At 40.9% G+C, this 72089-nt stretch overlaps 2 protein-coding genes across 2 annotated transcripts; both read right to left on the reverse strand.

Annotated features, from left to right (window-relative positions):
• Positions 1–347: 347 nt before the first annotated feature.
• On the reverse strand, positions 348–35153 carry ALG6 (ALG6 alpha-1,3-glucosyltransferase). The gene is made up of 15 exons (XM_032218863.1): positions 35082–35153; positions 31791–31892; positions 28233–28317; positions 22937–23026; positions 14783–14871; positions 8574–8656; positions 7312–7376; positions 6827–7012; positions 6224–6359; positions 4545–4630; positions 4081–4165; positions 2565–2635; positions 2017–2085; positions 1686–1884; positions 348–1143 (listed from the first exon to the last, which is right to left on the reverse strand). Exons 1-15 carry the CDS (start codon positions 35137–35139, stop codon positions 946–948), a joined length of 1602 nt encoding a protein of 533 aa, XP_032074754.1. The 5' UTR covers positions 35140–35153; the 3' UTR covers positions 348–945.
• Positions 35154–47004: 11851 nt separating this feature from the next.
• FOXD3 (forkhead box D3) lies at positions 47005–48602 on the reverse strand. Its single transcript, XM_032218836.1, has one exon. It carries the CDS (start codon positions 48319–48321, stop codon positions 47005–47007), a length of 1317 nt encoding a protein of 438 aa, XP_032074727.1. The 5' UTR covers positions 48322–48602.
• Positions 48603–72089: the final 23487 nt, after the last annotated feature.

Below are 72089 nucleotides of genomic sequence, written 5' to 3' on the forward strand. Positions count from 1 at the left end.
CTAAGACGCTGAGCTTGTCGATCAGAAAGGTCAGCAATTTGGTGGTTCAAATCCCTAGCATCACATAATGGAGTGAGCTCCTGATAACTTATCCCAGCTTTTGCCAACATAGCAGTTCAAAAGCATGTAAAATGTAAGTCGAAAAAATAGGAACCACCTTTGGTGGGAAGATAACGGTGTTCTGTGTGCCTTCAGCATTTAAGTCATGCTGGCCACGTGACCACGGAGATGTCTTCGGACAGCGCTGGCTCTTCGGCTTTGAAACGGAGATGAGTACCATCAACCCGAGTCGGGAATGACTAGCATATATGTGTGAGGGGAACCTTTTATACATTGTAATTCCTGTTATGGCCTTCAGATATTATTGAGGTTAATACTGAAATAAGACTGTCAGGAAAGGATGAACGATGATACTGAATCACTTGACACTTGACCTTGATGATTTTAAGCTTATAATAGAGAGGATATGGGAAATTTAGTATAAGGCAATTTATTATATGTAATCAAATACACTGTAAGAGATAGCACTTAGTAGCAATAGACATGAGTAATTGCTGTCACATACAATCAGTAACGTCAACATGTTTTATTTTGGGAAGTACATTAAACCAATCATAACATTATTAAATTATTGGGGTATTATATCTGTTTAAAATAAACTTGCACAGATTGTTGAGATGCTTCTTATTTTCTGGATTTATTTTGTACTTACTATCAAATGTCAAGGGTTCTTTTTTTACTGCACTGAAAAGAGGAGTAAGCACAAGTCTCTTGTGAACAGCACATATTAACATGTAAATATTTTCATCTGGCTTTTCTTAGAAAATACATGAAATGACAAAAAGAATTGCCTTTCATTATAGAATGCTTTAAGGCAAGCTCCATAGAAACATAAATGGTATGTTCCAAGTAAGAGGTATTAATTTTCCAAGTTGGCACTTGAAATTAATTTATTTTTTTCTGGTTTCGACCATCTTTTGATTCCCACATTGCAATGATATTAAAATACAGCAAGAAAAAGAGAAAGTGTAAGCAGGATACAACAGACACAGCTACTGGAAATAAATCTGGTAGATGCTTTGGAGGTTCCACTGTGGCACTCATTAAAGTCAGGATGCTCATCAGAGTTACTGAGATGAAAAACTGAATGTTGAAGAGAAAAGGCATGATGGTTACTACAATTTTGCCCTATAAGTGGTTTCACTGGGTGTTGTTTTATCACCCTTACATAGGAAATTGGGTGGCATATAAATTTAATAAATAAACATTTCAATGAATTCAATGCCTCCGCAGCATATCATCATATTTACCAGTTGCCAGGATTAATGCTAATAAAATACCATTAAATACACACATTTTTCAGGTAGAAAAATAATTCTATTATTATTAACATATATAAAGTGCTCACTGCATTACTAAGATGGGCACAGGGATGAAAGAATTTATTTTATTAGTCAACTTGAAGGATTATAATTATAAGATGTTAGATGCTACTTATAAGTAATGCTGAAATATTCTAGCAATTGTTTGATAACAGCATTACTGAATAATGTAATTCAATAGTTTAACTGAGGAAGTTTGGCAACTTAATATAATGATTTGTGCTTTGGTAAGAAAAACATGCAAAGCATGAATATGCTCTTAGTAAAATTAGTGCACATAATATATTTTTGTAAGTTACTTACTAAACTCTTCATAACTTTTGAAAGTGTCTTAAGCCAAGTAACGTATTTCCTTAGATAACTGGAAAGTTTTTTTAACTGCAGATCTTCCTCAGCTGTTTTTTCAAATATTGAAAAAGAAGTTGTACACACCAGGAGGAAAGCCAACATTGTGACAATGTAAGACAAAAGAAGGCCATCCTTTAATAGAAGAGGAAGCATGCTGTAAAGGGAAACATGAATTACTGTGAATTCTAGCAAGGTTATACAAGCCAAAAAAATTACCATGTAAAATAAATCTTAAAATGTCTTCCCAAAGTATGAAGAATTGTTTAGAAATAACATTCAAACTCACCTGAAAGTTGAAACTAGAAGAAACCATGTAGATATAAAAGGAATTTCATGTATTACTAAACAGACTGGTCTAAGAGGAAAACAAAAATATAAGCTCAAAAGCATTGTTTAAGAAACCTAATAACTTTTCAGCTGCTGCTTCCCTGATAATCATAAAAGCATATTAGGACAACAAAATAAATGGATTAATGCTTTAAATAATGGATCTTTCTATAGGAATAAGCAATACTTCATGTCCTTGATACCTCTGCAATAAAAGAATCTGCCTGCATGGTCATTGCTGATCAGCTTCAGCTTCAATGCATACTCAGTATTCTGGGACCTAAGAAAAGTCCATGATTTCACTTTCTGGATTCTATTACATTGGGAGAGCAGAAATTCATGGACACACAACTCACAAGTTTTGTAAATGTATTGGTGTGGGAGCTTGAATCTTATTCTAAAACATTTTGTCAGCACTATAGTTTTCCTCACACATATTTCCAGATACCAGTGTGAAGTGGTTTTATATAATAATTAAAGTATTTTAAAATATAAAATACTACTTACGCTGAAACAAGAAGAACAGATTTTTCATGCACTTGGAATGAGAAGAGGAAGAAAGACAATGAACAGCAAACCTTTGAAGAAGAAAATGTAGAATGTTAAATGCTAGACAAGATCTGCTTTTACTTATATTGACAGAACTATGTAGATCATTTTTGTGCTATTAGTCATGGCTAATCAGTTTCACACTTTTATTACCAAAAGCTTTTTATTTATACCATAAAATATGGCTACTTGACCAAGGCTCGCAATATGATAAAAAGCTTTAAATTAGTAGCATGTGTACCTAGATTATTAGCTGATTAGTTGTTGATGAAAGCACGAACCATCAACTAGGTAAGTGACTCACCAGGGCATCTAAACAAATCAACATAACTGACAAATCATTGATGTAAAACTTAAATGATCTATACAAATTGAGATGGATTTAAAATAGGTTTCTGGTATGGTAGAGCTCTACTTTCCCTCTCTGATCTGAAGTGCTAAATTGGGCTGAAAAAAATTATTATCAGTTTTTATTACACCTTTAGGTTTTTCAGTGTTCTGAACAAATATTGCAGGTAGAAGTCCATTGTCAAAGACCATTAACAGTGCAAGAGCCTATCATTTAGGATCAATGACAATTTGCCCACGGGCAACTTGTCACGGCCAACTCACTATGGCTAACTCACCACAGCTAACTTGCTGCAGGACAATTCGCTATGGCCATCTTGCTACAGGACACCTCACTGCTGGACAAGAGTTACACTAATACCAAAGAAATGGTGGAATAGAATCATTGAAGAAAGGATGCAAGAGGAGGGACAGAATGAAATGTGAATGGCAAAAATTAAAATATTTTTTATTTATTTTAAATAATTAAATAGAACAGTTAAATTGTCCCACGGCGAGTTGTTCCATGGCGAGATGTCCTGCAGTGAGTTGTCCATGAAGAGTTGGCTGCAGCAAGCTGGCCATGACAAGTTCGCTGTGGCAAGTTTCCCATTCACATCGCTTAAATCATGTTTACTGTTCTTTAGCCATGTTTACTGTTCAATGAGATGTTGTGAATGAGGTTAACATTGATTATTTTATTGCCAAATAACTCCTTGGACATTATAAACAGACTATTATAATGATGTCAATGGAGTAAAATATCTCTTAACTTTTTGTGCATGCAGTTGATGACAGATTAGAGACCATAGTTGAAGATTCTTAAAGAATTGATAGGAAAAAAGCTAATTCCAACAGAAGAGAATATATGTGGTTCACAGGGTTAAACTGTGGAGTTCTTGAGATTCTCTGATCTCTGGTCTCCAAGCTAGATTCCATGATCAAATGAAGCAGGAAAGGGGGAGTTAAGAATGAAGAAGTCAGCAGCATTTAGCCCAACTGATTGTTTATAGGGAATCACTGATTGGAATTGTTCTTTTCCCCTTTCTACATCCCTATCAACTATAACAGAGATAAAGAAAAGAGATTATTACATATTACAAAGCTATGAATTCTTATGTTTAAATATGTGTTATTATACCCTTACCAAGCCATATTTAAATCCTCTGAGCGAAGGTTGCAGAGTCAGTTTTATGCAACTGGGAAGTACAGTCAGGAATGTTAAAGCAAAACTAAAAATAAAGTAATATCATATTAAAACCATTGATTTCAATAACCAGATTAATTCTGAATCAAGAATCAGTTGAGAATTGTTTAGGAATACTTTGGTATTGCTCAGTTTTTATAGTTACTGAAGAGAAATAAGATTCCTTTCATAATAATGATGATGTTATTGATTCAGCTGAGTCCGACTCAATCACAAAAGATAAACCAACAAGCAGAGAACAGCTCCACAAAATGTTGAAATAATATTTTTATTAAGGCCATTTTATATAGTTCTATATACCATGAATAATTCTAAATCTAAATAATTCTAAATTAGTTCTTTTATATGCATCTTTTGCTAAAACCATAAAAGGAAGTTGCTTGGGGAGTTTGATATTTACATACCTTAATTTAAGTTGTGTATCTTTTGTCAGGATTGTCTTTATTTTGAAAAGAATGCTTACAGTGCACCAAATATTGGCTACTTTATCCTGAAAATATATTTAATGTATTGCATTATTTTGAATGTAAAACATAATTTTATATACATGGAATGGCAGAAATAATCAACTTGAAATTAAATGTATCTGTGTAGCCTTCTCATAAAATCATAGATTTTTGAGAAGACCACAGACCGTCAATGCTACAAAACTACCTATAACTATGTAATATCCATATTTTAAAAAGCAGCATGAAACATTTTTTTCAAATTTGAAGCCACATTACATTCTGCCTCATTCTTACTAGTACATATTTAGCACCACTTGCTAGCTGCCAGCAATGACAGAGTTAACCCCTAATAAATCACGAAGTCTAAAGACATTAGCAGTTGTGCTAGGATCACTTTCCAAATTAAATTTGTAACCAAACAGCTAGCATACTCATGAAACTCATCCCTAAACAGCTGCTTGAATCACAGCTGTGTAGACATAACAGCAAGAAAGCTACTACAAACAACTGAACAATCTCCTTGTTCTCTTACAAGAATACAGAACACACACTGCAAATTTGCTGAAGGTGACAAGTGCCTCGCAGCACCACCAACATAAAAGGTGCCAGCTTAATAGCCAGTGAAGTCTTACAATTATCAGCACTGAAGACATGTCTGTAAATGGGAATCAATTCAAGGAACCTGTCATAGGCACCCCAGGATAACCTTACTGTGCATTGCTTAGTAGACAGTTTCTTAGTTTACCCAGATTAATATCCCAATCAGCCACTCCTGTGCCAGCTCTAAAAATCTTAACACTGAATAAACTGTGTGAAGTTTTTAAATCATACAGACCCATTTCATTAAAATCTACAATATGTTCTTTCGTTTTTAAAGCATGAAGTGAGATTAACAGTCAGAAAAACAAACTGCTTGACAGTCCTTTGACTTATGAATTTCTATTCTTCATGTCACATTTCTATTTCTATTTCATCATGTAACATTTCAGTCAGTTTATGACTGGGGAATAAGATCCTAAGTGTTTCTTACGATGTGCCATCACCACTGCTGTACGTAATGATTTTCAGATGCGAGTCTGCTGCAAAGTGTATCACTATTTCTCTGTCTGGTGCAAACAAATTAATAAAGTAATACCATCAATAAAACCATCCCGTTTATGGTCAACATCTTAAGGCTTCACCTTAGCCAAGCAAACTGTAAATTTTCCACCAGGATAAATTTAAACCATACAAATTTGAGCATCAATCCAATCTCTATTTTGGAAGATTTTTTTAAAAAAAGAAACATTGAATTCATTTTTTTCATATTGAATTATTTCTTAAAACCTCTAGATTGTGCAAAGACATTGTTTATTATTGTGGAATATATTTGAAAAATGTATGCCTGAACTATAGATCTGACGATGGGATTAATTCTATTTGTATAATATCCTAGAAGATGCCAGCTGAGCTAGGGGTTAAATGCTGGATTAAATAACTGGCAAGAAATGACAGTCAGAGAAGCCAGATCATATTACTAGCCTTCTGGTGTATCTTCCACATGAAATCCCTAAGGGTCAAAGTGAAGGTTTCTCAAGGGAGCTAAAAATATAAAACATTTACAAGAAGCTTGGGAGGGGGAACATGAGGCATACCTCAAACAAACCTCGATCTACAGGAAAGAGCCTTCTGAGTACTTGCAAAATTTGTTCAATGTCTGTACAAAATGGGAGCCAGCAGATTGCAAAAGAAAGAATGACAATAAAAGACAGTTTCATCAACAGCCATAACCTGTAAGAAAAAAAAAGGGGGGGGAATCAAGCCTCAAAGAAAGATGATTTTTATGTACAGTACTTTCAAACTTAAAGTTTACTTTTCCAAGCAGGAAACCTGTTAGAAAAGTTAAGAAAACTGTTAAATATGCTCTCCCAGCCACCCCCAGGAAGAAGAAAAACATTCTAAACTCTTATCTTCTAAATATGGGTGTACATTTGTGACCTGTGCTTAACTAATGACAGGTGTTGAAGAGAAAAGATAGTTGTGTGTATTTTGATACACTATAGACACTCTTTAAACTATTTAGTATGTTATTTAATGACTTAGGAGAAACATGCTTCTCTGAGGGATGATAATGACATGAATCCCTACTGCAAAAGCTAATCAAGAAATGAATGACATGCACAAATTCCCAAGGCAAAACAGCCTAAGTGCATTCCAGGACCATTTTTTTTTGGATGTCAGCTTGTAAAGATACTCACCCTTTGCCCAACAGGCCTTTCTTGAAGCACTTTCCCAGCAGGTAGCAGAAGAAGGGCAAAGCATGGTAGAGCTCCATTTGTTTGTAGTTTATAGCAAAACAAAATGCTACAGAGCCCAAAAGATCCAAGTCATAAGAGAGAAACAGCACTCCCCACAAAGCAAGACCAAGACTCACAGAATTATATATGTTTGTTCTGTTAAGGACAACAATCTGTAAAGAGCTTGCTAATGAAGAATATGCAACTGTAACAGGATTCTGTTGGTCGTCCACTGCCACCAAAACCTACTTGATGCCACAGCATCATTCCGAGATGGCATAAAAAGAATCTTCATGTCTTAAAATAATAAAATGGGGCAGAAAAATATAGCTTTCCCCCAGGTTGTGCCACATGTTGCTTTGACTTCCCTCCTCCCTCCCCTTTTCTTACCCACACAGCAACAGATTTATTCCACAATATCCATGCATTGCAAAAAAAAAAGATACTGAAAATGTCCATAGTCAATCAGAATGAGACCGGGATAAAGCAATGTGCAGAGAGCACTAGAAATCTGAGAACAACAAACAACAACAACAAAAATCAATCATACAGGTAAAATGTGAATATTAATTTTCTTTAGAAAGATTGTACTGGAACTGTCAACCCATTGAACTTCCTCCATCTAAAAAGATGCAAATAAAGTAGTGTTAAATCTATTGCAATGGGTAGTATTTTGTTTTTTTACTGTTTTTCAAAAGTATAACTCAATTACTTCACATGTTTAATGTTTATTAAATTTATATTCCAACCTTTGTTCACAAACTGAAGGCACTACTGCCTCCCATTTCCCCCCACAACTATTGTGTAAGGAAGGTTGGAACAAGAGAGTGTGGTGGTTCCAAAGTCAGCCAGTGAGCTTCCATGGCTGAGGGTACCCTTGTGACTCAGAAACATAAAATGATCATGACACACAGACATTTTATTACAATAAGATCTGACATTTGCTTGGCCCAAGGAATTACAAGTTATCTGATAGAAACACCCACTAGACAAGAATAACATGTCTCTCTGATGATTTTATGTATGAAATCATTCACAGCTGCTCTGAATTGGATGCCACATGGATACAGATGACAAAGGTAGTGCCTTGTAGTGGTAGCTGGGAGATTTTTGAGCCAGTGATTCACAAAGAAGTAGATAAGGTTGTCTGTAGGCTTACCACTGCCATTTTTGGACTTGACCCCTGAGTCCCCCTGGGAATAGGACGGCATACAAGTCTAATAAACTAACTAACTAACTAACTAACTAACTAACTAACTAACCCTGTTAGCTAGTTAAAACATGATATTTTTGGACTACTATCCCATATAAAACTTCTAGTGCCAGAAATATTATATCGTCCCCCTATTTTCCACACAACAACAACCTTGTGAGGTCGGTTGATCTGAAAAGAGTGACTGGCTCAAAGTCATCTAACCTGTTTTAATCGCTAAAGTGGGACTAGAATTCACCATCTCCCACTTCCTAGGTTGATACTTTAACCACTAGACCAAACTGGTTGTGTGTTAATCTTATTTTATAATTATGCTATGTTTATTTTACATAAATAGATTGACATATATTTGTTTCTTGTAAAACACTGTAATGAAAACTGTTAAATTAATGTTTTAATCATAATTGGACTAATATTGTTTATCTGATTATTCACTACATTTCTTACTTTTTTCATACAGAAACAACATTATTTTGCAAAGAAAAATATACTAACCTTCTTTTTTATTGATGTCTCTTTTAAATAACAGCAGTATAAGATTACTGCAGGAATATAAACTAGCATATCAGCAACAAGAACTGCAAGACAGAAAAATTATATACAGCAGTCAAACCAACATTTCTGATAACTCTAATTCTGCTTTGCCTTAATTGTTATAGCAATAGCACTTAGATTTATATACCGCTTCATAGTGCTTTTACAGCTCTCTTTAAGCGGTTTACAAAATCAGCATATGGTCCCCAACAATCTGGGTCCTCATTTTACCCACCTCTGAAGGATGGAAGGCTGAGTCAACCTTGAGCCAGTGAGATTTGAACTGCTGAACTGCAGCTAGCAGTCAGTTGAAGTAGCCTGGAGTACTGCACTCTAACCACTGCGCCACACTCTATCATTATCCTTATGAATCATTTATGGAATTTCCCTTCATATTTTTCCCCTGCATGTTATGGCTCAGGAATGCAACCTGATCAAATGGGCACCCTCCACAGCTAGAAGGTTGCCACTTTGCTTCTTCTTTACTGAAAAAAAACCCTAATAAACATTCCATTGAAATGATCTAATCAAGGTTAAACCACCATGGCCAAAATGAGGAAGGCTTATCCACTTTTTCTCCCCATATTTCATACACACTTAAATGACTATAATATGTGCAAACATGGCTATTTCTGTATGTGTCTGCTTGTATGTGAGCTTATGTGCTTACAATCATAGAGAAAGAGTTCCTAGTTACAGGCACTATTAATACTTAACATGCTAGGAAAAATAACAAAAACACCATCATGTGTCTGGTGGGCCTCTGAAGCATGGACACCACTAGAGTGCTTGATGGGATTGTTCCTGTAAGGTTCCTCACCAATTAATGATCCTGGGTAGCTGCTTGGTTTAATGAAGAATTAAGGGAAATGAAATGACTAAAAGAACATCTACAAGCAGGGGCCACAGAAAAACTAGAAATGCATCAGAACAGGTACTGACAAATGTTTATTTTTAAGCTGCACATCAGCAGAAAGAGAAACACCATGATTTATCTGCATTCACCGATTTTTCTCCCAGCAGCCTCAATCAAAGCCATCAGAGGTTTTTAGGGAAATATGTGTAGATTAAGATATCTAGAGGCTCAGTGCATGGTTTTGTGGTTTTCTGGGCAGATAACATTGCTCATATGGGCTAGATACCAGTTGGACAGAACCCAATACAGTGAGCAAATCTGGATCCTGTACTGTTATCTGAGATGCTTTTGAGAATACATTCAATGAAGTGAGCATGTCTTATTGGTATCTCAAAGAGGGAAGTGTGCTGTTCTTGGTCCTTTAAATCTTTTATTGGTGTTTGATACTATCTATCATTGTATTCTGTTGGGCTGCCTGCAAGAGTTGGGAAGTTGGAGGCTAGCAAAGTATCTGGAGACTATCAAAATCTGGACCTTTTTTATTGCCAGAAACATCTATTTCGAAGGAGGTGTTTAGAATTCATTTACTGTTCTATATTTATTCTGTTGGAATCTATCCAGAGTTCAGCAGGGCACACGCTTGACCTCGCATTTCTCTCGGAGCAGTGGAGTTGTGATCTTGGTTTGAGGGGTATTGAGATCTTGCCCCTGTCATGGTCAGACCACTGCCTACTGAGGCTTGACTTTCGGAGGCCAATCCCCCACTGTAGGGAGGAGGAACTGATTAGGTGGTTCCACCCCAGGCGCCTTATGGACCCAGTGGGCTTTCAGATGGCGCTTGGTGTTATACCTGATACTCTCGTCCGCAGTGCGGCTGAGGCCTTGGTCGCTGCTTGGAACTCGGCGGCGGCAGAGGCTCTTAACCGGATTGTGCCTTTACGGCCTATCCGAGGCAGCGGATCCAGGAGGGCTCCTTGGTTCACTGAGGAACTCGGGGAGATGAAGCGCCAAAAGAGACGCCTGGAGCGCCGCTGGAGGTCCAGTAAGTCCGAGTCAGACAGAGCACTGTTAAAAGCCTGCATCAGAGCCTACCTTCTGGCAATTCGGACTTCAAAAAATACATACATTGCCGCTCTGATTGCATCCGCTGAGTCGCGCCCAGCCGCCTTGTTCAGGATAACCCGCTCCCTCCTGAAAGGGAGGGATGCGGGCAATCCTTTACAAGGCAGAGCTGAGGAGTTTGTCCAATTTCTCACGGATAAAGTTGCTCAGCTTCGGACAAACCTGGACTCCAATTAAGCAGAGCCAGCCGAGGTACTGGGGGAAGGTCTTGAATGGCATCTTTGGATTGACTTTCAGTCTGTTACTCCTGAGGAAGTGGACAAGGCCATCGGAGCAGTGAGTGCCTCCAGGTGTGTACTGGACCCGTGCCCCTCCTGGCTGGTTGCAAACAGCAGGGAGGTGACACGGAGCTGGATCCAGGCGATAGTTACCGCCTCCCTCCGGGAGGGGTTCTTTCCTCCCCCCCTAAAGGCGGCGGTGGTGAGACCCCTCCTGAAAAGGCCGTCTTTGGATCCAGCCATTTTAAATAACTATCATCCAGTCTCCAACCTCCCCTTTGTTGGGAAGGTTGTTGAGAAAGTGGTGGCCTCTCAGCTCTGGCGGTCCTTGGATGAAACCGATTATCTAGACTCCTTTCAATCTGGATTCAGGCCTGGCTACAGCATGGAAACTGCTTTGGTTGCACTGACCGATGATCTCTGCAGAGCCAAAGACGGGGGCCACGCCTCTGTCCTAGTGCTCCTTGACCTCTCAGCGGCCTTCGATACCATCGACCATGGTATCCTTCTGCGACGGTTGCGAGAGGTGGGGGTGGGAGGCACCGTTCTTCGGTGGTTCTCCTCCTACCTCTCGGACTGGTCGCAGTCGGTGTTGGTTGGAGGGCAGAGGTCGACCCCTAGGCCCCTTAAGTACGGGGTGCTGCAGGGTTCGGTCCTGTCCCCCCTCCTGTTTAACATCTACATGAAGCCGTTGGGTGAGTTCATTCGGCGGCACGGGATAAAATATCACCAGTACGCGGACGATAGATAGCTGTATCTGTCCGCCCCGTACCAACTCAGTGTAGCGGTTGATGTGATGTGTCAGTGCCTGGAGGCTGTCAGGGTCTGGATGGGGGTAAACAAACTTGCTCTCAATCCTGACAAGACCGAGTGGCTTGTGCTTTTCCCTCCCAATAATTGGCCATGTATTCCAACTCTCAGGCTGGGTGGGTGAAATTATACACCCCTCAGACAGGGTTCGCAATTTGGGAGTCCTCCTGGATCCACAGCTGACTTTAGATCACCATTTGTCGGCTGTGACCAGGGGGGCATTTGCCCAGGTTCGCCTGGTGCACCAATTGCGTCCCTACCTGAACCGGGAGGCCCTCACAACAGTCACTCACGCCCTTGTGACCTCAAGACTGGACTACTGCAATGCGCTCCACATGGGGCAGCCCTTGAAGAATGTTCGGAGACTTGAGCTTGTCCAGAATGCAGCCACGCGAGCGATTGTGGGTGCGCCTTGGTACACCCACGTTACACCTATCCTCCGCGAGCTGCACTGGCTGCCTATTGGTCTCCGGATACACTTCAAGGTGCTAGTCGTCACTTATGAAGCCCTACATGATATTGGACCTGGGTACTTGAGAGACCGCCTCCTGCCAATTACCTCCCAAAGGCCCATTAGATCCCACAGATTAGGCCTCCTCCGAATTCCATCTACCGGCCAATGCTGGCTGTCAACTACCCGGGGAGGGACTTCTCTGTGGCTGCTCCGGCCCTCTGGAATGATCTCCCCGTGGAGATTCGGACCCTCACCACCCTTCAGGCTTTCCGTAAAGCCGTTAAGACCTGGCTGTTCCAGCAGGCCTGGGGCTGCTGAGTTCCATCCCCACTCGAACTGGTGTGCTTGTTGAGACCTTTTAAATTGGTTCTGTATTGTTGTCTGTCTTTGTTTTCTTTCCTTTTTTATTGTTCCCCTCCCTTCCGGTTTTGTTAGCCGCCCTGAGTCCCTCGGGAAGAGGGCGGCATACAAGTTGAATAAAACCTCAAACCTCAAACCTTCTCTGATTGGGGTAGATTATAAAAATAGGAAATATAATAACAAAAATTCATAGCAAAAGATACCAAAACAAAATATCAGCAGAAGCTGTTGATTAGTTTCTAACTTTAAAAGAGGGGGAGGGAGGGAGGGAGGGAGGGGGAGGTACAAGTGGTATGTGGGACAGAGGTTCATTTTCATGATTTTCATAATTTGATTATTGCCACTATATCAGCCACTTAAGTATATACATTTCATTTATTACATAATTATAAAATTATTGTAAACATAAAGTTACTTAGTTTTTTTTTTTTAAAAAAAACATATTTTACAATGCCAAGCTATGACGAGTGATTTCTCAAAACATTAAGGTTTTTTTGCAGTATATACAGTGCCTAGAGGGAGAATTTTCTAAAATAGGTAAAAATAATGGCTAACATTTAACATTATTGAATTCTGTAACCTTGATAACATGCATTTAATGGCTATTGTTTAAAAAATGTCTATCCATTTGTTTGGTTTATACATCAATGATTTATCCGGCGTGTTGACTTGAGCATTATTAAAGACTATTTCAAGGGTAATTTGGTTCTAGTGATTTTTAAAATGCAGTCAATTACTAAAGACCAGATGGAAAGGTTTGTGGCCAGCATAAGAGGTGAGGCGGAGGAGTGTCTAATTCTGCCCAAGCTAATCAGCAATAAGAAGAAACTAACATAAGATTATTATTTTTTTGCACAACTCTATTCATTCCTGGAGGATGAATAACACAAACTAATTAATTGTTTATGATGCTTAATAAAAAAACTCATGACATTGCTAGGTTTGTTTTTCTTTCATTATTAACCACCATATTAATATCAATTAATGTGTCTATGAAAATAATAATCATTTTGATTTAATTGTAAAAGTAATCGCTACTAAATGTTATGATTCTATATAGAATACTAGCAGTTTTTACATGGCTGGAAAAAGCTATTATTACATAATAAGAAAATATTGTTATACAGTAAGAAGCATTTAATCTTTTATGTGCATATTAGCATCCATTTCAGTAGCACCCTAAAAATGTAGGCTGGGCCCAAATTAGTCCAAATATGAACACTTCCAGCTACTGCAAGAAGAGCAGGACAAGCAATACAACTGTCTGTTGGTTCTTTCTTTGCTGTTACAATCCTTTAAATCACCAAATCACTGACAGTATCTTTTCAGGAAGTGTGGAGGATAACATCTAGTTGAGGGATATCCAACCTTAGCAACTTTAAGACATGTGGCTTCAACTCCAGCCTGGCTAGCTGGGGAATTCTGGAAGGTTTGCCAAGGTTGAACACTGCTAGTTTAGTTTTTCAATGTTTAGTCTAGTGTTTCCATAAAAACTGAAAACACTTGATGAAGAAAAAGTACCTATTTTATATATACTGTATATATGGAATTAGAATTAGTCAAAGATTCTATTTCATTTAGCGTTGTACTCATCTTGTATACATCTATAGACAATTATTGACATGAACTTAATAAAAATTTAGTTTTATATAATATGGAGTAGAGGACAAGCTGTCACTCTACTGCCATTATTTATTGATCTTTTTGTATTCAAATATTTCTAGCATATTAGACAAAACAGATTTGATTATATAATGCAAAATAAGACAATGTAACGGCTACTATATATCAATGTGTGTGTGTGTGTATCTCAAAAATATTAAAAAAAAATTGTTTCTAACCACATATTAAAATGATTTAAATAACTGAAAACAAGTTAAAACCAGATGTATTGCTAATTATTCAACATTTAAATGACATTTAAATATTGCATAAGGAGCAATTAAAAATACCTGTTCATTAGTCAAAACTGAATAAAGTCAAGCATATAGTTACTATGAGAAATTCCACAATATGGAGAATATTGAAAAGTCCAATCTCTTTTGCTCACTCAGTACAATTGGTTTTAAAACTGAATCTAGGAAGAAGAATATTCATCTTGTGTAATAAAAAATGTTAGCATTATATCTGGCAAGTTATTCAGAATCCTGTAATGTAGGTTCTTACCTTAAACAATCCCTTTCATTATATATTTTGTTAGTATACAGCTGTACTAATATTAGCATATTAAAGATTATAATCACTTGTATCAAACTCTGCGAACTCCTCTTATACGGAGCATCTCCAAATACACAATACAGGATCAAATAAAATGCCTTGTATAGTTACATTGTAAAAATAGAATTCCTACCTGATGCACGCATAAATAACTTGTGTGACTGACTCTCATACCCACGAGATGTGTGTAGAGTAATCCAACTGGGATTTATAAACTTTGCCCTAAAAACAAATACGAAAAAAGATAATTGTCTTAAGGTGTATTTATAAGATATGAAAAATAATTTAAATTTGTAATAACTGTTCTTTTAATGGTACTTAATCATCAAATATTTAAAAAACACATAATAGTTTTTCTTTTGAATGTTGTAAACATATTCCTCAGATTTTTAACTGTATAAACAAGGTAGCAGAGACCATTCTGATTAATATTCTTTACCTTAAATGAACTTACAAAAATTCTTTGGTTTTAGACCAGTTTCTGAAAACTAAAAGCAATAATAAAACACTTTTTATAATTTCAACATATCTATTCCAGTGTTTTTTTAAGACAAAAAATAGCTATGTTGACCACAGAAAAAAGTAAAACCCATATTGGAACAATAGTATTATAAAGCCAGTTTAAGGTAGTAAGATAGCATAAAGTTTTCTAGATCTTTGCAAAGCTTTTATCAGCTAGTTGTATTTCTTTTAGGAAATTAAAAAAGGAAATTGTAGGCATTAATTTGTTCATTACAATTTTGTAAAGAATAGAATAGGCAATTTACTATCCTCGATATTTTTTTATTGAAAATTTTAAAAAGCTTTTACAAATATTTACCTCCCTCCCCCAAACTCCCCCCCCCACCGGTTTCCCAGAGCAAATACAGGGTATAAATTTTAACAATCATATTCTAAGATAAACTAAAAGAAACTTGGCTTCATCTTTCATTTGTGCTTTAACTCCTCTTTTGTTAAACTAACTATAAACAAATCATATCATTCCTTTCTCTTTCAGTCATAAGCTATCTGGAATTTCTTAGACCCGTATTTATTTTGAATATAGTCAATCCATCTTCTCCACTCCAGTTTGTATTTCTCATCTGAGTACTCCTTATGATATGCTGATATTTTAGCCTTCTCTGCTAAGTTTGTTACTTTTAATGTCCATTCTTGAATAGTAGGCAAATCTTCCTTGCGCCACCAGCAGTCTTGCTGCTGTTATTAGATTCAAAATCAGTTTAGTCTCTATAACAGTACAATCAGTAGTTATACCTAACAAGAATAACTGAGGGGTAAACTTTATCCTCATTTTAAAAATATTTTGCATAATCCACCATATTTTTATCCAAAATGCTTTAACCTTTTTGCAAGTCCACCATATATGGTAATATGTAGCATCAACACAATCACATCTCCAGCATTTAGGTTGCAAATTCGGATACATGCAAGCCAGTTTTTTAGGATCTAAGTGCCATCTATAAAACATCTTATAAAAGTTCTCTCTCAGGTTTTGGGCTTGTTTTTACATTTTTTACCCATATCTTTTCCCATGTATCCAGCATTATTGGTTCTTCAAAATTTTGTGCCCACTTTATCATACAGTCTTTAACTAATTCTGTTTCAGAATCCATTTCTATTAATACATTATATAGCCTTTTTATATGCATTTGACTTTGATCCCTGATTTATTGTAATAGATTGTCCTCATCTTGCGTAATACCAATTTTCTGATCTTTTTGCCATCTGGCCTGCAACTGTCCATACTGAAACCATGTTTGAATTACCTTTTCTTCTTTTAGTACATTCAAGGGTTTTAACTGTAATACACCTCTTTCTATAGTAAGAAGCTGTCTGTATGTAGTTACATCCTGTTTTTATGCTATACTTATGTTCTCTATTGCATGTCTGGGAATTGCCCACATAGGTATCTGTTGTGGCTCGGCTGGAGCCTTTGGAACTGCTATCAGACTCTGACAGCGAGGGACCCTATGAGTCAGGCCTGGAGGAGGCGGAGAGCCCTGCACAGAGTTCTGACTCCGAGCAGGGCTCAGAGAGACTAATTGGTCTCCAGGTAATGTCTGAGCCTTGGAACAGTGAGAGAGGTTGACACAGAAACCTCCTGTGAGTTTTTTCGAGATGCACGCAGGAGAAGGGCTGGCCGACGTAAGGAACAATTGAGGACTCACAGGAGATGATAACGAGCAGCTGTGGCTCGTTAGGATCTCCTCCTGCGGATAAAAGACTGATGGTGCCACCCCTGGTTGCAGAAGTCAACATTCCGTTCCGTTTCTGTTCTAGTCAAGCTCTCCGTTTGTGTGCAACCATCGAGAAAAAGCAGTTGGATAAGTGACTTGATTTATATAATCCTGTTTTGTAGAAGTTTATGAGTGAGGACTTTTGCCAGAGCATTTATCTGTGTTTATTTTGGGCTCGCAGCCAGCAAGAGCCGGGACTGATAAAAACATTCCTTTACACGTTCTGTTTGGCTTTAGTTTTTTGAACGGACAAGATGGGGGGTCAGAACAGGTATCTTATCATTTAATTTATGTTGATATTTTTTCCAGACACGCAATAGAACATTCCTTAATATATGACTTTTGAAAGTCTTATCCACCTTCTTGTCGTATATCAAATAGGCATGCCAGCCGTATATCAAATCATGCCCCTTGATTGAATTAATCCAATCACTAATTATTGATAAAACTACTGCTTCATAGTATAGTTTTAAATTTGGCATTTTCAAGCCTCCTCTCTCACATACATCTTGCATAATTTTAAGTTTTATTCTCGGTTTCTTCCCTGCCCAAACAAATTTGTTAATGCCCTTCTGCCATTCCAGCAAGTTTGCATCTTTTTTAAGTATTGGTATCATTTGAAAAAGAAATAAGAAATTAGGCAAGACATTCATTTTCACTGCTGCTATCCTTCCCAAAAAATTGTAGTTTTCCCCAATTTTTCATCTCTACCTGTATTTTATGCCATAATGGTTCATAATTATATTTATATAGCTTCCCATTTGAAGTTGTAATATAAACTCCTAAGTATTTAACCTTATTAACTATCTCACATCCTATTATTCTTTCTAATTCTTCCCTTTGATTAGTGTTCATATTTTTAACTAGCATCTTTGTTTTCCCTAGATTTATTTTAAACCCAGATACTTGGCCATATTGATTAATCATATTCATTAAAACCTTAGTAGATTTCCCTAGTTGGGTTAAAGTTATAACCAAGTCGTCCGCAAATGCTCGTAATCTATATTCGTGATGCCTAATCTTAATTCCCTGTAAATCTTCTGACCCCCGTATTTTATTCAGCAATAACTTCAAGGTTATAATAAACAATAATGGTGATAAGGGGCAAGCCTGTCTTGTACCTTTCTCGATTTTAAAAGATTCTGTTAAACTCCCATTGACTATAATTTGTGCTGTTTGTTCATGATATATTGCCTTGATTGCTTGTAAAAAATACTCTCCAATTTGCATCTTTTGCATTGTTTTCATTAAAAATTGCCAATTAACTCGATCAAATGCTTTCTCTGCGTCTAGAAATATAAGCGCTGCAGGGACTTGGTTATTCTTTCCCAGATACTCCAATATATTAACAATTTGTCTTACATTACTTCTCATTTGTCTCCCTTGTATAAAACCAGTTTGATCATTGTGAATCAGTTGCTGAGTAACCACCATCAACCTATTTGCTAGTATTTTAGCAAAGATTTTATAATCTGTATTGAGTAATGATATAGGCCTATAATTTTTTGGCTGAGTAAGGTCTTGATCTTCTTTGGGTATCAAGGATATAAAAGCTGTTCTCCAAGATGGAGGTACCTTCCCTTCCATTTGGATTTTGTTAAATAATTCCTTAAGAAGTTCTACCATTACTAATTGTAAATTTTTATAGTAAACCGCTGTCAAATCATCTGTGCCCGGTGCTTTCCCCGCCTTTAACTGTTTAATTACCTGGAGGATTTCCCCCGAGGTTATTGTTTGGTTCAATCTCTCCCTATGCTCATCCTTAACTATAGGTATTTTTTCTTTGTCCACGTATCTATCTATATCTAAGCCTTGTATTTTGTCACCCTTGAACAATCCTGTGAAAAATTCAAGGAAGACTTTTTGGATCATGTCCTGTTGATAACTTTCTTTACCTTTGTAATATATATTTTTGTATGTTACGAGATTTTTGTTTCTTCCTAGTCATGTATGCTAACCATCTACCTAGCTTATTTGCATTGCAAAAGGTATTATGTTTAGCATATAACAAGTTAGTAGCCACCTGATCAGACATCAGCATATTGAATTGCACTCGTAATAAGGCAATTGCCTCTTTTATCTTCTTGTCTCCTGGGTTTGATATTAACTCCTGCTCTTTCTGCTCAATCTCTTCCTCTAGTTCCTTTCTTTTTCCCCCCTGTCTATGTCTGTGTAACTTATTTAAATTTATGAGGACTCCTCTCATATACGCTTTGCTTGTATCCCAAACCATTTCCATAGATGTACCCTTATTCATATTAAAAACAAAATATTCTCAGCAATTTTTTACATTCATTGACATTTCTCTCATATCTAAATAAATTTTCGTTTAGCCTCCAACCCCTTTTAGATGAATATTCTAGATGAATATTTTAGATGAATATTCCAATTCCATCCAAACTGGGTTATGATCTGTTAAGGCTCTGGAACATATCTTTGTCTTCTTTACCTTGGAAAGCAAATCATTTGTGGTCAATATAAAATCAATCCTAGAGAAAGATTGTCTATCAGAAAAGAATGTAAAGTCCTGTTCTTTAGCATTCCTTTCTCGCCAGATATCTCTAAGCTCAAAATCATCCATCATATCAAAAAAGGACTTAGGTAATTTCGCACGTGTTTGAATATTTTGCAAAAGACCCTTCTTATCTTTCTTGGTATCCAAAACTCCATTCCAGTCACCCATTAGTATGCAGGATCAATAGTCCCACTGTATTAACTTGGTATGGAGCATCTTGTAAAATTTATCTTGTTGTTGATTGGGAGCGTATACTCCTATTAAAAGTAACTTTTTCCCTTCTAGTAATAGTTCTATTGCGATATATCTTCCTTGAGAGTCTGCTTCAATTAGATCAGCTTTCATATCCTTTCTTAGGTATATAACTATACCGTTTTTCTTCTCTGGGGCGGAGGCTACAAAGTATTGTCCAAGTCTTGCGTTTATCAAATATTTCTGGTCATTTGTTCTAATATGTGTTTCTTGCAGGCAAATTATATCATTCTTAAACTGTTTCAAATAATGGTTTGTTTTCTTCCTTTTCTGCGGTGAGTTTAAGCCACTGATGTTCCAGGTTAAGAATTTAGTTATCATCTTTAGCTCCCTGAAGCTTTTTAAGAGCCATCTTGAAATCCTGTAGTTTGGTTTTCAGCCTAGCTCCTCCCATCGCTTCTGAGCTGAAATCAGTGGCTTCCTTAGCCACTACGTAAGCTTGTTGCAGAGCTTGTTGTTTCTTTAATTGTTGTTCCATACGTCTAGTAACCTCTTGGGTTTGTCTTTGCTCCTTGACTCCTTCTAGTTCCACCAGCTGGGTCTGAACTTGGTCCACCTGCAATGATCCTTGAGTATCTTGCTGTCCTGTCTGTCCTTCTTGCTCCCTTTGTCTGGGTCCTGGAGATGGTGGGTGACCAGCTTTTAGTACATTGCTGTAAAAATCTCTAGCCTTCCAAACTGAGTTAAGACAATATCTTTGACCCAAGTAGTTGACCACTAATCCGGCTGGAGCTTCCCATCTGAACTGTAACTGACGGTTCTCAAGTTCCTCCACTAGAAATGCAGTCTTTTCTGGATCTCAACATTTTGGGTGGGATTTCCTTCAAAACTGTCACATCCTGGCCTGCAACCTGCAACTTGGTTTTGTAAGACTCTTGTAGTATCAAATTCCTCACATCCCTTGTGGCAAAATACACTACAATGTCTCTTGGGAGTTGTTTCTTTCTAGCAATCCATGAATTAACACGATATATCTTGTCTATTTGCCAGTCAAAGTCCCCTCCCAACCAGCCCATCAGTTGGTCAAAGGCTTCAGAAAAAATCTCCTTCAGATTTTCTTGGTTTTTTTCTTTAAGGCCCCTTATTCTGAGGGCAAATTCCATCTGCAGGTACTGGAGCATTGTGATTTCATTTTCTGCATCGTAAATCTTGCCTTGGACCGCATCCATTTTAGTTTCCAGATTAATATTGGACTCATTAACATTTTCCACTTTTTCCTCCATTACAGATACATAGCCTGATAAGCATTTAAAGGCTTCTAAAATATCTTCTCTGATTTGTTGATTACGAATCTGCACCATCCCCAACACTTCTTCCGAAATCTCCTTGAACGCAACAGAAATCTTTTCCTGCATTTTAATTTCAATCACGGCTGCATGGTCTTTTAAAGCATCATTTAAAACTCTTTGCAATATTTCTTGAGTCAAAGGTTCTCCAGCAGGAGGAGGGTGTTGGGGGGGGGCAGCAAAGACTGTAATTTAGTTGTCGGAGCAGGGGAACTCCCTGCACTCTTGGAAGTTATAGTTGTTTTAGCCTGCTTTAAAGCCATTTCCTCAGTTAATCTTATCTTGCACCCAATTAATAAGTCCAGACAGACCGCTTGTTCCAATTATTACTCTAATAAATCACTGCTGATTTAGTGATCTTTAAGTAATTTTTAACTCTGTGGTAGTTTATAACATTACAGCACAACCCCACCTTCAAAGCTCTTCGGCGCCATCTTTTTCTTTCTGCCACGTAGTTTAATAGAAGGAATTTTTAGAAAAATTGAGTTAAGGTCTGTTAATATATACAATTGGAAGTTCTCCGGTATTCCTCTGCCTGTCTTGGATTCAGGTATAAATCAATCATTGAACAAGGGGTGGACGCGTGTCTTTGTTTCTTCAAAAAGGCAGAAAGAGTCCTGGACGCAGAGTTTGCTGAGTTGCAGGGGGGTTCACACCTTCCACTCCCCAGATTTATCTCCTGGAGGAGGTTAGTGGAGCACTTCCCAAGCCCAGCTGCTCACCCCTCCTTCTTTGCCCGAAGAAGAGGTAATCAATCTGTCAAACAGCTGATGAATGCTGTTTAGACAGCTTAACGCAATCTCAGGGCTGGAGCTGCTGAAAAAATCAGTTCTTCAGACGACACGTCCAAACCGGAAGTCCCTCTTGATATTTTTAATTTCAATTCCTGTCACCACAAGGCAGTGTAACCACCTACAATAGAACTGCAGTTTTAAAAATCTAGAGAGACCGTCCATTCCTGAAGCAGAATATAACAAATAAAATCTAAAGTCTCTTCTGTCCTTTAGCACAAGATTTCTGTCATTTTTAAACTTTAAAGTAATATCTCTTCAAAGCTGCTTCTCAATTGGTCTCTGCAAACTAAAAACATAGATGCATATTGATCACTGTGAACAAATGTTGTTTTTATCTTGCTACAGATTAAAACAGGGAAATCCCACTTAAAGCCTATCCTTATTACCATGATATTGATACTGATAATAATCATTTATCAAACTTGTGTGCCACCCAACTCTCAACAACTTTGCGTAGCTTGTGATAGTGGATTGCATGATCATAGTTGTAAAGCATCTTAATGAAAAATGCCTTGGCCATTTACAATAATATAAAATCAAATACAGTCTTTGTAAACATAGGATACATGTATCTATATAACTGGACAAAAATAATTAGATGCTTACGCTGAATACATAAATCCTGGGCTATATATAAGATCTATTTGCAATGTATAATCTACACTGTGTCTCATCTGTAACAATTTTGGTATATGGATAGTACTTTCATGTAGTTTGTTAGCAAAATATGAAATAATGTGAATGCTTTAATTAATATATTATAAAATAAACTGTACGGAGGTGGGCACTTGCAACCCACAATTGCCTTCTGCATCCAAAGCATAGTCTCTAGAATTCTTCAAAGTAGCTGGAATGTCGCTTTTGGGAAAATTTGGAGGATTTATATTGAAGGGCTTTCCCTAATTTAGAGGAGATAGAATTTAAGGAACAAAATAGACATTAAGTCCCTGCAACTACAAATATGGAAATCATTTCTTGATGTGACTCCAATCCAGTGATCTGGGAATTCAAACATTGTATATAACGTCTATATCCAATCATTTTCCTGATTCTCCATCACATTAAAAAAAAATCTTATTAGAGATGTTAATCTCTGAATATACCACAGAACACTTATGGATATAAATAACTTCTGAATTAGCGTATTTTGTTTTCTTTTTAAAGAATTATGTTAAACAATTGGCTATATAAAAATTAACTTACACATAAGCACACAGAAGACTGTGATAAGCAGTAAGAGGTGGGTAGTCAAGGCCCCAATATTGTAAATTATTGTCACTGGTGTTAAAATACCTGAAAGACAAAGTGAAATTCAAAATAAATATACACGTTTAGCATATTATAGGGACAATATCTCTTTTATTTTCTTATATAAATCTAAAGCTATTTTGTGACAGCTTCTGAGAAAGTAAGCTTTTTTCTCCACCACCACCTCCAAATGATCTTTGGATATTTTTCTGAATAAGTGTTTCTTAAATAATAGTCTGCAGAATGATAATGGAAATAAAATATGGTTTTTATATTAAGTGTATAAAATTGTATAAGATGCCACAGTGGCTTTAAAACCTTCAATATAGGTATAAGATTTCACAGATGTTTTCTAGTCTTCAATATAGGTTTTCCTATATTTAGGAAAAACCAAGATCTAATTCTATTGCTTTCACTGGAAGAAACACACAAACATCCGAGATAAAAAGGAATGATTGACTGCTTTTGTCAGTACACAAACTGCTGCCATTAGAAGAAAAAACTGCTCTATTTCAAACGTGTTCAGATGGTACTGTTGTTTTATAGAAGGATGAGCTTTTGAAAATTACAGTAATTGCACCTTAACAAAACGTAACAAAATTATTGACTCTACAGAATTTGAACAAAATAAGTGACAAGCAACTCAAACCTGCTCTAGACATTAATAGTAACAAATTCAACTGGTCCTCTAAATCCTCTAGAGAACAATACAAAAGTGCAAAGGCAAAGAATGCTCATTTGGTATGAGTCTTCTGTACTGTACATTTGAGTGGAGAATAATCAGAATTTAGACACATCTTCAAGTTGAAAGACTTCAGAAGATTTTATGCCATGAAAATAAAAATTACAAAAATAAGATATCAGAACCTTTAAGTCTGTGTGAAACAGAGTGACTAGTATTTTATAATTGCCAGGGGCAAGTCCTTAGTTTTTCCAGTCTATCCAGTCAAATGCAGCCAGTTTCTGACATTTATTGCAATAAATGATATTTCTTGAATACCTTATAAGCAGCCTGAAGTATCTTATGAACAATTCATGATAAATCATATTTCTTAAAGCTGCATCTCTACCCTTTTATCCCACTATTTAAATTGTCTCACACCAAGATAGTTTTAACTTCTTCATTACACTATTAATATTCTGCGTTTTACTTGTTAATATCTCATTTATTCATCCAGCATTGCCCTCTAATTCAGTCTTAGACTCCATTAGAAAAGGTTCGTGCATACTGATGAAGAGAAGGCTAAGAAATTCCATATTTCTAACTAGCAATAAGGAAGAAAAGATGCTGTCAAGATTGTCTTTGATAAATATATGCATGGACTCCAAAGCAAGATAGGGAAGGCAGAAAGATTTAAATTCATGCCTCTGGCTCAGGAAAACCACATATAGGAAAACTACATACAAATCACATTTCTAGTTTATTGCCCACCTTTTTAATATACTTTGCTTCTGAACAAAGGAGGAAAACGTGAAGTACATGCAATATCACTTGTGTATATATGCATAGTGTTATCACTGTACAGTAGCTCTTCAAAGGCAAAGACTTTGGGGGAACCAACTTTCTAGAAATGCCAAGTTGCACGTAGCATAATGAATCACAAAATATTTGATGCTGTTGCAAAACAAAGCTAATATAAAATTGCTTCCAAATATACTTTCGATACTGCTATATCCCGTTATTCAGCAATACATGAAGGAAAATTCTAATTATCCAAGAGTAAACTAGTGGAAAGGATTCAATAATTGTAATTACCGTATATACTCGAGTATAGGCCGACCCGAATATAAGCCGAGGCACCTAATTTTACCACAAAAAACTGGAAAAGTTATTGACTCGAGTATAAGCCTAGGGTGGGAAATGCAGCAGCTACCGGTAAATTTCAAAAATAAAAATAGATACCAATAATGTTTTTGAATATTTATTTCAAAGAAAAACAGTAAACTAGCGGTGTATTCAATGAAATACTTCACTCACCTCATGATGCTGATGTCCCGCTGTGATGATGATGTCCCGTGCAGCCGCGGGAGCGATGTCCCGCCTCCTATGACACACGGCACAGTGATTCCTATCATTGGATCACTGTACCAGAGGAGGTGGGACATCGCTATGTGGCTGCTTGCCATAACAAGGAGGAGGTGGGACATCGTTGCAGAGTGGCAGGAGGGGGAGGAAGGGGAATCGTAAGACAGCCCTGCATTACATTAGAAGGTGAGGAGGGGGGATGGTGCGGTGCGCGCTGCGCGGCAAACTGACACAGAGGGAGGGGAAACTCACAGGGGCACTGGGCCATTCACGAGTGTCACCCAGCGGCATGGCCCCGCCCCTTTTTCCCCTCCATTTCGGGCAAATTTTTCACTGACTCGAGTATAAGCCGAGGCGGCTTTTTTCAGCCCAAAAAGTGGGCTGAAAAACTAGGCTTATACTCGAGTATATACAGTATATGTTTTGATGGCAGATAAGTGCACTTTCACTGGTTCTCATTCCCTTACTTGTAAATTCTTATACTTATTAATCTTTTGGAACTGAACAATCTTCTCTCTTCATCAAACCCAATTTGCCTATCATTTAAACATATTATTTATTATTAAGTATAAATATAATTTACACAAAAACATTTCTCTTTATTCTATATTGAAGCCTTATACTGAGACAATACATTAGCCCATTAGCTTCTAGACTATGTGCTCTAATAAGCAACAAACTCCAAATTTATTAGTCTTACCACTATTGTTTTGACTGTGGAAAGGAAATGTTGAGTCTGAGTCTTCAGAAATTAAAATAATACATTTAATAAACATTAGTCTTTAGAATATCAAAATAATAAATTTAATAAACATCAGCTGTGCACATTTTGAAAATGTTATGAGAGCGCAGCATCTTTTTGCTATTCATTAAAATGGTCCAGCTTTCTTTAGAATTTTGTGTGAGCCTGAAAAAGGTGTATTCGCTTTAGAAGAGCTGAATTGTTAAGAGTTAACTTGACTCTTAAGCAATCGCACTTTCAACTTTGAAATAGAAGTTCGAAAAAAGAGGGGCTACTGGCTGTGCTTGCATTGCTGCAATGTCCAAACCGCAGCACCTTTCCACTCATTTGCAAAACAGGTGTAGCTTAATAAGCAAAAAGAAAAAGTGGGGGAAGGACAGAACTTCTATATCACTGTTTCTTTTTATATTTCTGAATGGTTTATTACATCTGGAAGATAAGGAAAATCTTGACAATGGGCTTTCTTCTTCAGGCAGACTCTTCCCTTAGCACACCCTCCCAATCATTATCTGTCCTGAATCATAATCATAATCTTCCCTTATCCAAGATATGTTGAGAGAAAAGGCAAATACTTATTACTACAGGGCGGGGCATAACCTTTTCCTAGGGGGTCACAGCAACACTTGTAATAACAACACAAATAATTCATACACCATTCGAAAGCCCATCAAAAACTGAGTTTATTGACATGATTTAATAGTCAGTATGACCACCATTAGCCCTTCGAACAGCATTCAAACGAGGTGGATAAGAACACAACAAATCTTCAAACAGTTCCGTTCGATTTTCCAGATTTTTCAACACAGTTTCCAAATTCATTCTCAAAGTTTCAACCGAATATCGATTTTGACCTTGCTCCTGAATCATCAGAGCTTCCACTTCATCCTTAATTATGGCCCCAATGTTCTCTGCCGGATTGAGATCTGGCGAATTTCCCGGCCAGACGTCATTGCCCCAAAATTCGACATTGTTTTCCTTTAACAATTGCTGAGTCGCATTTGCACGCATGCAAGGAGCTTTGTCATGAAGAAAGACAGCCTCACCAACCACCAAGACATTGTCTGGATCACTGAGAAATGGAATGACATTCTCCAATAAAATTTTCTCACGGAAATAACTGCCATCCCAGGATTCCCCTTTATCCTTCAAAACCCAATGCAGTTTCTTGGCTGTGAAAATGACGAAAATCCCGATGCAAGTCGGATTGTGAATGATTTGTCGATATCGTTCATGTTTGGCGATGTCGTCGACGTCTTTAGCCCAAATTCGATCGTTCTGGAAATTCGGTTTTCGAATGGCATAAACGAAGAATTCGTCAGATGGCGCCAAATGAAGAAAATCTTCCTCGGTCCATTCAGACAACCAATCGCACAACCAAAGCCGATCTTGAACGTGTGTTTGAGTTTTCAATGGTTTGCAAATGACGTGGAATGGCTTCAAACCTTCTCGTTCTCGATATCGGCCGATTGTCCTTTGATCAACTCGTTTTCCACGAATTTGAAGGATTTCTTGGGCCACTTTTCGGTTTCCTTTTCGTTGTTTGCGACTGCCAGTTGCAATGATGGCTTTGCTTTCTTGGGACAGTTGCAGAGGACGCCCTTCTCCAAATTTTGTGAAACATTCTTGGGCTGTTTTGTTCCAATTATCAGTAACCCAATCCGGATGACGTTTCAATTTGTTTGCAATCCATTTTCGATTGATAAACGTCGCTCCAGCATCGCGAGCCTCTCGAAAGGCAATGTATTTTATTCTGTCAATGATCCTTTGTTCTTCCGAATCGAATTTTCCAGCCATTCTTAAAGCAAATTTAACATTTAATAGCTCATTCAATTCAGTTTTTTATGGGCTTTAAAATGAGGTGTCGCGGAAGTTGTAAACTGCTGTCGATCTTGCTGTGACCCCCTAGGAAAAGGTTATGCCCCGCCCTGTAGTTTTTCCTAACTATAGCTTCAATGCTTCATCTTTCTCTCTGGTGCTTTGCTCATCCAATGGGTAAACAGCATTTTTCTCCTCTTTTCAGATTCCAATCAAACTAGGTTTTTTAAAGAGAAGCAACAGCACAGAAGAGGCATGTACTTCTATTCAAAGGCAGAGCATAATATAGAGACATCAGATAATAAATCCAAAGATGAGAAACCAATGCTTTCTGCTTCAACTACACATTTTAGAAATGGAATTTCTAAACTGTATTTCTATAACACTTGCAAACCCATTTAATATTTTGATTAATCTGTCTAAGCATTGTATATATAGATACTTAATATGATCATAATGACATCTTTTGAGATAAATCTGAACAGACATAATATAGTATATTGGATCTGAAAAATAATTGCATTCCTATAATACTATTTTGGATATCACGTTGAAGAAAAGTGATTTTATTTCTACGTAATTATGTACAAAGCTATATGGTCCAGCTAAGATCCCCCCGCCCCTCCAGCCTATGGGCACTCCTTGTCTAAATTGAAATAAAGACATACCAGTGTTTGACTGGCAGGTTATAAGTAATTTCTTGCCAGTGTCTTTGAGCTTCATAGTCTCCATACATAGGTGCTTTTCCTGCACCTAAAACACAAAAGGAAGAAAATATGAGATATGTTTGTGTACTTATTTGTTAAACTATATGCTATCCATTGTTATGATTCTACTAGTGTTTTTATTAAATGCTTGAGAAATAAATGTTTTCTATTCTAAATGTGTGTCCATGTTAAACAGAAAATATTTCTAATTCTTTCAAATACAAAAATAAAACAGTATTGATATTCTTCCGCCTGAAACATACAATTATACATGATACTATACATGCAGAATCCATCTTCAATGTTTCTTAATGTAGCACCCCATCTGCCATTTCACAGACTCCTCTGACCAATAGCTTGCAATATATAGCTTGATCTTCTGATCTTCAAGAAAAAGAATTGGGATGCCACAGGACCGCAAAAAGTCAGCCCTATATCAAAGACCTTCTCTAATCACCATTTTTGGACCTAACACCTAATACTTGGTATCCTCAAAAATATGGTCCTACTCAGTGGTGGACTCCAGCTCCTGTTGCAATAGGACGCTGCAACGGGGCCCGGTGTCTACCACGTGAATGTGTGCATCATGCACGCAGCGCACACATTCATACTTACTGCCCACTGCTTGGCTGAGCGTCACGCAGGCGCCATATGCTCTGTGCGGGTAAGCCCCGATCGACTCAAATAGCAGTAAGGAGAGCAGGTGTGCAGGTGGCCCCTCCAGAGCACTGTACCAGAACGGTACCTGGTGCTCCCAGCAGGCACCGGTACGCCCATACCGGAGCGTAGCCCACCACTGGTCCTACTGCATACCTCCATCCATGTACAATGAAGGAGATAAGTCACTTTCATTTTCTTTAAGCTTTATACAAAAAAGTACTTTCTTTGCTATTGTAATGCTTGAGTCAAATGTTATGCTTGAGTCAAATTCAGCTTGAAGTTGGTACCAATTTTATATGTAGCAAATTAGGTTCCATTTTGCTCAATTCTACTTGCTATTCTCTTAGCTATTCTCTTGAATAGGCTTCTTTTTAAACAAGATATAAGATATATGAAACAGTGTATTTGTTATAGCATCCAAGTAAATATCATATATACAATTATTCATTTCTTGTCTCCTGATTAACTAATGAAAGCACATATATATTTCAGCTAACACACTATAACTACATAAATTGAATAGTTTCTTTTAAATCTAGGAAAGACTTTTATCATTCTTTCATATAATTTACTTTTTGATAGTTCATACATGCAAGAAGAGAAGGGTAATATTTGTCCCTTTGTAAAATGTGGACAAGAAATGAACTTCTGGAGCAACTAAATATCATTATTGCCTGAGCATAGGCAGAGGACTATTGCCTTGCCTTGCTTTTAGTAAAGAATTACTTCAATGCAGATAAACATATACAGATATAATTCTTTTTGGGTGGAGATTGGGAGAAAAAGCTGCCAATCTGAAGTTATTATTAAACAGATGCAGATCTTCAAAATATCATACCAGTATTACTTTATTGTAGTGATTGGAGCCCACGCCTTCTGAATAAGGTCCCTGTATAAAGTACAAATTATAATCCACCTACCCCATTAGTTAAATACCAGCATATTCTAACCAGCTGCCTAAACCAATATATATAGACAATAAGCAGTGCTATTAACTTATACAGACCTAAGTGTCTGAATGAATGGTTGCAGGTTGAAGATTACTTGTACTACGCATTTGTTCACGCTAGATTTTATCAATGAGTTACTTTAAGAATAATATATTATTCTATCTTATTATAGATAGTTCTCATTTACCTACTGCCTCATGCAGTTATTGTATATCCTTAACTGAAGACTGGTACACTCTATCTGGGATGGTTGTCCTCCTCCACCAAGTGTCCAGCTTTCAGAAGAAGCACATGGAGTGGTAAGGGAGGAAAGAGGCACCTGACTAGCCAGTAAATCAGCTAAATCAACCTTGCCTGGTGATCAATAGGGCGACACATGTCAGATCACCCTCACATCTGCCTCATATAGCAGCTATTCATCATTACAATTGTGATGAAAAGTGACCAATCCTCACAGTCCTCATAAGTATATAAAGCAAAGGAAAGCTGAAGTAAGTTCATAAGCATAATCACTCAGTGACCACTTCACTTAACAACCGAGTTGCCAGTTCCAATTGTGATCTCTAAATAAGTACAAGGAAGAGCTAACTTTAGCAAGTCTTTTTATTTATTTTACTGGTACTCTGAGCATAAGAAATATTTTTACTGAAGTATTTTAATACCACAACTTTCGGTTTTTATTCTGGAAATGTCTACTATTGCAAGTCTTAATAACGTTTCCAGTTTAAAAGATGATTACCATAAAATGGATAGTGTCTGAAGAACAGAAATATATTCAGGTGTTTAAAATATGTGATTAGAATCAGTAGAATAGGAGAGAAGAGCTGTCTTTACTAAGCCCGTTGCCACTACAAATACTGAGAAAATTCTACCCTATAAGCATAGCATCCCAACAGTAGATTTAAAACTATGATCCAATAGGCTAAATATATAGAAATGAATCCCCCCCCACTTCCCTTCCTTCAATCTTTGATTTTAGCATATGGACAATGGCATAAATAGATTTATTGAATAAATAAAGTCAGCAAGTCTATGGAAATTCTCAGTCATCCGGGTCATGATTGTCCCAAAGGTGCTTTTTCAAGAGGCAACTGGACTTTCTGGTTTTTCTTTGAAGACTTTTGCTTCTCATCCAAGAAGCTTCTTCAGCTTCTTGGAAGCTTTTTCAGCTTCTTGGATGAGAAGTGAAACATCTTCAAAGAAAAATCAGAAAGTCCAGTTGCCTCTTGAAAAAGCACCTTTGGGACAAGGTCAACATGTATGAGTTTACTTTCTTCTTCACATGTTTTGAACCATATTAAAGATAAAACAATTAGAACAGGGGAGGGGGGAATAGGCAGAAAGTCATACAGTACTTGACCTCTCAATTGTATGACTGACAGACACAATTTAAAGTGTAGGAGGGATAAGATCAGCACAAAACTAAACCTGCTTTAATTTAAATTTCATTAAACTTAAATGCATCAAATATTTTATTGTTGTTGTTGTTGTATTTTTACATAAAACAGTTTAGCTAAGTGCTTCCTGGACTTAACCTTATGTAAGTACTAATACAATAATGAAATACTAGATTAGATTAGTCATATGAAGATCATTTTTAGATCAGTTAAGAATTATCTAAATTTTATAAGATGCTCAAATAATACCGCATTTGTTTATTTCAAACAGATATTAAATCTGGAATGCTCAGGATATAACTGAATAATATTGAAGAATGAGCAAAGATAAGATAGATATTTTTGTTCATATAATTATGCTGATATTTGCAGTTCTATAAAAATACAAAATAGTTGCTCATATATCATATATTTTGTACAACAATCCCATATTAAGATTTCCCACTATCATACTCTGAACTTTTAAAGAAAATTATCTCCATACACTAGCTCAAAGTCTGAATGTGTATTACCTGAATAAGGACCAAGTGATACAGTCCATCGAGCAATAAGTCCAAGTAACACAGTAATTGTGATTAAGCTCCATTTTTCCATAGCTGGTCTTCCGTCCAGACCTGGAAATAAGAACAATTATATTACACACTATTTTACATTAATTTAGTCCTAATATATTACCATAATAAAACCATTTCTTTATAATATGCACAACTCTGTTTCAAAAGGCAGCAATCCAATGTGGGCTTTTTATAATATTATTACGGGAAAAAGAAAACCAGTGAAAACAAAGAGCAAATTTCAGCATAGTATCAGGGGGCTATTCTGCAACAGCCAGAAACGCTATTGAAAGAATCATAGCAATAGCACTTAGACTTATATGCCACTCCATAGTGCAATAAGATGATTCTTTCCTTTCTCCCCTTCTTTCCTTTCCCTATCCCCTATCCTATCCTTTTCTTTCCTGATACAAAACTGCCTAGTAAGAAAAGAGAGCCATTCCTGATTTACCAGGCTGCCAACTGGGTCTCTCAGACTTAATTGCAAAAACACTTGAAAGCCAGTCTATGCCATACGGGAGCTACCATAGTTCACCCTAACTGGCTTCTGTAAGACTGAAATGGGCAATGGAGATAGCCAATTTTGTGCTGATTTTAGTTATCTGCTGGTTCAAAGGCAGATGAATATCATTTTAACCAAGTCATAGAAAAAGGGCCATATTAAACACAGATTAACCAAAGCAATGTATTTTAGAAACTCTGCCAATATAGTTAATTTGTGATTTAGTGTATAATATGAAACCAGAAAATTGGGTTGAATAAACCAATGTCAAGTATACCATAGGTACACAATTAAACCAAAGTATCTATTTCAAAATATGATAGACCTAAACCATATTACAGTTTATCATTCCATATTAAACCTAGTAATTGTCACCTGAAAATTGTGGTATAGCAGCTTGCATGAATCCAGTCACTAATTTTTATTAAAGCAACCTTCTCCAGTCAGGAATCATGCACATTGATAGTCCCATCAATCCCACTCACCATACCAACGGTTAAATGCATGTAATGCAGAGAAGCACAAACTACTCAACCACTTGTTAACTATGTAATTATTATAGGATTCAGTTTGTATAAATGCAGAAAACAGTATGCATTGAAGAATGCATGAAAATAAATGGAATTATTAGCAAAAGGTTCAACATGAAAGAAGGAGTAAGACAAGGATATATAATGTCCCTGAATTGTTTAATATATTTATAAATAAAATAGGAACTGGGCATGATTAGTTTAGTGAAGAGAAGGATCAGGAGAGACATGATAGCAGTGTTCCAATATTTGAGGGGCTGCCACAGAGAGGAGGGGGTCAAGCTATTTTCCAAAGCACTTGAGGGCCAGACAAGGAATAATGGATGGAAACTGAACAAGGAGAGATTCAACCTGGAAATAAGGATAATTTTTCTGACAGTAAGAACAATCAATCCAATGGAACAGCTTGCCTTCAGAAGTTGTGGGAGCTTCATCACTGGAAGCTTTCAAGAAGAAACTGGCCTGCCATCTGTCAAAAGTGGTGTAGTATCTGCTGGGGGGGGGGGGGTTGACTAGATGACCTATGAAGTCCTTTCCAACTGTTAATCTGTATCTGTATCTAAATGTATAAGAAATGCTTGTAGAATTATTAATGGGAGGGGGCTTGTTCTTGCTTTCAGTAGTTTTGCCTTATAAGTTTTATCTTATTTGAAAGACACCAAGAGTTTGATTAGATTGCAGTGATATAGTAATCTAATAAGTACAATGTCAGATAGAATGTGCAATATAAAAAGGAGTATGGCTCTGAAAATTAAAGAATCAAACATCAGATTAGTTGTGTTTGGTAGGAAACGTGGAGTGAATGATTAGAGATTATAAATGGTGAAAAACTATAACAAGTACCAGTAGATGAAATTGCATGCTGGGTAGCATGGGAAAATGGTTGGAGAAATGTTGGTATAAAAAATAGGTGATACATTGATACATGTTTCTATCAGGAAGAAACATTTATCAAAAGAAACAGAAAAAATAGCTGTGCTCCTACTCACTTTCTTATTGGGCAGTATAAATTTGATATCAGAAAAAAACAAAGACGATGAAGGAAGTGGAAATGTAGTATTTAAAAAGTACATGTGGGAGCTTAGCGTTAAAAACAAGAATAGATAAAAATCAAGAAAAAGTAGATGCCAAATTAATGAGAGTCAAGTAAAAGAAGTTAATTGCTGGCATGAAAGCAGTATATTTAAGTTACTTGATTATAGAGGGAAGAAAGTAAAACTTGTACTTCAAAAATATTTCCTTTTATTTCACATTTTAAATTGCTTGCTGTTTCCCTGCAGATGGCAAAAAATTACATACAAGAAAGGGAATAGCATGATGGGGATGTATGATTAATTCAAGAATATATGTTTATATAAGACTGCATAAACATTCCGCAGCATGCAGAATTATCAACTCTTAAGTGTGCTTAGCACCTTAAAGCCTCCTCCCCGCCACATTTGTTTAATTATCTAGGAAGCATCATTGGTATTTATGAAAGGAAGCCAGATTAGGGCTCCTGTAAGTATTTGACCATATTGTGGAACCAGATTGTGTGGGGCAATATGCTGACTCTGTAAACCGCTTAGAGAGGGCTGAAAAGCACTGTGAAGCGATATATAAGTCTAAGTGCTGTTGCTATATGCAACCTGCACATCGTTTAAAATCTCCTCAACGCCCATTACTGGAAAGATTGATTATGTGACACCTCACACCGATGTGGGTTGGAAGCACAGTCCCTATAGGGTGTTTTTTTTAAAGAAAGCTCTTTGAAGAGGAAGCTGGTCACGATCTCTATCCTGCTACAGTCCACGAAAGCTCCTCCCTTCCCCAGTGGAAGAAGATTCAGGTTCCGTATGCAAAGTCGCCCTGCCTCTGTATCGCTTTCCTTGCCTGCAGCACAGCCTTCCCCAACAGGGAGCCCTCCAAATCAGCACGCTGATGTAAATCCCGGCCGTTGGCGAGGCTGTTGGGAGGGTTTTTTTTTTTTAACCAACGGTTCTGGAGGCAGGAAGCTGAGCACCCACAAAGGGGAAAGAATGCAGTTCCTGACTCCCCCCGAAGGGACACGCGCGTTTCTCTTAACAGGAAACGCCAAGCCTCATCCAGCTATCAAGCGCGTGCTCTACTCCCCTCAGGAGCGCTTATAAATTATAAATCCCGCCTTTGCCTCGCGCCATGTCGGCCACCGCCAGCGACCCCCCCTCCCCCGCCGCCATTGGACACTCTCCGACTCACCGAAACTGACAGGCGCGAAAGGGCATTCAATGGGCGTGCGCGCGTCCGACCGGCTCATTGGTCCCGCCTTGCTGGCCGGCCGCATGCGCAAAAGGTTTCCTGAATAGGTGACGTTGCCTATACTCTGCGTGTTACGTGTAGGCTGAGTTTTGCAGGAGGCTCGTCAAAATCAGTGAAGGTGGCTGCTAATTTTAGATGAAGCTAGTCCCGCAGGACATTAAGATAAATCCATGTGTCTTTTCAGTTACGACATGAAGCCGTTTAGTTTGTAAACAATAAAAATATAGCTCACTGTTTTATTTAGACTGGGATCGCACATTACACTGTACTAAGCTATGGATTTATTAATCATGATTTATTGAATAAGCCACGTAGTTCAGTATCATTAGGCACATTAAAATGGGAACATAAATACCCGGGGGGGGATTAGAAAGTGCAAAAAATGTCTCCTATATCTTCAAGCTATATTCTATAATTACAGAACACTACAAGCCGAAATATATCACAGTCTGATAAAATGTATAAGTTATTTGGCCAGAGTCTTTTAAAAAACTGGAAAAAGTGAAACAAAGTAAGCAAATAAAAACAGCAATAGATAACATTTATTTTAATTCATTTCATTCATTCATCACCTTTACATAACGCCCATCACATTCAGAATGATTCTGAGCAGTGTACAACTAAAGCATTAATACCATATAAAAATACAATACATCAATAAAAGGATCCGGGTAAATAAAAATAAAATAAGCTAAGTTTTAAACAAATGGGGGGGGGGGAGGCTTTAAGGTTGCATGCCACTCAGCAAACCCCATGTGGGTTTGCAGAGCCAGGTTCAGACCTCTTTTGAAAGGTGAAAAGTGGGGCTGCCTCATTTCTTAAAGGGAAGATATTCCAATGGGTGGGAACAACAACAGAGAAAGCTCTCCACCATGCAAAATTCTTTAACTGACAGCGTGTGTAGCATACTTTTCCTGCCTGATCAGGTGGGACAGACGGATGTGATGGTGGGTAACAGGGTTCTTCTGGCAACCTGACCCCATGTTCTATAGGATTTTAAAAGTAATAACCAATACCTTGAATTGGAGTCAGAAGCAAAATGACATTCAACCCAGTTCACACAGCAAAAGTGTTACATGCACCATTCTTGGGGCCAAAAAAATTACTTGCACAGCCACCAGCTGAAGCTTCCAAATATTCAGGGATAGACCCATGCAGAGTACATTGCAGTAGACCGTATGGGAAATAACCAGGGCATGAGTGATTTGATATAAGGGCCTCCCAATTCAGATAAGAGGTGTAGCTGCTGCACAACACGAAGTTGAACAAAGGGCCTCAAAGTTGAGTAAAGGCCACTATTGCCACCTGCTCTTTCAGCAGGAGTCATGAGTCCAGGAGGTCCTATTACATACCAGTCCGGTCTGGGGCAGAGCACAGCATGTTCTGCTATTGATGATCAAGTCATAATTCATCTCCTTTTGCGTAGTGATTTTATTTACCCAATATTAGTATTAAATTACCTTTGGTTAGGTCCTTTGTAATTCTGCTGTTTTATGGTCCTATATGAGATTCATTTATGGTAACTCAAGTGTTGATTTCTATGTGTATTGGCTCTATTCCTCTAGCACTGTGTTCCTAATCCTGCTTGCTGAATCTCAAGATTAAAATGAAAAATAATTGCTTGACAACTTTACTTCAGAAGGATCTAAGAGAGTGGATTTCTTTAACCTTAGTTCTTTTTCTTAAGGTTAATGCTGATAAACTTTGATAGAATGTATAAAAACGTTAAGAAGTTCCAACTGTTCACCTCTAAATTGGTAATATGTGTTTTAATGCACTTCCAACAGAACAACCTGGCATTAGCCAGTTGCAGTCAGGTTTTCTTTCCCAGTAACCAACTAGATTAAATAGTATAAAAAGAAGAGAAAAAGGGGGATGAATATTAATAGAAAACATTTTGATTTCACTTCATATATAAGACATTTCAAGTAATCAAAATCTTACTTCCTGCTCACTACAAGAGTTTGGCCATTATATTTACATATATGAGATCAGTATCAATTATTGTTGTTGTTTGCTTTTAAGGCATAAATAGAAATATGTAAATTACATTAAAACAGCTGTTTGAAAGAGATAATGGAGCAATTGTTTGGAATATGGTTCAGTATATGATTCAATACTTGAAATGATTAGATGGGACAATATTCATGCTGAATACAACTTATTAGTTAGTCAGAATATAAGCTCAAGAAGTAATTCATTTATTTTGACTTTGATAGGAAAACATAATGGAAGAAAAATCATTGACATAGCATGCAGTGAGAAAAAGGGAAAGTTCATGTAATCATTCAGCCTCCAATCTTTTCAGAATCTTAGCGATATTCTGAAAACCTCCAAACACTGAATTATGGGTATCTGCCCAGCAAAATAGTTGATCCCTGCATACACACTCCATTAATACAACATGATTAATAAGAGGAAAATGTCAAGGTTGCTACTGTGTTTAACTGAAAATAAGACAGGGTCTTATTTTCTTTTGACACCCCCCCCCAAATAAGCACCTAGCCTTATTTTTGGGGAGGTATTATTATTTTTGAGGTGCAGGAGGCAGCCAGTGTGGTCACCTCATGGCTGCTGCTATGTTGCAATATTTTAGGCGAGGGCTTAATTCTCCAGGGAGGTCTTATTTTCAGGGAAACATAGTATTTATGGAAATGTTCATTCTCTTAGTTTGATTATGTTCTCTGTATTTATCCATTTACACATGTGAATTTTTAAAGGACTAGAAGATTATTGTAATTTTTAAATTGCTTACTGATAAGGTCCAGTTTACTTGGCTTTATATTATCTTACTCTTATCTGTGCATGTGGTGAATCAGTATAGTCACTTTCTTTATGAAAAGTTTAAAGAATTGCAAAAATGTGGATTGTATTCTCAGGTTTCTGACATAAACTATTCTATGAACTCTGGTCATCTCTTATCTTCCCTCTTATCTTCCATTTTCATACTTTCATCTAATTTTATCCATCCAGCAATCTTCTGCAATCATCATCTGCCGTAATTGACTCTTTAACATGATTTTGTGAAACCTTATCATTTATTAAACTTTTCAAATGAGAAACTGTTTAATTGGTTAACTAAGATATGCTATAAAACTGTGTTCTAATTTGGAACACATGCCATCTGAAATAAGTTTGCATATATTAAAAAGACAAATGTTTTCTGCATGCTCAAATATGCTCATATATTACTTGTATTTATTAATCATCATTCCAGAAGATACTCAGACCAACTTAGAAGAGAGTTGGAAAATATTCTAGAATTGAATAGCAATAAAACTGTTCTGTTTAGCTTTCAGTCAGTTCTACTGTGTGGTGTGAATCAGGGCTGAAATGCAGAAAATAAAATCTCCTCAAATTTGATTTCTCTCTCCCTTTAGAATGTATTGCAAAATTCATTTTTCCACACAGAAGTCATCATTTGATGCCAACTCCCCCTAATTAAGGCAAGGATGCATATAATGATCAAATTCTGAACTGTACGTATTGTTTTTATTCACAAGAACAACACTTAGACATTTGAAACTTGTTTTGGTTATCCATTTTTACAAGCACTAAAATAATAGTATATACTAAAAAGATACAGAGCATTGATATTATTTATACAGAGAGTATGTTAGTAAGTGTCTGGTGTGTAGTATAGTGTAAAGGCTTAGGGTTAGGATCTGGCCTGCAGGATGCTTAGATCTGGTCCATGGGGCTGCCCTGGAAACAACAAAGGACATGTCCGTGGTGCTTCTGTCAGTGAAAACAGAGCTCTGAAGGGCCATATGTACCCCCCTCGATTTCTGTTTTTGCTGGCAGAGGGTTGCAGGAAGCTGTCACAGCTGAAAATGGAGCTCGGGAGCCTGTTTTCGCTGGCAGAGCACTTGGGCCACCACAGCCCCTCCAACACAAGTGACGTTGAACTGCCCACGCCCACCCTGCCCACGCCCACTCCAGCCCCTGAGGTCAAACACAAACCTGATGCGGCCTCAATGAAATTGAGTTTGACACCCCTGGTGTAGACAGAAATGAACTTAACCTGGGCATCATATCATACAGAAGAACAGACTTTCCAGTCATAAAATATACTTAATAGTCTATGTAACACTGGTAAATACCTTGAAAATACATCTACTGTTAAAACAGCCTCTTTTTTTTTTTAAAGTGAGAAATTAAAATAAAAGCAGGTCAATAAGATACAGATTGCTTTCTACACCAAATGACAGTAGTAGAGAAAGCTACTTGTTTATAGTGGTGTTTGACCAATACCTGTTTCAGGCAAGCAGTTCATCACTTGAGGGCATGTTAAAACCTAGCTTGGGCACATTTTAAAAAGATTATAAGATTGGTTACCTTGAGCAAAATGAATCTGTATTGAACAATTAAGTATTATTTTCAAGAGTATAGTATGGCCTTACAATCATGGATAAACTTCATTAATTAGATTTATTTATAAATACTGCTTGAATGTCATCACATCTGTAGGAAATAAGTCATTGTATTTTTCCCCAGAGAATCAACTATACAGTCCAATATAGGACTTCTCACAACAAGTCCCATCTGTATCAAGACAATTTGTACTTCCCAAGAAGTCAATATTTTAGAATTAGGATATACTTCTTTCAATCGACCAGACTCTGCTAATGTCTGAACCCCCAGAGTTTGTTTGCTAATATATTTATTTTGGTCTCTGCTCTCACTACTCAGAAGTGCTCTAAATCCAAGAGGAATTTAAAAGTGATATTTGCCACAACTCCCCCCACCCACTTCTGTGATTTACAAAAGTTATTATAATGTTTTTTGCTGGCCTCCTAGATTATATGCATTATAATTGAATTTCATTTTGGAAAATTGACATCTTCCATCCTTCCATCACTGAACTATGCATCCAGGGTGCAGGAGTGGACTGAGGTGGGGATGGGAGGAGGACAGGTCCAGAAAGCCACCCAGTATGTAGAAAATTAGCATGCAGTGGCTGCCTTTCCAATTCTTTTCTCCATTTATTGCCTCATCTTCCTTGAGCAGTGCTCTGAAATGTTCTCCTTAATTTCCTTCCCAGATCACCACAATTGTAATTGTTAGGCAAACAATCCAGGAAAGATTTTTTAGTAGTCCTAGTTTACCCTTGCTTAAATGTAAGCCAGCAGTATGCTGCAGCTGCCAAAAAAGGCAACAGAGTCCTAGACTATATCAACAGAGGGATAGCATCAAAATCATGAGAACCGGTAGTACCACTCTATACTAGATTAGTGAGGCCATACTTAGAATATTGCATCCAGTTCAGGTCACCATGATACAAAAAAAGATGCTGAAGCCCAGTGGTGGGATTCAAATTTTTTTTACTACAGGTTCGATGGGCGTGACTTTGTGGGTGTGGGTGTGGCACGGGAAGGATACTGCAAAGTCCCCATTTCCTCCCCACTCCTGGGGAAAGGTTACTGCAAAATTCCCATTCCCTCCCCACCCCACTAACCTGCTTTCCAGCTCCATTCTCCTGTTCAGGGCAACAAAAGAAGATCAGCTGGGAGACAGTGGGGGCGGGGCCAGCCTATTTGCCAGTTCTCTGAATTACTCAAAATTTCCACTACCAGTTCTCCAGAACCTGTCAGAACTGTCTGAATACTGCCTCTGCTGAAGCCCTAGAAAGAGTGCATAGGGAAGTAACAAAGATGATAAGGGATCTGGAGGCTAAATTGTACAATGAAAGGCTAAGAGAACTAGGTACCATATGTTTAGCCTACCAAAGGGAAGGGTTAAGTGTGACATGATAGCTGTCTTCCAATACTTGAAGGGCTGTCACAGGGAAGTGGGGGGGGGGTCGACTGATTTTTTTCAAACTATCTGAAGGCAGGAGAAGAAGCAATGGGTAGAATTTTGTCAGAGGAAGATCCAACCTGGAACTAAGGAGATATTTCCTGATAGTGAGAACAACTAGTCAATGGAACAGCTTGCCTCCCAGAGTTGTGTGTGTTCCATTGCTGAAGGTTTTCAAGAAAATATTGGACAATCATTTGTCTGGGATGGAACAAGCCAGGGGTGAAATTCAGCAGGTTCTGACAGGTTCTGGAGAACCGGTAGCAGAAATTTTGAATGGTTCAGAGAACTGGCAAATGCCACCTCTGGCTGGCCCCAGAATGGGTTGGGAATGGAGATTTTGCAATATCCTTATCCTGCCGTGCCCACCAAGATATGCCCACAGAACTGGTGGTAAAAAAAAAAATTGAATTTCACCAATGGAATGAGCAGGTTGGATTTGAAGACCTTCCACCCAGGGGTGGTATTCACTTACGTTCCCTACTAGTTCAGAATTGTGAGCACGCACACTGCCTTCTGCCTCTGCACTTTGGGTGAAAAAAGGCCCTAAATGGGATGCTGTAGAGCCGGGGTGGGTGGGCAGAGCCAACTGCGATGTCTGCTTCCAGCCCTATTTCTATGATTCCCTCTGCAACAAAGATGGGTTCCTACGGGTTTGGACCGGCTTGGCCTGACACACCCCCAAACCAGTTCTCGCAACGGCGGCATAGGCACCGCCATCTGGGTTTTTTTTAGTATTGTATGTGCGCGCAGCACGTGAGTGAACCGGCAGTAGCAGCAGCCAGAACCCACCCCTGTTCTGCAGTCAGAGAGAAACCAGTTGCCACCAATTAACAACAGGCAGATAAGACTGAAATAAGGCCCAAAGGCATGCTAGTCAGGAGGGCAGGTAGAACAGGGTTCAACAGCCTATTAGATCTGAAAAACAAAAACAAACCCATAGGAACATTTAGGATCTTGTCCCACCGTAGTGTCATCCCTTCTATTCTTGAGTGAGCAAGGACTATATGAGGACCCAGATTGTTGGGGGTAATATGCTGACTTTGTAAACCATTTAGAGAGGGCTGTAAAGCACTATAACGTGGTATATAAGTCTAGGTGCTATTGCTATATCAGATGGGTTTTGTTGCCCCTACTACTACCCCTACCTGCCTCTTCCTAGTCCTTTCTGTTCCTTGATTTCAAGGGAAGATTGACACATTTTAATAGATTGAAAATCATTAAGGTTGCCCTTGGGTGATGTCAGAATAATGGAGGGGAGAAATAACCATTTCAGCACCAAGGATAACTTAAGCCTCCCTTATTTATGGAAGACAAGGCAGCATCTTAGGACCAGGGCAGAGAAGAGAGGTTGCCAGTTCTGCAGGATTAAATATGAGTGTAAAAAAAACCCGACACACCATTGTCCTCCTTGTCATAAAACTCATGCAAACTCTTATGTATGTAAATGTCTGTGGTACAGGTTCATTGTATATTTGGACACGTGGACAACAACTTTCAACCAGCCTGAATACTTGCTTTATTAGAGGTTAGCGAGGAAAGTATTGATGCACAGTGTAATCCTTTTGCCCATAAAGTGGTCTTAGAAACCATCTGTATATTTTCATGTTTTCAAATTCTCCTTTCCATCCATTGCAGTTCATTGCCATACTTGCAAAGGGTGCCTATACATTCAGATCAAAGCAGAGTGGGATTCTGACTTGATCTAAGGCCTACAGATTATCAGATGATACCCATAGAATCTCCTTGTTAGCTGAAATCAGGTCATAGAAACTTACCAACATGGCTTTTAAAAAGCAAACCCAAAGGCTTCTCTTGAGCTTTAAGTGGCATTTGAGGAATCCCTGTCCCAAAAAAATAAATAATGGATGGAGCCACAACAAAAGTTAAACATGTTTTGAAATAATGTACATATAAATGTAATTAAAATTAATCACCTTTGATTTTTAAAAATAATTTCTTGTCATGCTTTTAATCATTTTTCCTTTTTTATCATTTTAGAAATCGCAAATTATTATCAACTTTTGGATATCTTCAGGGATTGTACCCAAAGCTTTCAAGGGCTATCTGTGGATCTTAAGTTTCAGATTCTGGACAACGAGAGTCTCTGACCTCCAGTTGATCAAAGGAACCATAATCATACCAGCCTGCAAGTGTGGACTGCTTTCTTTTTGTTGGTTGCCACTATACCTGAGCTCAAGGATCTATGTAGTATTCCCTCTCTCAAATTCTTCCTCTTCCTCTCTTCTGTCTAAGTTTTAAAATACCTGCTCAATTAGAATCTATTTCCTATGTCTTTTTCCTTGTAAGGCAATAAACAATGATCACCTTTGACTCACAATAATGAAAATCTGGTTTCTCTAGATCTGGTTTCTCTTTTTCTCTCTGAACTTCCCGCCTCCTCATGATTTTAGGCCACCACTCCACCACTGCAGCCAGCACACCTGCTGTGAGTTGAAGTCCCTTCAATATGGAAGACCCCACCTCCATATTGGGAGAATGTCCTTAATGCCTCTGATATCGAAGGCTGCAAAATGAAGGGATATGATGCCCTCGTTCAGCTTTTCCTTCAATGGGCTTCCAGACTGAATGGGACAAGTTTATTTCTGCTTCTATAAATGGAGCAGTTAACTAAATCTAATGCCCAAGGAAGGAAATTTATTTTATGCAGCTGAACAAAACAGGGCAGTAATTTATATCCGGTAATTTATATCTGATAAAAGTTTAGCGGCTTCTGGATTTGGATACATACTCCTTTCCCATTCTTAAGTTGCTCCCGATGCACCAAAATCATCTCTGGCTGTGTTAACACCACACGCCAAACTTGATCCAGCCCCCCCCCCCCAAAAGTGGTTAACTTCAATGATTACCTTTTAAAAAAAATTGCTTAATGCATTAGGCAAATTGAAGCCAGGTGAGTAATTCATGGGAAACCACATCAGAAGAAGTAACTTAGGTTAGCCACCAAGATCATCATGTCAGGCTAACACAGTCTGGGTGTTTGTAGAAGGGCTGATATAGATGGGGGCATTCAGATCAAGAAGCTAAAAAGGGGGTGCTTTTACCTTCATGGAGCATCTCTCTGCCTCTCTCACCTGTCAGCCTACCTGCCTGCCCATCAGCTGCCCTCAGGTCTACACATTCATGCTTGGGGTTGCCCTGAAGCTTCAGGGGAACAACCTGCCATTCCACCCAAAATCTGAGCACTTCGGATCCCTGGGAGGCTGAAAGCCCAAAATTCCTCCGGTTGTCTTCTCCCACCGCCAGTGGAAAGGCGAACGGGGAAGCCTTCCCCCACCTGAACCTGAGGCCGGAGAAGGGAGCCATCCTCCCGGCCTGGAGAAAAAAATAAGAGACGCGCGCACCGCCCAGGCCGGCCGCGCGGTATTGGAACTATGCGAGGCACGCGGAGGGCGCGCTACCCCGGCTAACAAAAGGCTCCGGCCTGGAGCGAGGCCTCGCGATCCAATGTCACGGTCGAGGCCGGAGAGCTCGCTGGGCGAGTCAGGAAAGGCCCCTGCTCTCTTTTCCCAGGGGGATCAGCTAAATATAGGCCCTGGGCCTGGCTCTGGGCCCAACCTCCGGACCGTGGGCCGTTGGTTGTATAGGGGGGGAAAAAACTATTAGAGAGGAACAACTGCGAAGCGCCGCGGGACTTTAATGGCGACGGAGATGCAGTCCTCCCCACCCTCCACCCCTCCCGGCCTCAGAGATTCGGTAACTCGGAGGGCTGGTGGTGATGGTGGGAGGGATCCGCGTAGGGACCTGGCTGGACCCGCGGCTGACACCGAATCCCCCCGCTCGATCGGGAGGCCACCTGGCCTGCCTCGGGGTGTCAAATGATTAGCAGGTCCTTATTTATAAAGTTCAAGCGGTTTTCCTCCCGCCTTCCTGGTCAGCGGGCGGCTTACTTTATTTTCGTCCGCATATCCGCGGGTATAAATGTTTACTTAGGGTGGAATAATATTTATGGTTTCTCTAGAAAACAAATCAGGCCCCGGGCAAGGCGCGTCCTCCGGCCCTTGTCCAGCAGGCGCTTCCTCCGGCCCGCCGATTGCTTAACAAGAGAGGACAGATCCTGCAGCCAAGCGGCGGAAAGGCGTCTTCCTCCCTCTCTTTCTTCCTTAGGGTACATGCTTCGTATTTGGGGGAGAATAACAAGGTTTTTTTTAAAAAAAAAAATCCTGCGGCTTCCTAAAAAAAAAAAGAAGAAGAAGAAAGAAAGGAAGGAAGGAACTGATCCTCCGTTCTTTTATCTGATCTTCCTTTTATTTTACAGAACAAAAAAACAGACCTCTTCCAAATTAGTGATCATATCCATGGGTTCTACCGGTTCGAGGCTGAGCCCTGATTTCCCAGGCCGATCCCGATTTAAAAGATGCCACAGATCTTTGCCTGCGAGACTGTACGAGGAAGTTCCCCCTATTAGGCCCAGAAGGCTTAATTAGGTTAAAGTCGTTTGATACATCAAAGCATTTGTCCACCAAGATTCAATTAGGAATATGCGGTTAGATTCTTTCCTAATTTTGCGGAGTGGCAGGCTGTCAACAGTGGCATATCAGTTAGTAACTGAGCATTGGTATCAAATTCTTGGTATAGAGTCTTGTGACTTTGATTGCAGTTCAAAAGAAATGAATTAGGAGCTTTCTTGAACTTGATTCCAGAGACTAAGGTTAGATGCTATTTCAACAGAAGAAAAACATATTTAATTTAAAGACAAGCAGAATCATAACACCTTCTGCATTTCTTTGAACATGGGGGTTGGTGCAGTGAATATAAAAACCTAGGTGAAGAATTCAAAATTTTAACTTATTAAATGTAATTAAAACAGAAATGAGATTTGTCTTCTTGGTTGTGTATTCATTCAGTATAATTCCTTCCTTCCTCATAATTAATTGTTTTTATTACCAGATTATCTGACAAATTGTCTCAATCCTATTTCTTTATTATGGAAGTTACTTTACCATCTCTATCTTAATATTTATATAATATCCAAATAATTTCCCTATAAGTGTAATCCAATCTGTAGCAATTTTATAACGTTTTTACGGAAGTGTCACTAGATATATCTAGATTTAGATATACATGGATAGAAAAGGTCAAGGATGATATTTGGGAGAGATTTTCTTGCTCTTTGAGGCATTAAATTTTTCAGTCTGTTGTATTTTTAACAGAATAATTGTATCTCATATATTGATTGATTTTTTTTTGTTTCCATCTAGCTGAATGACTACAGAATTTCCCCAATGGAGCAAAAACGTTTTTTATAATTCTCTTTCATATGATGTGCTAACTGGAAAGCAAACACCAAAAGTGCCATTTTAAAAATTTATTTACAAAGCTGTGTACAACACGAAGGAATAACATTTAGAATACATATATTCATTCATATATAAACAGACTTCTATAATAGAATGAGAGGGGTTTTTCTCCCCTTCTTTTTTTTCCTGCTCAGTTCTTTCATATTTAAAACGCCTTCCCTTATCGTTTGCTGCAAATTTAGATATATTTCGAAGAAAATTACCGGAGGAAAAATGAGAACCTTCAACAAAAGTGAAAGTTCGGGACTCCTAAGCTTGAGCGTTCTCGACTTCCCGTTATCCCTTTTCTCTGATTTTTTAAAATTTGCGTTTGCTTTTTTTGTGTGCCAAATATGGACCATTAAAAAAATAAAATAAAAACGGCAAAGGAAAGTCCGTCATTGCCTCTCGCCCTCCCCGCTACAAATATCGAAGAAACAGGTCGCCGCGGGGTTGCGTGTCAGCTTTACCTGCAGCGTCCGAACCCTTCTTTCCTATGCGTTTTGCCAGCGTTGTTTCAGGGCTCCTCCGAAGCCTCCGGGTTTACATCGCGAAGGCCACGGACTAAGGCAGAGAGATGCGGCACTGGAGCCGATCGAGTCCGCAGAGGGTCGTGACGAGAAAAGGAGTCTCTTGGAGAAGCGGGAGGCCGCCAGGAACCCTTCCCCCCCTCAATTCTTCGCAGGATCGGAGAAAAAAGGCGAAGTTGAGGAGGGAGGAAGGAAAGGAAGGAAGGGAGAGCGGGTCCCGCGCTCGCCGCCGAGCTACTGCGCCGGCCACTTGGCCTGGACCGCGCCGGCCGAAGCGGCGGGCTGCAGGAACTGTCCGGAGAGAATGTTTGTAGGCACGCTGAGGATGGGCGCGATGGCCGCCGTGGTCCTGGCCAGCGAGAGCGGCTGGTGGGCCAGCAAACCCGACTGCGCGGTGACGGGCGTCCGGAGGAACGTCTGGGCGCTGACGGCCGAGGAAGAGCTGACGGCCGGCCCGGCGCCCGCCCCGATGATATTCTCGATGCTGAAAGAAGGCCGGCCGCTGGGCTCGGCTTTGACCCCGCCGGCCGCGGGGCCCGAACCGGCCACGGCGCCGAGCCCGCTGAGATGGAGCTGGAGGCTGGGGCTGAGCTGCGCGTTGAAGGCTTTCCGGCTCAGCTCGCCCGAGGGCAGGAGGGGCACGGCGGGCGGCAGCATGGGCCCGACGGGCGGGATGTAGGGGTACTGCAAGGCGGCCGGGTGCGGGTAGGCGCCGTGGTGCAGGCCGTAGGCTCGGCCGTAGGGGCCCGAAGAAGAAGCGGCGGCGGCGGCGGCGGCGGCGGCCAGGCTGTAGGCGCCGAAGCTGTGCATCATGAGCGCCGTCTGTTCGCGCAGCTGCTCCTGCTGGTGCCGCTTGAAGCGCTTGCGGCGGCGCAGGAAGGAGCCGTTGTCGAACATGTCCTCGGACTGCGGGTCCAGCGTCCAGTAGTTGCCCTTGCCCGGGTTGCCCGGCTCGCGGGGGATCTTGACGAAGCAGTCGTTGAGCGAGAGGTTGTGGCGGATGGAGTTCTGCCAGGCCGGGAACTTCTCCCGGTAGTAAGGGAAGCGGTTGCTGATGAACTCGCAGATGCCGCTCAGCGTCAGTTTCTTCTGCGGGCTCTGCAGGATGGCCATGGTGATCAGTGCGATGTAGGAATAGGGCGGCTTCACCAGGCTGCTCTTGGGCTTGCCGCCGCTGGAGGCAGCAGCCGCAGCGCCCGCCGCCGCCGCCGCCGCCCCGGACGGCGCGCCCGGCGCCGAGCCTTCCTCGCTCCCCTTCTCCTCGACGGGGCTCCCGCCGAGGCTGCTGCTGCTGCTGCCGGAGCTCATCTCCGCCGCCTCTTTGGCCATCAGCAGCTCGGCCGCCTCGTCCAAAGCAAGCGAGGCGGGCAACCGAGCCAAGCCGTCGCCGGGGGGGCTGCCGCCGGCCTCTAGGTCGCTGCCTCCGCCGCCGCCGTCCCGCTCCTCCAGGCAGTCGTCCTCCTCACCCACCACGTCGATGTCCACATCTTCCGCCGTCAGCACCGTCTGGCCGGACATGTCGTTGGCGCTCAGGTTGCCTGACAGAGTCATCTCCCAGCTCAGGAAAGGGGGAAAGCAGCGGGCTGGAGGGTGCGGGGTCGTCAATGAATTGGCGACGGGCGATAAATCGGGAGAGTTGAAAGAGAGAAGAAGGGACGAGAAGTGTCTCTGTGTCGGGGAGGAAGGGAGGAAGGAAGAAGGGGGCTCTTGGGGACACTTGGATCCAAATCCGGCCCCTCTTTGAACAGGGTGCTTCTCCAACAGGTAGCGGTGTCAGTAGCCAGAGAGGGAGCGCCCCCCCTCCCCAGCCTTCCTCTTCTTCTTCCTGCTCCTCCTCCTCCGCTACCTGTCGGCCACGGGGGCCTCCTCCTCCTCCTGCTCCTCCTTACCCAGCTGTCGGCATCCGAGAGCAGACCGCAGACCCTTTGCCCACCTTGGCGGCGGCTGCGCTGATAGGCGCCCGGGAGATCTGCGGGCCAAGCCTTCCTTGCACGCAGCTCGAGTGCGACGCCGGCAAACGGGGCGGCCACTCGGGGCTTTCCTTTCAAGCAGCCGATCACCAGTCAAGCAGCAGCGACGACGGGGCGGCAGGGAGCGCAGGCAGAGTCCGAAGGGGTGGCGGCGGCCAAACCGAGCGAGCGATCCGAGCTCCTGTAACCGTTTTTGGCTCCTGGTCTGGAGCCCTTTAGGGTTCCTCCGGCCCGGGAGGACTCCGGGCTTCCAGACCCCTACCGGCTGCTGCGATGTTGGACTGTGCTTTTCCCCAAAAGGAGCGATTGGCGAGCGGCGACCTTCTCCCGGCTCATCGGAATGGTTGTGCCCGCCGCCACCGAGGCTGTTGCTGCAGGTTAGCTCTCTTCGACTAAGGGGATCTCCATCTCTCTCTCCTCTGCCTCCTCTGCTCCAAACCTCCCTCTTTCTCTTTTGCCTTCTTTACTCCTCTCTCTCTGCCCCCACCTCGCTTTTTCAAATCCCACAAAACACCCCGTCCGTTTCCTCTGTTTAAATTCCCCCCACCCTTTCCCCCCTTCTCCCTTCTATCTCGAATGGGCGGAGGGAGAAAAAGGTTCGGTTTGGCAGCCCAGAGAGCAGGAGAGGGCGGGGAATCCACGGGCGTTATAGAGGAACTCGGTTGCCACTTAGAAAGTGCCTTTTTTTTTAAAAAAAAGGCTGCCTGATAGATTACTTTCCAGTTAAAGATATACTAGGGGGCGGGGCCACGCGATGGCTTGACGTCAGCGCCCCCCTGGCAGGCCAAGCCCGGCTCAAGTTGTTTCAGGGGGATTGTCAACAAAGAGACAACGGCGGCTCCTTTCCCCCCTTGATCCCCGCCAAGTGATCAGCTTGCCTCCCTTCAGGGAAAACTTGCCCAAACAGGCCTTGTGGCAGGTCTCCCCAGCTTGGCCCCTTAAAAACAAACATCTGCTCAGGTCGCCAAGTTTATTCTAATAGGAATGGATGGAGCATCAAAACAAATCAAAACAAAACAACCACGCTGGAATTCGATGAACCCAAACACGCACACACAGACACACACATAAGAGAGAAGATGCCCCATGCAATCTTTTCAGAATTGGGCATTTACACACACACCCAGAGAATTTTCCCAGAGAATGGAAAGCAAAGTAAGTCTTCAACTGTGTCAGTCAGGCTGGATTAAGAATTAAATGATAGAGCCAAGTATAAATACAATTATTATGTTGCCCTGGAATGCTTTGGTTTTTTTAATCCGGGTTTTTTTTGGGGGGGGGAGCGTTGAACATCTCTATCCCCTCCATAACTTCCAAGAAATTTTGTTGTTGTTGTTGTTTTCTCCTTTTACCTTTACAAAATAAATACCAGCATCCGCTGGGAAACGAAGAAGGAAAAGATGGGTATCTATTCATCTGGTAGGTCAGTTGGGGATCGAAATAAGACCAAAAAGACATAAAATAACCACGCCTTTCTTTTAAAAAAAAATGGGAACAGAAAGAAAAATAACCAAAAGAAGAGAGAGTGTGTACGCTGTAGCTTTATTATTATTGGTGGTATCTTGCAGAGGTGTTAACGACGTAATAATAGCTCATTAGCATATTAAAAAGTAGGAAATGGAGAAAGGGAGAATGTGTGTGAATGGAAATATTTTGGTATTCACCTTCAAGGTAAGCCTTGTCCCAAGAAAACAAACTCCAGGAGGTAGCCAGTTCTCAAAGTTTGTTGCAAATGTCTATTTCCTCCTCTTTAAACAAAAGCCTCCGTTTCCAGAGAGAGAACAATTGCTGGGAGTTTAGGTAGGAAATGACTCGCTTGGTAGGTGGCTTTTCTTTTTGTTTTTTCGTTCTATGTATGGTTGTAATGATTGTTGTGACTTCGGTGAAATGTTGATAGGAACAACAACTACTACTACAAAAACAACAGTCGTCAGGGGGGGAAAAAAAGAAAGATTTTAATCTCCAAAAGAGATGTCCAAATCCACTTGCCTGGACTGCCCTTGTGTGGCCGCTTTTGTTTTCATCACAACATTTTACAGCTTTCGGATAAAAAAGCGAGACATCTTTATATTTAAACAGAGCGAAACACGCGAACCAAAAAGGTGGGTCCCGTGTTGCGATGGAGAAAAGGGGAGTTGGCTTAAGACCGAGTGTCGAAACGTGCTAATGAAGACAGAAATGGCAAGAATAGTATATACAGAAGGCACCGTGTGTGTGTAACAGCCCCCCCTCCAGTGATTTATGCTCTGAGCAAAGGGAAAGTAAGAGGAGGGGACCTGGCTCTCTGCATGGAGGACCAAACCTCCATATCACTGTTCACACGAGAGGGGCTTTCAAGTTTACCCTCTGGAAAAACCGGCATCCGTAAGTTACATTTCTCTCCCCCACCACACCTCTACCGGCCGTCGCCCCGCTAATCAGTATGGCACGGACGGACCACCGCCCTATTGAGTGATCTGCCACGGGACGTCCCAAAAAAAAACACAAGCGGACAGGGACTTCGAGCAAATGCGACGCATTGTATTTGGTCCTTCTCTGTTTTGCAAAGCGCTGCCTCGCGGAGTAGAGAGGAAAGGGACTTTGCGTAGCTCCTTGTCGGAAGCTCTCACCTTTACAGAAGCTCTTCGGTGCGGTTCTACGATCGCTGCTTTGGAGCGATTCTTCCCAGCTGGGACTCCTTAGCAAGAAAAAGCGACTGTTTCCCAGCCTAGATTAGATGAGGGAAGAAACCAGGCTAATTCGGACGGGTGTTAGGAGATCTGCCTGTTCGCGGGAAGGATTCGTAAAACCAGGTTTATCCCACCCCACAAACACGAGTCCCCTTTTCAGTCGCCGCGGATGGCCGTGGGACGTTTTTCTCTGTCCGTTTTTCTTTCTTTTTTCCCCCTTGGTCTCTTCCTGAGGGAGCCTTTACCTTTCGATGGTCCCGGGGTGAATTCCGACCCTTGGACCAGTAAAACCTTTGCAGATCTCCGCGTGCGTGTGTTACAGCAATGAATAAAAGGAATCCGAGCAGGAGTGGGCCGATCCGTCATCCATTCCGATTCATTCCGTGACAAAAAAAAATCAATTTCTCAAATATAGTCACGCGTTACAAAAACATCCGTTTCTTCTGTGGTTTTCTTGTGAAATCTCACCGGGGATTGTAACAAGGCGATGAGAGAGAGAAAGAGGGAGGGAGAGAACATCACTCTAGAAAGCGTCGCCTTCATTTGTTGAGCTTTTTGCTTTGACACAATTGAAGTCAAATTAATTGATTCATACCATTAATTATGGTGCTTAGCGTGGAAGAAACGTATCCCTTCGATTAGGACTCTATTGTGCTAATCTCTTGTTCCATCAGTGTTACCATCTGATGCTGGGAGGAAGAAGTAGGGTGACTGCCGGAGGGTGTTTGTGTGTGTTTGTGTGTGTGGGGGGGTGGGGTGGCCCGGGAGAGAAAAAAGAGACAGGAGAAAGCATGGAGGCAAAGTTTGGGGCTCCTTTTGGCAAATCGAGCAGGGCGCCTGAGTCTGAAGCCAGGCACCATCCGCAGAGCTAGTATTCATTCGCTTCGGGCCTCCTGGAGGAAGGGCCAAACCTGGCTTCACCTGGCTTGGGGGTCTCATCTTTGATTTGTCTCTGTTCACCTTTTCCTGTGCTGCAAAAAATATTATTTTTTATTTATTGGATCAGTACGTATCCCCCCCTAAAGTACTCCCCAAAAGGTGGTGAGGAGGGAAAGCTCTTCGCATCTGGAAAGGTGTCTGAAGCACAAAGACCGGTGCTCATGTCCAAAAGCTAATTTGGGGGGATTCTCTTTCTCCCTCCCTCCCCCGTCTCGTGCGTAAGGGGGGGGGGATGGAAAGGAAGACGCGGTTGCCCAAAGGAAGGGTGAGTTTAAGCCAAAGGCCAGGACCACCCACCAGCGAATGAGTAAAAGGGAACTCTTCAGTGAAGTTTGCTCTTTGTACCCTTAAGTTTTCCAACTTCGTAGGTGAAGCTTCCCTCCTGCGTCCAGTTTGGTGACTGTGGAGCGCTGAAGAAAACAATTTAATTTTAGAATAATAGCAAAACTTTCTCCGAAGCAATCCTCCTAATTACTCTCTCCTAAAGGAGAAGGCTGAAAAAGAATATTTTTAAAAAATTCATGCGAGAGAGAAGCTACGTGTAGATATGTACAATAATGCACAGGCGCGATTTAGCAAGCAGATTTTGAAACTGCTGTTCGGATCGATAGGGAGCCAGATAGAGACGTTGCTGGCCTTGATGGCGGGAGAGGGGGAGACGCGGAACGAACAACTTATGATAGGAGAGGAGAAATTAATTACAGATCACTTGGAACCTAGGATGAGCAAGTGAGTGTCTAGCCCACAAAGTGAATTAAAAATGAATCCGGAGAGGAGGTAGGAACTGAAAAGGAGGCGAGGGGAGGATGGCCAGCTGCGTTGGGCTAGGCTTCTTCTCCCGGAACCAACTACTATATATATTTGCTCCCCTCCTGTGCCCCGTGACTTTCCCGGAATAGTTGTAGAAATCGTTGACCTAAATCCTTACAATTTAAAAAAAAACAAGGGGCGTTTTTTAATCGAAGAGGGAGTAAGTAAATAAAGGGGAGCGTGGAAGAAAGCGTGTGGATGAACGGGAGTACCAGTCGAGAAACAGACGAGGGCTGGTGTCGATAGGTTTCGATGCGAATGCTGTGAAATAGCCCAGATGCTGGACTGAGAAGGGGAGCGTTTTCTCGTTAGCAGCTCGGAAAAAGAATTGGGGAGGAAAAAGCCGCACTCTGGCCAGGGTTGCTATCCGGCTCGGGGTAGAAGGAAGAAGGAGGAGAAGGAAGAAGGTGGGGTGGATAATCTAATTTAATTGACATCCTCCCCCCCCACCCCGCAAGAGTTTCACTGTCACAACCTTCCTTCTGGAGACGCATTCGGCTTGGCGTTTTAGATCTCACACACACACACACACACACAAACACAAACACGAAGCCACGATCCCATCGAAATCTATCCAAGGATGAGGATGGGGATACTGTAATTACAAAGTTGGTACTCTAAAAGGAATAAAAACAAATCACGTGTAAAAAAAATCGTCTCCCCCCCCCCTCCCGCGAAACCACGGGAGACGTTTGAATACCCAAACACGGAGGAGAATGGGGTGGGGGTTTGGGGGAGAAGCAGCAGCCTCGTGTTTGCAAACTGAGATCTTTGTCCTGGAAAAATGTACAAACATCCCTTTTGTGAAAGGCAACACGTTTAATGAACGAGGAGAGAGAGCGAGAGAGAGAGCGCGAGAGAGAGCAGGTAGGGGCCAAACACCGACTAAAATGGTGTGCTAAATTTATGGCATTGTTAGCGTGCTTTTAATTATGGCTATTATGTTAATTATTGCCCATTAGCGCGGAGTTATCAGCGGCGTGTCAGCTTTAATCAAAACGAGGCTTTCTCTTGAAAATGGTTCTTTCCCACCCGCCCGTCAGGGACAGTGAAGAGGGGAACGAGGCAGAGCCCAGGCGGCAAAAAGACCCTCCGTAGGGCGCGAGTCGACGGGGCGGGGGAACCAAATAAAATGACTTCCCCGTTGAAAAAAAGCGACTTGGACGTGATCCTGCGCCGGCTTCTCCCTCCGGAGATTTCCCCCTCCGGGCCAACGAATGTGGGAGGGGAGAGGAGAAAAGAGCGCTTGGCCCGGCCTCCCCCCCCCTTTCGCCTCTCCGCCCCTCCTCTCCGCCCTTTCTTGAGTGAGGCCGCTTCATCATGCCGAATCACACTGTCAAACAAGATGTTCCGGCTCGTTTTTATCCGTTCCGTTTTACGTCTCTCCCCCACCCCCGACCTCCCCAAGTCGTGTGGGCCGGGCTCGCCAAACAAACAACCTGAAGCGCCCGCTGGCCTCAGCCAAGGGCCGGGGTGGTGGTGGTGCTGAGCAAAAACCGGGGAGACCAGATCCGCGGAAGGGGCCCCCCTTGAGGAGAGGTCTGGATTTGGGCCCCGACTGAAGGTGCCCCTTGGAAAAATGTGGACCCGGTTTTCTCTTCCGCGGTCTTCGATTGGGAAGAGTTCTCCCCATGAGGCTCTGCTTCCTAACCGGCAGGCAGGAGCTCCCCTTATTACCTGTGGCGGGGGAGGGGGAAATGTTCTCCTTGGAGGCCTCCCCGAGCCAGATAGAAGGGCTCCTCTTTTATTATCTGTACTGTACTGGTTCTCCAAGGTGCCCCCCACTCCCCGGTTTCCTAACCGGAGGACTGGGGGAGGGGAGCACCTTGGAGAACCTGTACAGTGTAAGGTTGAGAGGCTGCTGGGTGGGGGCTAGAATTGCCCTGTGAAATTAATCTGGGGTGTCTGGCACTGGCCAATGAAAAGAAAAAGGACAATAAAAGCTTCTATCTGGCTCGGGGGGGGGCGTCCAAGGAGAACATCTTTAACCCCCCCTCAAGAAAGCCTCAGGTAATAAGGGGAGTTCCTGCCTGCCTGTTAGGAAGCAGAGCGTCAGGCCGGTGGAAACGAGCCTAGGATCTGAGAGCGAGAGCCGTCTTCGGGCAGGCCGAGCAACGCACGCAAAGACTCTTTATTGCCCCAAAAAGGCACTTTCTGGACTCTTTTTCTCTCAGGAGAAAAACTCCTCGATTTAAGGAGACTTCGACTCAATCTAAGCCAGCTCAGGATAGTGGCCTCTTTCAGCCCATACATTAGGCCAGTGTTTCTCAACCTTGGTGACTTTAAGTCCTGTGGACTTCAAGTTGAAGTCCACAGGACTTAAAGTCTCCAAGGTTGAGAAACACTGCATTAGGCTACACCCCCCCCCCCCGAGGGGGCTCACTCGTTTCCTGGACTTGAAAGCCCAGTCATCACCAACTGGTCCAGGGATTATAAGGATGAAGGATGCTGCAGTCCAACATACTTAGGAAGGCTCTACTTACCTGGGAGGGTGAATCTCATGAAACTCGCTCCGGCTTCCTCTTAGCGTGGAAGGGGATTGGACTATAAAGTTGTCCATTATCTTAAATTCAACGTGGATTCGAGCATGGGTCTCGTCCATTTTGGGGGGACCTACCCCAAAGGGGGCGGGCCCAAAAGAGAAAAGTCTGCAGTCCTGTTGACTGATTGACAATTTCAGGCAGATCCCCACCACCACACACACACACTTCCCAGCTAGGACTGGGGCAAGCTTTTCAGGAACACCTGGTCCTTCTCTAGCCATCTTTCTCCTCTATATACTTCCGAGCAAGATACATCGCGCGCACACACCCCTCCAGGGGTGAAATTCATCAGATTCTAACAGGTTCTGGAGAACCAGTGGCAGAAATTTTGAGGAAATTTTGAGTAGTTCGGAAATCGGCAACTACCACAACTACAGAGTGGGGTGGGAATGGGAATTTTGCAATATTCTCCCCACCACCCGGAGTGGGGTGGGAATGGGGATTTTGCAGTAACCTTCTGCCACCCCACCAAGCCACGCCCAAAGAACTGGTAGTAAAAAAAATTGAATTTCACCACTGCCCCCCCTCCTTACCCCAGCACAGAAACTCAGTGAAACCAGTTGCCCGAAGAGAGCGAATCTCTCTCAAAGGTGAAAACTTCCGACTTCTTGAACCTCGGAGAATCCGTTTGTCTTGGTTAAGAGAAAGTTCAAGATCAGGGGCAGCCGCCGAGTTATTTTTAGAACCGCCCACCCATTCCTCTTGCTTTAAATTGAGGGTGATGGATTGGTTATTTAGATTTAACACCGATGCTTTCATCCAGTCGCTGGGAAAAAGGGCGACCCGGCCAGTTCACGACTTCAGCCACCGGGGCTTCTAAATAAGAGAGGTGGGAGATCTCTAATGGTCTCCAGATGGTAACAATGCCCATAACACGAACAGTGGATGAGGCGGGGTCGTAGTCCAAAAAGCTATTAAAAGCCACCCCCCACCCCCTTTGGAGGCAGCCATAGCTGCCAGCATCCCACTCATATAAAACAAGGAAATGTTAGCCCGAGCGCAGAATTCTGCTTTGACCACTTCGACGGCTTGCAAAGTTCTGGGATTCTTCTTCTTTTTTTTTCTTTTGCAATGCAATTGCAAGTATCCCAATTGCTACCAAAGGCATCCCCATCGAATCCAAACAATGGAAGCGAACAATGGGGGTTACTTAAAGGAGGGAGGGCAGGCCCCCGCCCAAGCCCCTCCCCGATCCCTCCAGCGTTAACATTTAGAGCAGGGATTGGGTTGATTTCGATTGCAAATATAATAAGCGAAACAAAAGGAAGTACGAATTAGAGCCGGTTTTTCTTCCCAGCACCTCGGTTTTATTAGAGGATTCTCACCTGCTCCATTCCCACCCCTTCGATCAAGGGACATAAGAGGTGTTTCTTATCTTTCCAATGTCCCATTTCTGAAAGGATGGGCGTTTGTATGTAATGTGTAACTATGGCAGTGGAGAGGACGCCCCATAGAATTCCACGGGAAAGACTCCCCCCAAATTCTCTTAAGAACCGGCAGCTTCAAGGCCACTGGAAACCTAGATTTTTTTTAAAAAAAAGAGGATTGAAATGACGCCCATGGTTTTAAACTCTTGGGTAGCAGGGCTGCTCTTTGTGTGACCCGGAACTGCTGCGGGGATCGTTTGCAGTTTTCTCCTTTGAGGAGATCCTTGCTCTTCGCCTGCCAGAGGCTTCCATCCTGGCTCGGCCGCCTCGAAAAGCCGAGGGAAAAAAGAATTGAAAGATTGGCGAGATAGGATTTTCTTTCTCCGCCAATAATTCTGACTCCTCATCGCAACGCCCATTGATAGGAGGGGCTCTGCGAAGAGATCTCCCTGTAGCAACGCGGGGGGAAATGATTTCAGCCTTTCCTGCAGACTGGGAACTGCGATTTGGATCAGAATCTGGCGTGGTAGAGGCTGGTTTTATTCCAAGAAGTCGTTGGGGACGAAGGCAATACATTACTCTCTCTCTGTGTGTGTGTTTGTCTATGTCAATCCTTGTTATATTTTTAGGATTGGTATTATCCCTCACTATCGTTATCACAGTAAAAATCGAACCATTAAAACACCAAATATGAACCAGTGGTGAAATTCAATTTTTTTACTACCAGTTCTGTGGGCGTGGCTTGGTGGGCGTGGCAGGGGAAGGATACTGTAAAATCTCCAGTCCCTCCCCACTACTGGGGGAAGGATATAGCAAAATCTCCATTCCCACCCCACTCTTGAGCCAGCCAGAGGTGGCATTTGCCATTCTCAGAACTACTCAAAATTTCCACTACCGGTTCCCCGGTACCTGTCAGAACCTGCTGAATTTCACCCCTGCAAAGATCCAAATGAAAGTGACCCTCCCCCATCCCCAGCATCCCATAAGAGGCTTATTTTCATTGCTCTCACTTAGGCATTCGGATGGCTCCTTCGAAGACATCTCCTCAAAGCCACCGCATCCGCCCCCCTGGATTCTACTGGAAGGAAGAGTTCGCTGCTCCTTGGCTCCTTCGCAGGAGAGAGAAAGAAGATTCGTCTTCGGAAGCGACTGGGGCGGGACATGCAACGATTTCGGGATGTTGGTTGGCCTTCCGTGGAAGCGTACCCCATCCATTGGTTTGGGTGGGTTTTCGCCAGAGCTGACACAACGCCTTCTTCTTCTTCTAGCCACATGCTATTTGTTTGAAATGGTGAAAGTGGTACCCCACCTTTCCTTTCATTACCCTAGACGATATTTCTCAACCTTGGCAACTTTGAGATGCGTGGACTTCAACTGCCAGAATTCTGGAAGTTGAGGTCCACAGTCTTAAAGCTGCCAACGTTGAGAAAAACTGAATCAGAATAGAGCTGGAGGGGGCGATTGGAGGGCTGAGGTTGGTTATCTGAGTTGGAGGTTGAGAATCAGAATCACAATAGAGCTGGAGGGGATCATGGAGGTCTTCTAGTCCAGCCCCCTGCTCAAGCAGGAGACTCTAAACCATTTCAGACCAGTGATTGTCCAGTCTCTTCTTAAAAAGAGTGACAAAGCACCCAGAACTTTTTGACTGCAAGCTGTTCCACTGGTCTTCTTTGTTAGGCAGTTTCTCCTTAATTAAGGAGATTAATTAAAAACACTGCCCTAGATCACAATGGTCTGGCTTGATCATCTCCCTTCTTTCAGGAAAGCATGGTGGTGCTATGTGACCAATATAGTTCTATAGTTCTTCTTCTACTCCAGTTTTCTGTTGGCTGCTCTTTACCAACACAGGGTCCAATGAAGTCTAGCCCCATTTCCTGCCCAGCCAGTGGCTGAAGCAATTATATCCCAGTACACCCTTTCTTTGCCCTTAAGGCTTTGATCTAGGATCAAATCAGTTTGATCCTGTTAGTTAGAAGCATTTTTTCTAGTGGTTGAAAGGCTGGTCTAGAAACCAGGAGACTGTGAGTTCTAGTTCTACATTAGACATGAAAAACCAGCTGGGTGACTTTGGGTCAGTGACTCTCAGCCCAACCCACCTCACAGAGTTGTTGTTGTGGGAAAATAGGAAGAGTAGGAATATGTTCACCGCCTGGAATTACTTAGAAACAAGAATAAAGGTGATTTTTAAAAAATCAAATCAATCATTTCCTGAAAATTAGAACAATTAATCAATGGAACAACTTGCCTCCAGAAGTTGTGAATGCTCCAACATTGGAAGTTTTTAAGAAGATGTTGGATAACCATTTGTCTGGTGTAGGGTTTCCTGCCTAAGCAGGGGATTGGACTAGAAGACCTTCAAGATTCCTTCCAACTCTGTTATTCTATATTCTATTCTATTTCAGGAAGAGTTCAGCTCTCACTTGGCCCTTTCTGTTTCCCCCTTGATTCCACTCCTACCTTTGGAGCTCCAAATCCCATCTTTTCAATTGTAACACATGCAGAACTCACACTACTCTTTCTGGTATCTCCAGCCCCTCCCCCCACATATCCCCAAAAGAAAAAGAGGGAGAGAGAAGAATGTAACTTACTTAACCGAAGCGGATTCCTCCAACCAAGCACAGCCTCCCCCAACTGGCATCTTTTAGTTAGATTGGATCCAACTCTCAGCCACAGTCATTTTCCAGGGGATGGAAGGTGGGAGGTCCAGTCTAAAGGATCTGCAGGAGGCCAGATTAAGGGGTGGGAATGGGCTTCGGACATAGGTAAAGGCAGAAGGGGCAGCCAGTCGGCTTCTCTCCCTTCTCCAGCTAAAGAGCCATTCCTACTTTATTTATTTATTTAAGTTTAGATTCACTTGGATGATGTGGGGGTGGGGGCTTTAGGTTTCAGAAGAGCCGAGAAGAGAATATTTCTGGAGACAGCACTGGAATTACATCTCCCCCCTTTTACACCACTTATGTGCAGCTCCTAAGACATTGCAGGGGTCTCTTTGTAGGAAAGACCATTTAAAAAAAGGAGGAGGATGGGGGCCCACCAGGAGCACTGGAGGTAGGGAGGGGTGTGTGTGACCCAGCCCTTCTTTACCAGTAAAAATATTAAAATGCTGCCAAGTTGAGAGGGCGGGGGAGATTCTTTCTTCCTCCAAAGAGGTGGGAGAGGAAACGGGGGCTTTGAAGCAGCCCTGAATCTGGGGGCAGGGGCGGGCAGGAAGAGTGGCTCTCACCGCTCCATCTCCTGACACGTCTCTTCACTTGTGACTCCACCTGCTGTTTGTGAGGAGGGGCAGCGCTCCCTGAGAGTCTGGCTGGAAAGCGAATGGGTTTGGGATGCTGAGCCAGGAAGTCCTGGGGTCCAAAAAGGACGATCACTTGGGCTGTTCCTCTCGGTCCCCCCCCAACTTCGTAACTCTTCCAAGGCCAAGAGCACTTGAGACCTGTGGCCTCTGGAATTTATCCAGTGCTCAGGAGGGACCCCCTCCAGGGATGGGAAATACCACTATATATATTGGGCCAACTGACCCAAACCAGGACTCCCTTCCTTCCCAGAATCTCACTTTGATCCAAATAATGTGCATACTTTTAACTATTTTCATCAAGGTTTTTTTTTAAAAAAAATTTTGGGGGGAGGAGGTTTTTTGGGGGGTGAGGGGAAAGGCCCAGATCAGTTTAAAAATTCAACATTTCTGGAAATTCTGTAGGCTGAGTTGGTTGGGAAAGTTATGGAGATGCAGAGAATGACCATGTGGTAGAAAGCTATCTTCTTCCCCAACTTTGTGATCTCCACAAAGAACTTTACAAGTCTGAAGTGAGATGGGCTTTACTAATTTAACACATGGAAAGCACCAAGTTGTGTGAAAAGATGCCCTAAAATCTTTGGATGGGAGACCACTAGGAAAGCTCAGGCCTACTGGATAGACTAAGAAGAAAATCCCCTGGAAGAAGGCAATAGCAAAACACATTGATGATGTTGCTGAAAAAAAAGATAATATATGAAGTCATCCACAACTGAAGGAGACCTAAAAAGTCTTCAGAGGCCAGCTGAAATGGCCAAACCAGATGTGCTTTGTCCAAAGGTTGACCCATAATAAGTAAAGTTCATTAATAGGAGGCTTTGAAAATTGGTACAAACCTGGTCCCCTCCACTCATTAGTCTCCATGGTTGATGCCCAGCTTCCTGCCCATAACTGTCCTTATTTTACAGGATAGCAGGGTTAAAGGCTGATGCTTGGGTACAGTCCCCTAGAACTCCTTCCAAAACTGCTCCCTGATAGTCATTCAGGGGGATCTTCAAGGTCTGGTTAAAAAAAGTAAAAAAAAAAAGCCAACCTCAATGGTGCGATGGAAGCTCCACCTGGTCTTTACGTGCCATAGTTCACTGCAAGTCAAGGAAGATCCCATATGTAGCAAAACTAAGAGTATTACTAAGATGCATGGTCCAACACAACAGAAGAGGTGGGGGAGAGAGCGTTCATGGTGCAATGGAAATATGAAGTTAGCCCTGCGTATGGCTGAAAATCTGCAGCATAATTTAAACCACCGAAATATTAATTAGTAGAATTCACAGAGTAATTCATTTAAAAAAAACCACAGAGATGGAGTTGATGAAGGGTCTTGCAAGAAGACAGAAAGAGGCAGTGGGAATCTGGGAAGATTGTTACAAAGAATTACAACCACTTTCCTATCCTCTGATTGAAATCCTTGGATGATCACATATCCTTGTTCAAAGTGGGCAGGAGTCACTCCATAATGTAGTAAAATCCACCATTAACCGTGGAAATGTGCTGAATGATGGGAGTTTCTACAATGATAGGCATTTTAGTCTCTCTCGGGCCAGTCTATCACAGGGGCTTTTTGGGGTAGCAAAATGAAGAGAAATCCCAGGTAAGTTGTTTGAGCTCCTGGCGAACATGCTAGATATAAATTGAATACATTGTTGGTCCTTATTAGGTATGGATCAGATACCAGATCACACCAGAGACCTCCCCCAAAGCTTGCTGACAACAAGAAGCAAAGATCATTTCCAGTTCGGGAAATGACCCATCCAGCTGCTAACAGTCTAGCTTGTTTTTGACTTTGGGACACAGCAATGACCGACAATCCAAGTATAGACACATTAGTCATGGGCAACAAGTAGACATCTCTTATGCCTCCATCAGTTATTGAACAGGTGAGGGAAATGTGCTTTTGGCAATCCCACTAGTTGGAGATGGTTCTGCACACACTGTTTCCATGTATAGTTTTCTTCTACAATTCCGTGCAGCAAAGTTACATTTTTGGGATGTTACAGTGTACAGTAATAAAAGAAGGAAAAAAAAGGATAAGTTTCTCTGTTCCTTGTTTTGTTCTAGGACAAAGGCAAATGCATTTCTCAACAAAATACTTCAATTTTAACTTCAATGGAGACTCAACATTAATAAATTGAAACATGGATGGGCCAGATCTAGAGAGAGAAATCCTTAGAGTCTCCTTGTGGACTAACCTCAAACTCCACAAGGAGAAGCAAATTCTCACCAATTATTAGAATATAAGTATACTATATGCACATATGTTTGTTGATGTGTTGTGTATGTGTGTCAGTGGTGGTATTCAGCAGGTTCCGACCAGTTCTGGAGAACCGGTAGCAGAAATTTTGAGTATTTCAGAGAATCGGTAAATACCACCTCTGACTGGCCCTGCCCCCATCTATTCTCTGCCTCCTGAGTTCCAGCTGATTGGGAGGAAATTGAGATTTTGCACTAACCTTCCCCTGGAGTGGGGAGGGAATGGAGATTTTACAGTATCCTTCCCCCTGGAGTGAGGTGGGAAAGGTGATTTTACAGTATCCTTCCCCTGCCATACCCACCAAGCCATGCCATGCCATGCCACGCCCACCAAGACACGCCCACAGAACTGGTAGTAAAAATGTTTGAATCCCACCACTGATGTTTGTGTGCAGTATTCACTAGTAGACACTGGTAATTATTTGCTTTTATGTGGCTATATGTAGCATACTTTAATGGCTTACCTTAAGACTGGTACCAGGTGAATTTATGGCTGATATTTCCCTGTGATAATTCCTTGACTGTTGGTTCCCACCACTCCCAAGGTATCATGTTGGCTGACAGAGTACAAATTGAACGTGTACTTACACATGGCACAAGACAGGAACTTAACCTCAATGTCATGGGAACTCAAGCTTCCATGTGGAATTTAACATTCGGCATCTACTTCCATATCCTTCTCAAAACTGAATTTCATTCTTTTTTTGTTTTCTTTGTTAGTTTTCATTTTTGGCAATGGGATGGATATACTAGGTCAGAAAGATTGTGGAAACAGGGGGGCAATTAATGCTTTTCTTACTAACAATTAAATGAAACCCTTCAAACTCCTCCCTCAACAAATCTCAACAAATGTTTCAGGGAGTGTATTTGTATTGTGGCAATGTGCTATGTGAAATAAACTACATATTGCTCATGTCCAGATATTCTTGTGGAATTCCAAGATTAGTTTTAGCTGGCTGGCTTTTAAATTCTTCTCTTCTCTTCTCTTCTCTTCTCTTCTCTTCTCTTCTCTTCTCTTCTCTTCTCTTTCCTCTCCTATCCTCTCCTCTCCTCTTCCCCTTCTCCCTTCCCTCTTTTTCCTTCTCCCTTCTCCCCCTCTTCTCCCTTCTCTCTCTCTTCTCCCCCCTGCCACATTCTCCCATTCTTGCTTATTATTTTCCTACAGTCTTTTGAGAGCAGCAGGCCAAAGTTCCAATGCAGGCAGCTCTGCCCTTTCACATGTTCCCTTGTTTCTCTGGGAGTCAATGAAAGCTTTGTGTCTATTTTTCCAAATACATTTTTGAGCCTGTAGCACTGCCACATTGAGAACATCCTTGGTTTCTTTTTTATGACCCAGAACAGAGCATGTGTTGAAATGTGAAGCCCATAAATAGACGGATTCTGAATACACACACAAACATAAAAGGGATACAATACAAGTCAATATTAATTCATGCTGAGTAAAAAGTTTCCATGAACATAACATCACCTCCCAGCCTTGCCTCCCAAGCCTTCTTATCAAAGCCACTGGGTTGTATGCATGTTTTCTTAGAAATGTCCCCAAAGATGAAAGGAAAACACATTTGGAAGAAAATATGGTCAGGATTGCACAGTTGTAGCCTTAAAGCCTTCAATGCAGAGGCCAACCAAAAAGAAATTCTAAGAAAATCCTAAGAAAACCAGGAGTTAAAATAGAACAATCCAGTGATTCATAGCCACTCAGTACAGAGTCTGACCACACATCCAAAAGCACACCATGTTTACTTGAAAATTGGTCACAAATTCAGGAATGTCCATTTTGCCAAAACTGATTATAAGATTATAATCCTAGTTTGCTTTCCTAACTGAACATGGGTTTCAACACACAAGACAAGATACAAGATGTGTTTGTTAAATTGCTGGTTATGAAGATGTCCAGGTAAACTTAGATTGTGATAGCCATCAGGAAAAAAGGAGAAAGACTACTGAAGGTAGAGTTGTACAGGTGGTCCTCGATTTATGACCACAATTAAGCCCAAAACTTTTGCTGCTAAGTTAAACATTTGTTAAGTGAATTTTGTCTCATTTTATGACCTTTCTTGCCACAATTCATAAGTTAATCACTGCAGTTAAGTTAGCCACATGGTTGTTAAATGAACCTAGATTTCCCATGACTTTGCTTGAAGAAGGTCACAAAAGGGAATCACAACATCCTGAAAAACTGCAACCATCATAAATATGAATCAGTTGCTGAGCATCTGAATTTTAATCGCATGACCACAGGGCTGCTGCAATGGTCGTAAGTGTGAAAAATGGTTATGTCATTTTTTTCAGTGCTATTATTTTGAACAGTCACTAAATGAAGAGTTTAGTGGTCAAACAGTCGAGGATGAATAATTTCTAATGTTGACTTTTTAAAAAAAAGATGTAAAAGGAGGGAGCTAAATCAAAGATAGAAAATTCTCCTCAACTTTTTATAAAGGACAGGGCTTAAAAAGCCAGTAATTCATTCTGAAACCAATCTGCACCAGTCTGAGGTCCTTCAGATGTTTTGGATACAACCTCTTCCATAATTCCCAGACATAAACTATGCTGCTTGGATTATGAAATTTGATATCCAACATTCAAAAAGATGCCAGTTTTGGGATGGCTGGATAAAGTGATATTTATAGAAGAGGGTATTTGTAGCTCAGGGTTGAAGTATGGGATCCTTGTTGCTCTCTGAGTTTGGTGGTTTTCTTGCAGACATTTCATGATCATACTAGGTTACATCATCAGTGCTAGAAACACATCTAGCACTGATGATGTTACCTAGTTTGGTAATAAAATGTCTGCAAAAACCCACCAAGCTAAGAGAGCACCAAGAACTTCAAAATGATACTTCCCATTATTTGACATAGCAAAAGGCAGTAATGTTTCTTTGTTAGAGATATAATTCCAGGAATTTCAAACCGTGATATGGCTGCAAATATTACTTTGGAAAGATGGAGCATCATCTATTGTCAAAGTTTGCAGATGACCATTAAGGGAGGGTATTTCAAAACAGACCAGCTGCTACATCCCTTCATATCCCAGAACTGGCGTCAGTATGGAAGTGATCCAAGTTTGCAGTCCTGGTAAGAAGAAACAGTTCCTGCTTCAAACATGCTAAAAATGCCTTCAGGCCTAGATGTTCTAAATCAGGGGTGTCAAACTGGCAGCCCATGGGCCAGATGCGTCACACGCAAGCCACCTCCACCCCAGCTCCGCAAAGGGAAAAATATTGCAATACGTCACGTGACAGCAACATGATATGGTGAGTTTGATACCCGTGTTCTAAATGAATGCAAAGCAACTCTTTGCTGATTGGTTTACTGAGGTTTCAGTTTTTATTTATTTGGATTGATGGCTTGTTTTGCATTTTTGTGAGAATACCTAAAACCTGTTTAAGTTAGAGCGTTACTTCTTGTTCTACGCTACCTTTTTGCTTGTTCTGGTGGAAATGGTGCCTTCTCTGAGAGTGTCTATGGAGATTCTCAGTCATCCAGGCCATGACTGTTCTTCAGCTCTAAAGCTGGAGAAGCTTCTTGGATGAGAAGCGAAATGTGGGGTCTTCAAAGAAAAAACAGAAAATCCAGTTGCCTCTTGAAAAAGCACTTTTGGGACTTCTATGTGAGTAATATCCAGGCCTCTTACGTTAGGTACAACAATCATTTTAGAAACTACACAGAGAGGCAAACTATAATATAGAGGTGCTATCATCACGACAGTAATTTTTTACTCTAGAAAACCAATGCACTGGAACTGGGTATGTCTAGTTTAATGAAAAGAAGGACTAGGGGAGACATGAAAGCAGTCTTCCAATATCTCAGGGGTTGCCACAAAGAAGAGGGAGTCAAACTATTCTCCAAAGCACCTGAGGGTAGAACAAGAAGCAATGGGTGGAAACTAATCAAGGAGAGAAGCAACTTAGAACTGAGGAGAAATTTCCTGACAGAACAATTAACCAGTGGAACAACTTGCCTCCAGAAATTGTGAATGCCCCAACACTGGAAGTCTTTAAGAAGATGTTGGATAGCCATTTGTCTGGAATAGTATAGGGTTTCCTGCCTAGGCAGGGGGTTGAACTAGAAGACCTACAAGGTCCCTTCCAACTCTGCTATTGTGTCGTGTTGTATTGTATTATTGTATTCACCCAATATTAGTGAATGATATCACATAAAGTTCTGATAATATTCAATAGCAAACATACAGAAAATCCAAAAAGAAGAGAACACTTTTTTGCAGAAAGGTATGCATGACATAAGAACTGCAAATCAATCCCCCACATTTTAACCCAGCATGTTATGCAGACCTAGCCCTTATGGCTAGTTCATGGTTCAGTATTTTTTTTTAATATCACACTCAGGACATTGGGTTAACTGAACAATCCATGGCTCAGGTAATCACAAATAAACCTGTTATGGAAACATAGCCAATATATCACATATGAAAATTGCCAATTTAGACTTTGATGAAATTCTGAATGTCAGCTCACTGCTCTCCTTTATGTCCCTTTCTTGGTTTTGGTCACAGAGATGTCTGAACCCTGTGCCTAATGTGATGTCATTTGGGAAGACACTAAATTGCACAATATATTCATTCTAGCTCAATCTTGAAAAGTCTGAATTGGTACTTGATCAACTTTTAGCCTAGAAATAACTTTGTCCATAGAACATAGACATTTTTGAATGGAGAACTTACATTTATTATAGCTGAAACAAAGGGATAATTATGTCAATAAAGACAAATAACTGTTTTAAGCTTTTCACTTTAGTTACTATCCTTCTGTTATATCTTTAGCAGTTTCTGGATGCGCAGATGTTTAACAAGTGATGCTTCTTTTGACATAGTTGGCCGAATTAGAAACCTCCATTCAGAAGTTGACATTTGGAGTGTTTGTAGCTGTGTTTGGATAACTAGGACAATGTATGAATCCTAGTCGTGTTCTGTCTACCTCTTCTACAGCAGTCCTTCTTCCTCAGCTAGTCTGCACAAAATCTTTTATGGGAATAATCTATCTTACAACTTACCTTAAAGTTCTTGTTCTGGTGGACTTCATTAAGGTCTATGATGAGGTTTCCAGTGAGGAGTGGTTCAGGAGTTAATGTCCACCCTCATAATAATGGACTTTACCAATTGTTATCTGGATCTATCCACTAGCCAGACTAAGTACTGTATATGGCACATTATTTGGTTGGAACCAGTGATATGAAAATGTAGGATAATTTTTTTAACATTTGCTGTCAGGGTCAAGTCACTCTCTGTTCAGTTTTAGACATAGGTAATTGGTGCAAAACTCTGTGAGGAGAGGGATGACTGATTTAAAAGTTCCAATCTGAGCAGCTGATGGATTTCATACATTTTATAATGGGCTAAATAATTTGAAATTAAATCCGGGCAGAACAGAGATTCTGTATGTTGGTAAGGAAAAAGCTAAACTTTGGGACCGAGAGAAGGGTCTTCTGCATGGGAATGTCCTCCCATAAATCTTTGGGTTTAGCTAAATTGCTTTTATTTTTCTGCTTTAGAATACCTTTTTAATTTTAAGTCACCTGGGTCTTGCAAAAGAAGGTGAGACAACATTAAATTAATTCATTAGTTAATTTTCAAAAACAAAAACAACCCCAATCTTATCTGCTCATGCTGACACCATTAAAGAAGAAAAGGAAGGAAGGAAGGAAGGAAGGCTGTCCTAGAGCCAAGAAATTTTCAGAGGCTTTTAAAATGTAATCCAGAACCCTCAGCTCAGCCAATATGTTTTTATTAAAGGGCACTATTAGATAATTTTACCACCTCCTGCTTTGAGATCACTTTCCCACCACCTTTTAAAACAAGACCATCGTGATTATTTTACAGCATCCTTGGTATTCTGAGATCAGTCCCGAGGGTTACTCATAATAAACCTCATAATGTGAATTATATAATACATTGTAACAGGGCAATTACTATTATAAGAACACAGTCTAAGCTTTCTATTCCATTTATAAGAAACATCTGCTCAGAATAAAATGGATACATGAAGAGGGAAAAAGTGTTTCAGCTTATCTAGATTTAGGTAAGTAGTTACATTAAATGTAGATCCGCTACCTCTATATACCAATAGTATTATTTATGCCTGGTTGCCTGTAATTGAGAATGGTTGCTTACAAAAACAATCAGGTAATCAGTGTGATCCAGAAACAGCATCTTTTCATAAGACTCCACTAGGTTGTTTCCAGTAATCCTTTCTTCTCCCTTTTGTCACTTTGATTACTCTTAAACAGTGGCTTTCTTTGTACAGCTGGATAGAAAGCAGTACACTAATAAAAAAGGACTCAATAATTACTTTGGTTTCTTTTGTGTCCTACAGTTATTTTTCACGGATAAAATTATGGCTGCTTGATATCCAGAGCTTTCAAGTAAGTTGTCTTTCAAGTTTCCTTCTAAAACTGAAGAGGGAATAAACAGGAGAAATACAATTTTACCCAATGTTTGGGTGCAGTTGCTCACTGGCTTCGTATACTTTTGTAAATCATGATCTCCTTTTGAATTCATGCAATACTTTAGACCACTGGTCTACAAACCACAATAGCTAGGTTACAAAGCATATTAAGTTTATGTCAAAAAAACCCACCACCACCTCTCCACATTATATCTTTTTGTAATATGTGAGACCAACCACTCACTCAAATGAATTCCATATAAAATTAACTTTGTTTTGACAAGTCCCATTTTTCCCTCCAACAAGTTTCGAGATCGTAGTTATGAACTCCTATTTTATCCTCACAGGCAGCCTGAGGGATTTAACCAAAAGATTAAATAGATGGCAATAGCCACTAAAGAGATCTCCAAGACCGCAGAAATATGACTTTAGATCCCAGCTGCCACAGTATCAGGACCTGAGTTTATGATGATTGAGTCAAAACGCTCGCTCAGATTTTACTTTGACTATGCCTGAAGTATCACCTTCCATAAAGGAACAAGTGCCTTCCTAGATAATTTGTGCCATTCTCTGCTTCCATCATTTACCATAAGTTTACATGTCAATTGTGATTTGCACTGGAACAGGGAAGACTTTGATCTGATTTCCTTAACAGGTATCTAGTCTGTTGCCCAAATTTACAAGCTGCTTTTATGCCTTCCACACAATACTAATCACTGGACACTGATATTTGGGTTAGTAAACTTTAATTTCTCTCCCAGGTAACTGTCACCTTTTGTTTCATTCCTGAGCTTTTATTTTTCAAGCACCACAGCTGACCCCTGAACTCAATTTGCACTTGCCTATTGATGCCTAAATATCTATAATATCACAGTAAATTAAATTCCATTTTAAAGGGTTTCTATTTAACACTCTGTCAGAACTTTCACAGTATTTGATTTCTGGTTTCCTCTGCCCACTGACAGGTTTATTTCAATATGGCATGATTAATGAAACCATATATTTAGGGAAAGCATGGCTGGCATTACCATAATCTCTTAATGCTTGCTTAGGCAACATTGTATTTTGCCAGCAGGGCTCCAAAAACTTCCAGCCTCTTTAGTTCTAGCAGAACAAGCAGGAAAGATTAGCAGGCTGAAGGAATAGGTGGAATTGTAATGCATAGCAGGCTGATGGCTTGCTAAATTGGACAACTTTCCACTTAAATGGTTCTGGCAAAGCACCATTGAGGTGTTTGTGGGTTTTCAAATCATCTTTTCTTTCACTGGTGAAAACACCAGGATGTTTGAGAAGGCAGGTCTTTGTCAACTAAAGGAATAGCACCTGTGTAAAATAATCAAAAACAAACCCATTTCATTCTGTGTAACAAGTGGGCAACTGAGGATAACACAGAATTAATCCCTTAGGCCACAAAATCTATGCCAAAAAACAAATGTGTGTTAATGTTTGAGGCCTTAAGGGATTAGGTATATTTGTGCAACATGTTTACTTATGGGTTGTTAAACCATAAATTTTCTCAATTATTTCAGTTTGGCAAAGGTTGTAAAGGTGCTCCTCAATTTACAACTATTACTGAGCCCCAAATTTATGTTGTGAAGTGAAAAATTTGTTAAGTGAGTTTTGCCCCATTTTATGATTTTTCTTGCCACAGTTGTTAAGTGAATCACTGTAGTTAAATTAATAACACATTGTTAAGTGAATCTTGTTTCCCCAGTGATATTGCTTGTCAGAAGGTCGCAAAATGAGATCATATGACCCCAGAACACTGCAACTCTCATAAATGTGAGTCAGTTGTCAAGCATCTGAATGTAAATCATGACCATGTGGATGCTGCAATGGTCATAAGTGTGAAAAAGGGTCATAAGCGACTTTTTTAGTGCCGTTATAACTTCGAACAGTCACTTAACAAACTGTTGCAAGTTGAGGATTAGCTGTATAGGCTGCTGTATCCAAGATATGAATCTGATCACTTTTTTTCCTTTCTCTTTCTACCACCCTTTCTTTGACTCTCTCACTCCATCACCCTGGCATTCATCCTATTCTTCCTTCCCATGCAGTATTGTAGGTGGACGGCAGAGGGATTAACTCTGTAAGATGATAAAGGAGTACAGAAAATTATGCTGAAGGTTTTTAAAGACCTAGATTTAACAGACAACTAACAGTCGACTGGCTTTACATATCATGTCAAACTTTGGGGTCCTTGGTGCTTTCTGAGCCTGGTTGTTTTCTTGCAGGCATTTCATTACCAAACTAGGCAACATCATCAGTGCAAATGTCTGCATGGCATGGGTCTAGGCGACTTGTCTCACCCCAACGGGACTGGCCTAATCCACCTGCAGGGGAGACATACTGCAGATCATGTCAGGCAAGGAATTTCAGTTGGCTGGTTCCAGAATAAGAGCCTTCTCTGCTGTGGTTCCTCTCCTTTGGAACATCTTACCCCCTAAAGTGAGATGTTTTTAAGAGCCTTAAGATTCGGCTCTGCCAAATGGCTTGGGGACCCAATGGGGTAGCTTCATCCTGGAGGTTGTTGATTAATTAAATTCAACCCCACCTCCCTCCCCATGTGTCCAGCTCCCCTCTTTGCTAACTTGTGCCCATGATTTTATGTGATAATGTTTTTTATCTGCTGTGGGTTTTTTTTAAACAAAGTATGACTTTAATGTTTTTTGATGTTTTATGTTGTAAGCTGCCCAGAGTATTTGGATTCGAGATGGGTGGCAAATACATTTTATAAATGAATGAATGAAATGTCTGCAAGAAAACAATCAAGCTCGGAGAGCACCAGGGATCCCACAGTTCAAGCCCAAGCTACAAATGTTGAGACTCTAGAAAGAGTGCAGAGAAGAGCAATGAAGATGATTAGGGGACTGGAGGCTAAAACATATAAAGATGATTGCTGGAATTGGGTATGTCTGGTTTAATGGAAAGAAGGACTAGTGATAACAGGATAGCAGTCTTCCAATATTTTAGGGGTTGTCACAAAGAAGAGGGAGCCAAGTTATTCTGCAAAGCACCTGAGGGTAGGACAGGAAGCAATGGATGGAAACTAATCAAGGAGAGAAGCAACTTAGAATTGAGG

This window comes from Thamnophis elegans, chromosome 5 (assembly GCF_009769535.1).
Source record: "Thamnophis elegans isolate rThaEle1 chromosome 5, rThaEle1.pri, whole genome shotgun sequence".
In the NCBI taxonomy this organism is placed as follows: domain Eukaryota; kingdom Metazoa; phylum Chordata; class Lepidosauria; order Squamata; family Colubridae; genus Thamnophis; species Thamnophis elegans.

Bases quoted from the DNA above. Each gene is read 5' to 3' on its own strand.
- ALG6 (XM_032218863.1), bottom strand. From the start codon at position 35,139: ATGAGCCGGTCGGACGCGCGCACGCCCATTGAATGCCCTTTCGCGCCT. The intron at 14,872-22,936 runs GTAAGTTAATTT...ATTTGTTTTTAG, and splicing joins AGTCTTCTGTGTGCTTATGT to GGCAAAGTTTATAAATCCCA. The intron at 2,086-2,564 runs GTAAGTAGTATT...TTTTCCTCTTAG, and splicing joins TCTGTTCTTCTTGTTTCAGC to ACCAGTCTGTTTAGTAATAC.
- FOXD3 (XM_032218836.1), bottom strand. From the start codon at position 48,321: ATGACTCTGTCAGGCAACCTGAGCGCCAACGACATGTCCGGCCAGACG.